This window comes from Cryptomeria japonica, chromosome 9 (assembly GCF_030272615.1).
Source record: "Cryptomeria japonica chromosome 9, Sugi_1.0, whole genome shotgun sequence".
Taxonomy (NCBI): domain Eukaryota; kingdom Viridiplantae; phylum Streptophyta; class Pinopsida; order Cupressales; family Cupressaceae; genus Cryptomeria; species Cryptomeria japonica.
The window spans coordinates 600,848,483-600,920,571 of NC_081413.1; the positions used below are offsets into that span (position 1 = coordinate 600,848,483).

General features: G+C 35.1%; 2 protein-coding genes across 2 annotated transcripts; both read right to left on the reverse strand.

Annotated features, from left to right (window-relative positions):
• Positions 1-12,131: 12,131 nt before the first annotated feature.
• On the reverse strand, positions 12,132-12,925 carry LOC131074525 (probable serine/threonine-protein kinase WNK11). Its single transcript, XM_058011174.2, has 2 exons — positions 12,831-12,925; positions 12,132-12,714 (listed from the first exon to the last, which is right to left on the reverse strand). Exons 1-2 carry the CDS (start codon positions 12,923-12,925, stop codon positions 12,132-12,134), a joined length of 678 nt encoding a protein of 225 aa, XP_057867157.2.
• Positions 12,926-22,301: 9,376 nt separating this feature from the next.
• On the reverse strand, positions 22,302-23,080 carry LOC131074526 (probable serine/threonine-protein kinase WNK11). Its single transcript, XM_058011175.2, has 2 exons — positions 23,008-23,080; positions 22,302-22,699 (listed from the first exon to the last, which is right to left on the reverse strand). The coding sequence occupies exons 1-2, from the start codon at positions 23,078-23,080 to the stop codon at positions 22,302-22,304; spliced, it is 471 nt and encodes a 156-aa protein (XP_057867158.2).
• Between the last annotated feature and the right edge of the window lie 49,009 nt (positions 23,081-72,089).

A 72,089-nucleotide genomic window follows, 5' to 3' on the forward strand; every position in this document is an offset into this window, starting at 1 on the left:
ATAGATCCTGTTCTATAATTCCTTCGTCAATTTCTAGCAGAATACCCAATGTTCAACCAATTTTTTCTAGACTTTGATCGCTCCAATACTCTATTGGCAAATTAAATAATCTTATCCAAGCTGGTGTTTCATATTCCGCCAAGGATGTTGGATCAAAATTTGGTGCCCATGGTTGGATGTATAGAGGATATGTGTCTAAAAACCAGTTTTTTAGATCTAGGGTGTAGTCTCTGTCCATGCCATCTTTGAATACAACGATGAAGAAATTTTTGGGAAGAAATTTGATGACAACATGCTTTCCCCAATTTTTGTCCACCCATGTGCGAATGATTTTCCTGGGCATTTTTGGTCCAACAAATCTAGCGATAGCCGCATGAGTTTCAAGGATGTGTCTATCTTCATCTACTTCCTCAGTGAGGTCGATTTCAATTGTGTCACTTTCTATTTTTTGTTTTGGATGCCAATTGTTTCAGGCATTTGTGGTTTTATCCATTGGTTTGTGACATGCTTGTTCTGCTTGACTATTTGGCATTCCCTGATCATCCCAGTCTACTTCCAGTATTCTCCATTTGACAGGTTTTCATAGGTGGTCTTGCCCTAGTTTCTCTCTTTCACATGCATCCTGGTGGCTTTCGCTATTCGGCTGCTCCTTTTCGCAATTCAGCTGCTCTTTCTCGCTCCCCATTGTTTATGTTGGCACTTATCTTATAGAATAAAGATCCATTCAATTAATTACATAAGATCTATTTATATTTATTTGATTTCAGCCTTTGTATCTAGCACAGAGAGATACATATATGTGCTAAAAAAACAACACTTTCTTTACCATGACATTGAATCTTTCTTTGGCTTTAATGTTGCAACCATAGGGGGCTAAATCTATCTTTGCCACCCAGGAGGTTGAAAGATATTTGTTAATTTTTTTAATTTATATTCAAGTTATTAAAATCTATTTACCAATTTCATTAGAATGGGAATTAGGATTGGGTGGGAGGGAGCTAGTGGGGATGATGTAATCAATGTATTTTGTTATGGTTTGTTAATACTTGTAGTCTTTCGATCACTGATTTGTTTTGTTTTCTACAATAATAATTTTTTAATAAGATAAATAATTATTTATTTAATCAATTCTATAGCTTTTAATTTATTGGAAATTCACATAGAGATATAAATCATTAAAATAAATTTCAAACCTAATTCTTGTTAATGTACATTTATTTTGCTATGCTTTTTATTTTATTATTCATATATAATTTTATAAAATAAAATTTTAATTGATAAATAAAATTTTAAATCTTTTTAATATATTTATAAATTAAATTTAAATTTCATAAAATAATACTTTAAGATAATTAAATCAAATATAATTTTTTTTTTATATAAGCTAAATTTTATGGAATACGAAAATCATAATTAAAGCCTAATTTAATTATTTCTAGTAAATTTCTACAATCCATGACAATAACATTAATTTTTGAGTTGGATAAATGCATAAGTGAGACATATTGTTGACTACTATGTAAATTGTTAGGCCCAATATGGAAAACTAATGTACTGAGAGGGGAGGGGTGAATCAGTACTCCAAAAATTTTCTTGAATAATATCTTTACTGTTATGCATAAACTGAATAGTATAGTAACATAAAATAAAGCTAAAACAAATAGATAACAATCATACATGATTCACTCCATAACACATATATTTTGATTACGCAGAAACTCTTGGTTAGAGAGAAAAACTGCAGTGGGGATGGTACCCACAACTTCACTACTGCAATAATAAAGAGTGCTCGGTTAGAGCTACATATTTAGCTATTTTTGATAGCTTACCCTATTAGGAGTAACAAGATTTGTTAGATCTACCTTGCTAAAGGATCTTACAACACTTAATCTAAATGTTGCACCTGGTTAGAGGCTTTACAATTTATAGACTTGATTAGAGTCTTTTACCTTGTTAAAGGTTTCTCTTTCAACTTCACAATATTACAATAAAATCATTACAAATATCTACAACTTTACATCTGAAATTTTATAGCAGATTCTATGTGCTTAGAATAGATTACCTTGCTTATAGCATACCTCGGTAACCCATATAGTAACTCGGTAAACCCTTCTGTTTACTCTGTTCTTTAACTGTTCTCTGAAAACCTTCTCGGTGACCTCTGTGTCTCTATAACAGTCTTCTTACACTCATGCACACACTTTTTAACTCTTAACTCATGTTGTATAAATAGATCTCTTAAGACGGTGATCCAATTCATTGCTTCGATCTTACAAACATGATTTATTGAATGAATAACCATGCAAATAATTTCATTGGTTAGATGACCTTGAAATCATACACAATCTTCTAGTGCAATTTCCAATGTGATAACGGTTAGATGTGCCTTGATCTTGTAACACGTTTTCATATGCATGTCCAGGTTCAATGAATCTGGTAACACGTTTCACTCGGTGTGTCATCTTTGCTGCTCGGTAGACATGAAAAGATACTCGGTAGATAGCTCGGTGTATACTGCGTTTTGTGACTGCTTTCTTCTGTAACCGACTAAATTATGCATACCAACTGAATATTTCGGTAATAGTAACCAACTAGAGTATATAGTATAACTTTGACATAAAACTAATGGCAATCTAATAAGTAGTAACAATCTCCCCTTTTGACATTAGTTGAGATGTTTGACAAAAACTACTTTCAAAGTTATAACTCAAAAATTCTATATACTTTGCAAAATGATTATACTTGACATTATATACAATAGTCAATGAGATAATATATCAGATATACTCCCCTTATCATTATACTGTACAAAACTCTGATTTTGCATGCTTGGTGATCTGTTCTTGATCTTTACTTGGATATTCTGCTTATTCTACTCGGTATACTCCCCCCATATACTATACTCTGAATACTATATCATTCTTTGTATACTGTATCAAAACTGTATCACTCCAAGACTGTATGTATTAGTCCCCCTTTTTGACAAACATCAAAAACTTAATTTCCATTCGGGGGCGGTAACTGGTCAAAATGTACTTGTTCTGGGTGTCGGTGAGAGCGACAGAGAGTGCATCCTTTACACTGTCCATTAAAGAATTTTGTGCTTGAATATCAGCCAATAGTGATATTAAGCCATCAAGAGTGCTTCCCTCTTGTGTAGTAGACAAGTATGTGGCTTGGTTGATTTGTTCTTGGACTGATGAAAGATGAGGAAGGAATAATGTCTAGAGTGTCATTATATCCATCCTGATCTTGTGTTCTTCATTTCTTAGTTCCAATTGTTGAGCCATTAGCTGTTGAAGCTTTGTATAAAAATTCTAAATTGAATTTGGCTCTATGGTCAACTTGCTTGAGAGATCAGTGATCTCTTTCTCAATTGCCTCTATTTTATTCTTAATGTCTTTAATGAATAAAGAAAATGTGCAGAGTTTCTGAAATAAATAATGAATGTGCTTGAGTTGAGGAGTCAACTCAGCAATAAATTTGACAAGTTTAACTTTGTCAATAGCGATAGCTTTTTGTACCTCTTCTATCATTTTGGCAGTGAGCTCTTTGGCTTTCAGCTTGCTCAAATACTCCGATGCATCTACTCCAGATGTTTCTATCTTTGTTAGGAGTTCATCCAGTTGAATGTGGATGGCTGCATCTATTGATACTGTAGCTTCAGGTAGCATATCTACTAGGAGTGCTTTTACCTTTTGAAGTACTTTATTTTTCTTTTGAATGGCCATTTGCTTCTCTTGTTCGGCCTTTGCTTTGCACAGTTCTCCGAAATCAATGAGTGCTTGCCCTTTCAATTTGGATATATCAACATTGGGCAACACTATTGGTTTTGACAATTCAAGTTTAAAACTATGCTTCTTCACTTTCTTTTCTTTACCTTTCACTGATGGAATTAAGACAAGTGCTTGTGAGGCTTGATTACCCTCGGTAGGTTGCTCGGTAGAGGCAACACTTTGATCAGTTCCTTTAGCTTATGTGGTGTCTTTTGGTGTCTCGGTACTGGGTGTCTCAGTTGCGACATTTTTAGTGCTAGAAGGTTCTTGAGATGTCTGCTCTTGAGTAGTACCTTCTCCTGTTGCAGATTTGTGATCTTTAGTGCCTTGATCTGTATCCTGAGGAGTTTCGGCTGGGACAGGTTGCTTGACTGGTGGATAAGGCTGAACTTGTTCTAAAATGGATTTACTAGATACAAGTTTTGCATATGTAGTGCCTTCTATCATTTCCTGCTCCGATGCTTCTGTATCCATGACATCTTCATCTATTTGAATAGTGTCAGCAGGGTCTTGTTCGGTAGCATCAGGACCTTGCTTGATGACATCAAGATCATGCTCAGTGACATCAACGATTTCAACTGTAGTTTGTTCACCGACATCCTTGAAGATTTCCTACCACTTTGCTTTTGTCTCATTTTCTATGTCAATATAGAGCCCATTCATCAATTTTAAGGCTCTTTGTTTGACAAGAAACCTTGAATTGTAGGTTGTCAGATGTTCCTTTATTTTAGCTACTGACATATCAAGAAAGAGATGGACTAGACTTCTTTCTCTGATTTGTTTCTCTGAGTCAATTGCATACTTCCACCTATTATCAATATGCAAGTAAAGTTCATTTGGAAGTGACTTTGCTAGTTCCAATGGAGCTAACCGAAACTTTAGAAGTGTGCAGATGACAACTTCTTCAATTTGTCTCGTTTCATCATTGTTCCTGGTTTCATACTTAACAAATCTAAATGAATGAAATCCTCCATATTCTTTCAGATTAGCACAGAAGTTTTCAACACTATGTACATCTACCTTCTTGCTTTTGACAATCTGGAATTTGTTTGCATCCTCGGATTCTGTATCACTAGACTCTTTTGCCAAAATGAGTCTCCGAGTAGATTTCTTGTATGTCTTTGTTACCTTGGGAATAGTAACACTCTTTGTCTTCTTACTCGGTGAGGCTGCAGATGCTCTAGTGTTAGGTCTCTTTGTTGGAGGAGTCGGTAGGGCCTTTGAAGTGTCCTATTTCTTTCTTTTTAACACTTTACCCTTAGGCAATTTGGTGCTCAGTGTTATAGCTGCCTCTTGAGCTTCATATTCTTCTTCAGTGATGGCAAGAGTGCCTTTGATAGGTGTCGAGGAAGAGTCTTCTCCGAATTTCTCAGACAATGCCTTAATCATCTTTGTTGCCTTTCTTGTAGCTTTGGGTACTACAATGCTCATTTTTACCTTTTCCTTTACTTCTTCATAGGTTCCATATCTTAGCTCAGTAGCATGCCTTGGTAATGTAAGAAATGCATCAATTTGTTGTTTTGTGATGTCAAAATCAATCTCGTAACCCATAGGTGGTAAAGATTGAGTCCTTGGTTCCACAACATTCACATAACAGTAATCGGTGTCAACTTCAAAACATATATCATTTTTGTATTTCTCTACTAGTTGAGGCGGTATCCTATATCTGTTGTGCATTTTCTCTTGAAATTTACTGAAGTAATCATCCATGATATCATTGAAATTATCTCCTAACTTCTTGATGAAGTCATTAATCTGATGGGTGATTGGTCGGTGTAGCTCCCAAACTACTTTATTGACTGATGCAAAGAATTTTTCAAAGTAGAAAAACATGCATACCAGTAGTGATCCAAACTTTAGAGTATTAGCGAGTTGTTCTTCTTTGGCTTCCTGATTGTGTTCAGGTTCTCAAACAGATTCTTCAATAACATCTCACATAAGTCAATTTTCATTCCCTTTTTCACAATTTTATAAGCTAAGTCAACTACTACACAGGGTACACTGTTTTCCCTTGATGATTGGAAGAAATAGTAACCAATTACTCTAATAGAAAACTTAAGTTCTGCATCAGTGACATTGTTCAGTCTTGGTCCTCTGTAATCAGATTCTACTCCAGTTAAACTAATCAATTTCTTCTGTGATATCATCTTCTGGGCTCGGGCATGATCATAGATAGGGTAATCGGTAATCAAATGAATGATTTCCTTGGTTATCTTGAATGGTTGCTCTTCTAGCCACATGAAATCATCATGAACTCTGCTCAGAACAAACTTGACCTACTGGGGTTTGAACACACGAGGATAGGTTACGGCTTCAGTTAATCCTTTGATTTTGATGTGCTCATATTTTTTGTTCAATTTACCATCGGTACACAGCTCATCATAGGTGTCTTTGATTTCAACATGACCGAGTTCTTCAACATGACATTTGGTGAAGAATCTCACATCTTCGACTAACAACACTCTGTTCGGGATGAGTGAAAAGGTGGTTTTGTCATATGGTTCAGAAGCGACTTTGGGAGTCAAAGAGTATTTCAGTGAGGGCTTCTCTACATTCTTGACAACTATGGGATCTTGGATCTTGGGCGCCATTTAAGATTTCAGGTAAAAACTAGTAAGGAGTCCTTAGGGTTTCAGGATTTCAAATGACAGACGCTTTAAACTTAGCAGATAATGGCAACTAGATACTCTCGGTAAATCAGCTTAACAATGTGTTGAGATTTGATGTAAATACCTTGAATTTTCTTTGGAGGAGGTTTGATCGTCTTTGAATCGCTTGCTCTGCTTTCTCAAAAACTTGGTAAGTGTAAATGACCGCGAAAATGCTTTTAAGTACACAAAATACATTATCAGGCTCTGTGCGGGTTAGGTCAAAAATATTAAATGCACTCGGTTCCTCTTTAACTGATTTACTCTCCTTTTTTCATTTTAATCGAGTAACCAAATTTCCTTCATTTACTGACTTGACAGGCTTCATGTATTCACCGACTTGACAGGTTTCCTATAAAGTGCTTCAAAAGACTTTGATAGAATATCAAACTTACTAATACATCTTAACTATGCAGATTTTGAATTTAGTACATAATAGAATAGGAACTATTATGATTTTAACCGTCGGAGAATGTAGTCCCTTCATACCTTTGTTGATTAATTTGGAATAGGTGCACCTAACTCGGTAGGTAAGGTGCTTTCTTTATTTGACACAATTTCCTTCTTTTTCCAAATCATCTGTAGATTTTCTTTTATTTCCTCAGTGTCTTTTCTAGGTTGGTCTCTACAATCTCCAGCCATGTGTCCAACTTTGTGACAATGAAAACATGCCATACCAGGATTTCTCCATGATCTTCTGTTGTTCATTCCAAACCTTATAAAATAGTTAGCACTAATATGTCCATATCTTCCACAACATTCACACCATATCCTTGTATTGTAATCCCATGGTACTGCTGCATATTGTCGGTAAGGATCTGTATAAGTTCGGTAACCTCTAGTGTTTGCTTGGTGCGCAGACCACATGTAGTTCTTTTGCTTAAACCAACACTTCTCGGTACTATGTCCATATCTATTGCAGTTTCTACAAAACCCTTTGAATTTTGCCTTCTAATAATTGTTAACAGACTTTGTCCTACATTGATTAGATGTGTGACCATATTTATTGCAATTGTAACAATAACCATTGGACTTAGTGACATTCAGTTGCTTACCTTTTCTAATTTGGCATATGTTGGCAGTGTGACCTTGATGTCCATAGTAGTTGCAAATAAGCTTCTTTCTTTTAATGTTCTTCTTGATTCCAGCTTGCTTTGATGATTCTCCTCTCTCAGTAGTATAGATTCGCTTCTCAGTAGAGTCTTTTCCTTTGTAACCGAGTCCTGCATCTTTGTTGGGTCTTCTTGTATTCAGTTGCTCATCCAACATCTTTGATGCTTCATAACTCTTCTTCAGTGTTTCTTTGGATTTCTTCTCTATTTCAAGTTCATCGGTCATCCTTGATACTTCAAGTCTTAATGCTTGGTTCTCATCATTCTTCATAATTGCTTCATGATGTGCATAACCTAGTTGATCTAATAGGTTTTGTTGAATTCCAGTCAACCTTGAGATTTCATCATTCTTATCAGATACTAAGACTTCAAGTTGTTGTTTCTCTCTTTCTAGATCTCTTACTTTATCCTCAGCCGTTCTTAATGCATCTAGATTTTCAGTCATCTGTGTGCTGAAATGTTCATGTTCTCTTTTCATTGCTTTTAGTTGATCAACCAATGCTTTATTCTTTTCTCTCAATACTCCAATCATTTCTTTAGTCTCTTCAGATATACTGTTCTTAGATGATGTCTCAATTTGTTCCACTAACTCTTGAGAGTCCTGCAAGTCATCAGTTAATCTTCTTCTTACTTTCAGAGATTTTTGCATTTGCCTTTGAATGTCTGCAATCACTTGATTAGCATGATCCAGCTCTTCTTGCAAATACACAATCCTCCAAGATTGTTTATAGCCTTCCATTGACAAGATCTTCCTCTTTAGGTAGTTAAACCCTTTTTTAAGATTTAAGCTCTAATACCAATTGTTAGGCCCAATATGAAAAGCTAATGTACTAAGAGGGGAGGGGTGAATCAGTACTCCAAAACTTTTCTTGAATAATATCTTTACTGTTATGCATAAACCGAATAGTGTAGTAACATAAAATAAAGCTAAAACAAATAGATAACAATCATACATGATTCACTCCATAACACATATATTTTGGTTACGCAAAAACTCTTGGTTAGAGAGAAAAATTGTGGTGGGGATGGCACCCACAACTTCACTACTGCAATAATAAAGAGTGCTCAGTTAGAGCTACATATTTAGCTATTTCTGATAGCTTACCCTATTAGGAGTAACAAGATCTATTAGATCTACCTTGCTAAAGGATTTTACAACACTTAATCTAAATGCTACACCTGGTTAGAGGCTTTACAATTTATAGACTTGATTAGAGTCTTTTACCTTGTTAAAGGTTTCTCTTTCAACTTCACAATATTACAATAAAATCATTACAAATATCTGCAACTTTACATCTGAAATGTTATAGCAGATTCTATGTGCTTAGAATAGATTACCTTTCTTATAGCATACCTTGGTAACCCATATAGTAACTCAGTAAACCCTTCTGTTTATTCTGTTCTTCGACTATTCTTTGAAAACCTTCTTGGTGACCTCTATGTCTCTGTAATAGTCTTCTTACACTCATGCACACACTTTTTAACTCTTAACTCATGCTGTATAAATAGATCTCTTAAGACGGTGATCCAATTCATTGCTTCGATCTTACAAACACAATTTATTAAATGAATAACCATGCAAATAATTTCATTGGTTAGATGACCTTGAAATCATACACAATCTTCTAGTGCAATTTCCAATGTGATAACGGTTAGATGTGTCTCGATCTTGTAACATGTTTTCATATGCATGTCCAGGTTCAATGAATCGGGTAACACGTTTCACTCGGTATGTCATCTTTGCTGCTCGGTAGACATGAAAAGATACTCGATAGACAACTCGGTGTATACTGCGTTCTGTGACTGCTTTCTTCTGTAACCGACTAAACTGTGCATATCGACTGAATATTTCGGTAATAGTAACTGAATAGAGTATGTAGTATAACTTTGACATAAAACTAATGGCAATCTAATAAGTAGTAACATAAATGTGTATAGCTCTCGTGATGTTTTGGTTCAAACTACACCTTGTTCAATATATTCCAGAAAGCACTCAATACTGGGGGATGTTTTGTGGCACTCGGTATTCTGGACATTATAAGATATTGTATTTTTTGGCATATTTGAGATTTAAATCTCACAACCTTTCTATGTATTGTATAGCAAGGATCAGAGTTTTTCTTACTGGTTCTTTTCTCCGGGAGCTCTTTGAATCAACTTTATATAAATAAAATATATTAATTGGCACTGCCACCTTTTTATTAAAAAAAAAAACGTTAATTTTTAAGCATCAACATTTCGGATCACACTTTGTGATCCATCATCGCAATAAATTTTAATTCTAATTTAATTAATTAATATTTATTGTTAGCAAACACCAATATTATTATTTAAAAAATAATTGATAATTAAATTATTTTATCACTTAAAATGAATGTGTACTATTTTTCAATCACTATTGTTTAAGCAAGTTTTAATTTTGATAGGTGGAGCACTTCTTAATAGTTGTTTTTAAATAAATAAGCAATTACTACTCTACTTAAATATTATTCTTAAAGGTTTAATATGAATTTGATAATTATATTTTCAAACTTATATCAAAACCTAGATTTTATTTTTTAACTTTATGTATAAATAATTAATATTTATTTTTGACAAAAAATCAATATTACTATTAAAACAATTTAAAAAAAAAATAAAAAATTATCACTTAAAACTATTACTATTAAATGTGTGCTCCTACTTATTAATAATTATAATACTTTTCATATTTTAAAAATGTAATATAAAATAAAACTTTTAAAAAATATTCTAAAAAATTTATTATTATTAATTTATATATATTCATTATATTATCATTGATAAAAATTATTGAATCTAATATTAAAATATGAATACATTTAAATAAATTATTAAAATCATTTAAATGATTATTTTTAATATTTAATATCACAAAAATTTAAATAACTTTTCCACCCTCTACATAATCTCATTAAAAAAATTATATTTTATAGATTGAACTTTTTCTTCTTTTATTTCAACCGAACAAATGAACAAGCACTTTAAGATAGGTTGTGAAAAGCGATTAACAAATTCTAATTTTTAGAAGTTTAAATTTTTTAAATTTTTCTATACAAATCAAATTGCAAACCATCCAATATAGCAAATTACATAGTTTGCCATTGTTTTCCATTTAGGAGAAGCATATATTTGGAGCACATTCTTCTTTCTCTAAATATTTTTAACCCACTTTGGAAAACCAAAAAAAACACGGTGTTGCCTAATCATTCCTTAGGAAATGATAAATTGGAGACAATGTCCATTTATCTTTAATAACACGTAAAATGATACAAACAATTTGAGAAATTAAAAAAAAAAAAATAAAAAAAAAAATAAAATATATATATATATATATATATATATATATATATATATAAGAAAGATAGTAATTAATAATAATAAAAATAAATTTATCGGGGAATGCAAATATAACGTAAATACTTGTTTTAACATGTTTCCATTTTGCTATTTCTCCAGTTTTTACACTATGTGATTTTGCCAAATTAGAAGTCATAATTTTGATTTTTATATTTCAATTGTATTGCCATGTGTACACATTTAAGTTGCATTTCTTTTAAGTGGTCTTTCTTGTCATTGTGTCATTGGGCATGTATGGAATTGATAACTAGTTTTCTATTCTATCTTTTCTAAAATGAATCAACAATATATACTCAATTTTGATATTTGGTTTTAAATAAGTCTCTCCCAAATCAATTTCTTCCTTTTAACTGTTAACATTAACATGCTCTTGAAATCCATACTTGACTAAGTACTAATCAACTAGTGCAGGGTATATTCAAAAGAAATACCTAGGTGTGTTTGAGAAAATGCTACTGATAGGTGTGAAGTATAACCCAACAAACTTTGGCAAAAACCTCTACAAACATTCCAAAACTGGAGCTATAGGGCAATGAGAGTGAGAAGTGAACAATGAATGGTGATCCATTAAGAGAATTTTTTTTTTCATTAGATCTAGTTGTGATTGCCTTGTTATCCATGCATGCACAATAAACTAAACAACCAATTTCTCTATTACATGGAGAAAGAATTATGTTTCTACAGTTGTTGTCTGGTGACCATTCACAGAACCTACTTCTTTGATGAAAATTGTCATTATCTACACAATTGAATAGGTCTAGTGATAAACCCGTGTACACTAGAGTGGAGGTCATTCTTCTTCATATCCAATCCTTCTGTCTAAATGTGTCGCCTGTAGTTAAGATAGGCTTACCCTAATCCAAAGAAACAAAGTTGAACATCAACAAACTAACCATTAAGTTGGGTATTGACAACATTAGCGAAAAAATTGCTATAATATTTACCATTGTGTTATTATTAGCGACTGACCCCCTTTATGGTGTGATGTTTATGGTTCATTTGTCTTCAACAAAGGTGACATTTGAAGTAAGACATTTCTCACATAAATATTCTACCATGCAAGAAGTATTATCAAAAGAACTTTCTAGCAATGCATTCGTGCAATGTTTTCTTGTACATACAATGAAAATCAGCTCACAATGAATGTTGAAAGGGAGCTTAGTAAGCATCCAAGATTACAACAATATCATTTCCTATATAATAACATATCATTTTTATCAAACCAGGTGAACGTGATTGAAGACTAGATCCATCATAAGCTCTGCAGCAGAAGGCCTCACCATTCTTGGTGCCAAGCATTTCTCAATCAATTGTCTAACTTGTGGATCCAGAACTTTTCCCAAAGATGTGGGCATTCTACCAGAAGTCACCTTCTTGTAAACTTGAGCTACACTACTGCACTCACTATATGGAATCTCTATGGTAACCATCTCCAACATGTAGATTCCAAATGAATAGATATCCACTAGTTCATTATAATTATCCTCATACAATTCAAGAGCCATGAATTCAGATGTACCAACAACACTATGTGCAAACCCATCTTGCCCAAGAACACAAGAAAGTCCCAAATCCCCAATCTTGAGTATGCCAGAGTTTCCCTCCACAAAAATGTTGGAGCAATTCAAGTCCCTGTGAATAATTCGAGGGCTACAACCATGCAAATAATTCAAGCCCTTCAATATCCACCATGCCCAATTATTTATTGCATGCATTGAAACATGCCTGTGCTTTTGCCGATACTGTCTCAAGGTCCTTGATGGACAAAATTTAGTAATGAAGTTGATGCTTTTAGTGTGTCTGTCCAATCAGACATCATAAAACATCAAGATGTTGTCATGATTGAGAGAACCCAACAGAGAGACTTCCGAGTAGATTCTTTGCATGCAATAATCTTTGAGACATTGCAAAGACACCTTGTTCCATGCAACTTCAATACCATCTCTATAATCAGATGCCTAGTAAATAGTCTAGATGGCTCCACGCCCCAATACATCAGCATAATGACCATAACTACAAGTGAAATCCATTTCCTCAAATGCTTCCCTCCACTCAATTTCTACACTCCTCATGTACTCTTTCTTTTGACTCTTTCCACCCACAAAAGATGTATAAAATTTATTATGTTTGAAAGACACCTCTACTAACAAAGAAGACAATAATTTGCTGTGATCATCCCTAAATTGAGAGGGAGAAAATGAAATGGTGAATCAAATGTAAATGCATGATTCAACAAAAAAGAGAACATTATCAATTGTTGTTCTTCCATGAATATTTTTTATTTAATTTTTGTTGTAGGCCTATATTAATTGTTGCATGTTATATTACTTGTTTTTCTTGCAAGTATATTTTTATTTTTCAATGTTTAAGATTTTTTTCATATTTATCGATAAAAAAAGATCTTTTTTTTCATATTTGTTCCTGAAATTAGTTTTTATTATTAAAGAATTATTTAAACCTTTTCTGTTTCTTTTTTTTTTTATTATTATAAATAATATTTTAATTAAAAAAATTTAGGTGATTTTTAAGCAATAAAATTCTTCTTTATTTATTTACTATTATACAAAATTAAAATTATTCTTTATTTATTTACTATTATACAAAATTATATGTGTGGGGGCAGGGGATATATATGGATACAATATTATATGATTATATTTTATTATTATTAGATATAAATTTATTTGTATATTTTTATTTTATTAAAAAAACTATATATAGTTAATTTATTTAATTCTAAATCATTATTAAATTTATTTTTCTTAGACTAATAATGTGATTATAAATTTTTAATAATTATCAAATATAAATTCATTTATAAAATTTATTTTATTAAAAAATAAAAAATTTATTTATTTAATTTTAAAATAATAAAAATTCAACATTTATAAAATTTTATTTTTTAGTTTTTTTTTAAATGTACTTAAATTTTTTTTATTTAGTTGTAACATTATATATGTGAGAGGGATCAAGAAGGGTACCTTTGCAAACTTGTTTTAAATATAAGTTCTTTAAAATAAAAATATCTTTTAAATTTTACTTTTAGTAATTTTTAAAGTTGAAACTGGTAGATATAAGGAAAGTTTTTAATTTAATTTTGTATTTATTTTAATTATAATTATATTTTGAAAAGTGACACATTCACATGTTTTATCTATATTTTCTTTCCCTTATACTTATTTTTATACGTTTATCATTTGTTCATCATTATTGCAATTATATTCACAACCACTCTCATCCATGTTTGAGGTTCAACATTGTCCTATACAAGTCTATTTTTGTACTACTTAGGATTGATCTCATAGTTTGTGAGTATACACCCAAAATTGGAATCCTCAAGTTTATATTCTTGCTCACCTCTTCTTAATAAATGTCAAGTTGACTTGATACATATTTTATGCGAGATGTTTATGTATAGATTTTTAAACACATTTAATTTACCAACAATTTAGAATAAAGGTCAAACTTGAGGTAGCAAGGATTAAACACACGGAAATCTATGATTGCACAAACTTTGGCACATTCATCAAATTGAGGACAATCAATTCTTCACTATAGTGAATAAATTCCATATGACATCAATGTGACAACATAAAGACGTGTCTTAGTTTTTAACTTAAGGTGCACATTGATCTAGATTGGTTTCATTAGTTCTTTGATAAATATGGTTTATACTTCAAATTCATACAAGTGAGTATTCAATTTAGAGAAAAGTTTGGAATCAAATTCAACGAGATCACTAATGTGTTCATTGGAACATTGGACACATTTAAAAAAGTCAACAACTAAGGCCCATATTGAATTTAAATTTCTTATGAAATATTTTAGTGCAATGATTGAGTGAATGTCTAGAGAATTGAGGGGGTGTCTAGATCTGGATACAATATCATATTTTTGTGTGTGTGTAAATAAATTAATTAACAACTTATCCTTACAAAGTATAAGAGTGTAAATAAGTGTTTGGGTCGATTTCAAGATGGATCATATATCGTAAATTAAGGTACTACAAAATTCATAAGCAACAAATACCATAATACTAGAAAAAAGTAATAAAAAATAGCATCATCATATCCACTAGGCTTTACATCCATTCTCTTTTCTATTATGAGGTGAAAGAAAGAAAAACGGGACACAAAAAAAAGTGGTGCCAACATGCTTTATAAGTAAATTTTAAAATTATCTAAAGTGTTAAACTTATCTAACAAAACCTAATCATTCTCAACGATTCCTTGAATAAGTAATGTTGAACATAAACATTTTAATTTAAAAAATTTATGTGCTTTTTAAGCAATAAAATTGTTCTTTATTTATTTACTATTATACAAAATTATATGTGTGGGGGCGGGGGATATATATGGATAGAATATTATATGATTATAGTTTATTATTATTAGATATAAATTTATTTGTATATTTTTATTTTATAAAAAAAATTATATATAATTAATTTGTTTTAATTCTAAATCATTATAAAATTTATTTTTCTTAGACTAATTATGTGATTATACGTTTTTAATAATTATCAAATATAAATTCCTTCACTGTGATTTTACATTTCAATGTTGGCAGTGGCTTTTTGATAAATTGAATCTGACTTTTGTTATAGGGAAATATCTCATTTCACACTTCAGAGCCTGACCTCTTCTGTTTGCTTCATCTTTCTATGCTTGTCTTTGGATCGTTTCCCCTTCTATTTTAATCTAGAATATTTGGTTAGAAAGGAACAATAGGATCTTCAAAAAGACTAGCTCTTCTCTTGAGGAGATCTTACTGAAAATTGAATCTTCTATTTCAGAAGTTGTCTTGTCTTATATCTTCAAGAACCTAGAAAATCTTTCTTCTTTTTCGCACTGGGATAGTAGGGTGACTAGGGTCTGAAAGCTATTATCTATCTTGCCTTCTCATGGATCCATTTTGAAAAACAATGATGCTTTAACCAAAATAAATGTAGCTATATGGAAGCCTCCTCCTCATGGGCATTTTAAATTGAATTTTGATGGTGCTTCTCGTGGAAACCCCGGTTTGGCAGGAGTAGGTATGGTGATTTTTGACCATCATGCTAATATTGTCCAGGTTAGATGTCATGCTATTGGGCATAAGTCCAATAACTTTGCAGAATTTAATACCCTGTCTATGGGCTTGGACATGGCTATATCCTTGGGCATTAAGGATCTTGTAATTGAAGGGGATTTGATGGTAAACATCCAATGTGTTATGAAGAAGAAATCTAACTGTTGGAAATTATAATATTTTCTAGAGTTAATTTTACAATAGTTGGCTTTCTTTGATTCTTTCTTGATCACTCATTGCTTCAGAGAAATTAATAAAATAACGGATTTCTTGGCAAATTTAGCCATTGACATTAATGCAAATTTGCAGGATATAAATATGGAAGAGATTTCACCTTCCCTTCTGAAACAGTTGCAATAAGTCTTCTTGGTTTTTCCTAAGTATAATATCATAAAAAAATTTAGTGCCCTTATGCCTTGAGAGGTAAGCATGTTTGGTGTATATGCGCAGGTGGTAAGTATGCTTAGTAGGCAACTCCTAGTTGGTTGTTAAGTATGTTTATGATTTGTCATAGGTAGCAAGGGTGGGTACCTGTTATGGTATTAAGGTGGGGCCCTATCAGTAGTTATGATTTGGCATGTTTTATCTGCTCTCTTCTCGCAAGAGTGTTTTAAAGGTTTTATTGTTATATGCAGTAAGTAGGGAATGTGCTTGGGTTGTAACCAGTCATGGTTTTTTATGTTGTCATTATGGTGGAGTAAGTAGTTTGTTATGTGGCATTGGCTGGGCTACAAAGTACTATTTTCTCCAGCCGCCACCATCATGCGAAGTCCTTCATTTATGTGTTATCTTGTATGAGATTTAATCTTGCTTTAATTGGCTTTACTTGTAATCATGAAGTAGCATGATTTGATCGGCTCACGTTTTTTGGTGGTTGTTTGTCTTTAAAAGCCGATATCTTTCTCAATAGAGCAGTAAACAGTTGAATTGTTCTTGTTGGGCTATGTTCATATGTCGAGTGCTATTGCTCTTTCAAGATATAGGGTCATTGTCGAATGCCAGATTGAGAGGGATAATGAGGTTCCAAGTAATAATTCCAAAATACTTGGGCAAGTGTTTTGTTTGCTTACTCCTCAGGTGGATTTTGAGGTTTGCAGGTTGCTGGGAACTCTCTAGTTGCAGTCTGGTCCTTCCTTTTCTGGCTTCGAGATTTTGTCTCGATTTCTTACTGTTTGCCATGAAATTTTGCTTGATAAGGATTTACTCCAACTCTTGGTTCATGTGTTTATCCCTCCCTCGATTTTCTCTTGGGAGCTTGTTAGGTCTGCATTGGATAATTATCATTTTGAGTTGGGCTCTTTTTATTATGGGGGCTTTCTTCCTCATTCTGATCTGTTGGATAATGGGCGGTGTGGGGTTTTATTGTTTGAGATGAGAATGGGATTATTATGTGACAGATTGGGGGACACTTTGTATTCTTTTGAAACCTTGCTAGAATCGGTTCCCTCACAATTTGTGGATAAAGCATTGGTGGTTCTTATGGGTTTACATTCTCTGCTATCTTTTGGTTTTTTGGCCTCAGCTCCTCCACGACTGGAATTTCCCTTGCTACCCATTCCTCCTTCGAGCATGGATAGAGAGCCCCCTATTGAGAGCTCAAGTTCTTGGTTTCAGATTTAACTATGTTTGCAGATATGTTGATGTCTTTTTTATGTAGAGTTCTGATCAGTTGATATGTTTGAATTTTGGCGAGCCTTGGAAACCTTGATGCTACGAACCTCCTCTACAGATCACATCTAATGATTTTTTGGGTCATATGGATAATGAAATGTATATCTTTGAAAGCCATGTAATGGGAGGGTGATCAAAATCAGATATGTAATTGGGTATATGGGGTTTTTTAATTTTTTGCTTTTTGGGCCACAACCGGAGGTTTTCTTGCAGGTTCTTTCCTGTCGGTATGCCCTTTGAACCCGTTTGTATCAAAATTCAATATTAATAAAATATAGTTTAGTGGCTTGTCCACTTTTATCAATATATATATATATATATAAATTCATTTTATTAAAAAATATAAAATTTATTTATTTAATTTTTAAAATAATAAGAATTAAACATCTATAAAATATATATTTTTAAGTTTCTTTTAAATGTACTTAAACACAATTTATTTAGTTGTAACATTATATATGTGAGAGGGGATCAAGAAGGGTACCTTTGCAAACTTGTTTTAAATACAAGATCTTTAAAATAAAAATATCTTTTAAATTTTACTTTGTAGTAATTTTTAAAGTTGAAACTAGTAGATATAAGGAAAGTTTTCATAGTTTTTAATTTAATTTGTGTTAATTTTGAATATAATTATATTTTGAAAAGTGATACATTCACATGTTTTATCTATATTTTCTTTCACTTACACTTATTCTTATACATATATCATTTGTTCATCATTATTGTAATTATATTCACAATTACTCTCATTCATGTTTGAGGTTAAACTTTGTCCTATACAAGTCTATTTTTGAACTACTTAGGATTGATCTCATAGTGTGTGAGTATACACCCAAAATTGAAATCCTCAAGTTTATATTCTTTAAAAAATGTTAAGTTGACTTGATACATATTTTATGTGAGATGTTTATGTATAGGTTTTTAAATGCATTTAATTTACCAACAATTTAGAATAAAGGTCAAACTTGAGGTATCAAGGATTAACCACATGGAAATTTATGATTGCACAAACTTTGACACATTCATCAAATTGAGGACAATCAATTTCTTCACTATAGTGAATAAATTCCATATGACATCAATGTGACAACATAAAGACGTGTCTTAGTTTTTAACTTCAGGTGCACATTGATCTAGATTGGTTTCATTAGTTATTTGATAAATATGGTTTATACAAGTCAAATTCATACAAGTGAGTTATTCAATTTAGAGAAAAGTTTGGAATCGAATTCAACAAGATCACTAATGTGTTCATTGGATCATTGGGTGCATTTAAAAAAGTCAACAATTAACTTGTCCATATTGAATTTAAATTTCTTATGAAGTATTTTAGTGAAATGATTGAGTGAATGTCTAGAGAATTGAGGAAGTATCTAGATCTGGATACAATATCATATTTTTGTGTGTGTGTAAATAACTTAATTAACAACTTATCCTTATGAAGTATAAGAGTGTAAATGAGTATTTGGGTCGATTTCAAGATGATCATACATCGTAAATTAAGGTACCATAAAATCCATAAGCAACAAATACCATAATACTATAATAAAGTAATAAAAAATAGCATCATCATGTCTACTAGGCTTTACATCCATTCTCTTTTCTATTATGAGGTGGAAGAAAGAAAAATGGGACACAAAAAAATGTGGTGCCAACATGCTTCATAAGTAAATTTTAAAATTATCTAAAGTGTTAAACTTATCTAACAAAACCTAATCATTCTGAACCATTCCTTGAATAAGTAATGTTGAACATAAACATTCTTAGTATGAGCACGATACATAGAATTTTTGGCCAAACAAATGGTGTTTTGACTATTATGCATCAAACTTTGACATTTTTGTAATCAAAACCAATACCTATACCAACTATCTATAGCCAAACCACCTACTTAGATAAAACAATTATAGGACATGTTTACTCATCCAACTCATTGTACTTCAAGTAGAGATAAATCATAACCAGTAGCAAACCTTTAATGATCCAAGTCATCTTCCCACTTTGCATTAAAAAATTCCTATATATCCAAGGACATCCACATCATTAATACCATGATAACAAAAATAGTAATCGAAAATTTTACATATATATCTAAATAGCCTCATAAAAAAAGTTTAATTCTCTCTACTAGGGTTAGATATAAACCTACTCAAAATTCTAACTGCTATGGTAATATATGTGTAATATTTGGTTTGATAAAAACTTTTCATACGTTAAACTATCAACAACAATAGTATAAGGTACAATTGAAATTCAATCAAAATCATCATTATATTTATGACACATGTCTAAATTGATCTTAGTCCCTACCAAAAATGGAATACTCACTCTAGTTTATAGTTATCGATATTAAGTTGTCACAAAATGGTGTCCGCATACTTTTGTATATTTGATCCCTACTAATATCCATCTCAAGAATATTTTTTGTAGCCCCCAAGTAGTTCACGTTTAACATTTCAAAATTCTAAGTTTTGAGTTCTTGATCATCACCTTATTGTTACAAACAAACAAAATATATAATCCACATACAGACAATAATCAATATTTGACCATCAATCATCTTAATATAAACACAATGATATTCCTTGCTCTTAACAAAACCTAATTTTAATGCAAAGGCATCAAACTTCGAGTTCCTAATGTAGGGGCATCATAGTGAAGGGCTTTCCATTTTATGTTTTTGGTTTTGTTGACTATTCTCCTCACCCATTAGCAAAACATATGTTTTTTTTTAACTATGTTTCATTTTTGGACATTTTGGAGCCTACGACCTCACCCATACGAGCCCATAAATGAGCAGTAGTTGTGAGAAGTGTGAAGGAACAAACCTGGGTGGGAGTTTTAAACATGGAAAATCAAAATGGCCAACATTTATGACAAGTTTTGGGAGGAAGTTTCCAAAAAAAATTTGAATTTTCTTTAGTTTGAAAAAAAAGACAGAGAAAGAGAGAGAGAATAGAGCAGAAAAAAAGAGAGGAAAGACTGCCGACTCAAGGGGAGTAGCCTGAAATGCCTGAAAACAAGAACGGTGGAAAAAATATTGACAACTTCTTCCAAGAATGTTTTTGATTAAATTTTTGTTGTATGCCTATATTAATTGTCAAGCATGTGATATTTTTATGTTCAAGATTTTTTCTTCTTATATCTGTTCCTGAAATTAGTTTTTTTTATTAAGGAATTATTTAAACATTTTTAGTTTCTTTATTTTTATTATTATAAATAATAAGTATTTTAATTTAAAAAAATTACATGCTTTTTAAACCTTAAAACTTTTATTTATTTATTTATTATACAAAATTGTTTTTATTTTATCTATATATATGTATGGATTTAATATAATGTGATTATAATTTTTTATAGTTGAAAATAATTATTACATATAAAATTTATTTGTATATTTTTATTTTATTAAAATTATTTATATATATATTTTTTCTAAATCATTTATAAAATTTATTTGGCTTAGACTAATTATGTGATTATACGTTCTACAATACCCGCGACTAGTCTTCGGAAGGATGTGGAAAACCACAATTTTGTTGAACACAAACATGTTTTCATCCTACCTATCTTATGCTAGATAGGTTAATCTTATGATTGTAAGGTGTCTATCAAAAAGATTGTCCCCTCTGATTGGGACTGTGTTGATGTTTTAGGTATAATTCTCTGGTCCTGTACAAGGGCACTCTACCTCTTTCTCTTTCTTGTTTTTAAGGGTTCTCACTCCCCTTAACAATCCACTTTCTTCATTTTCAAGCTTATGTAATTATCCTTTACAATAATCAATATAGTTTGAGGCCTTTACCTTTTATTTTAAAAAAATATATAAAATATAAATTCACTCTTTTTTTTTTGTATTAAGTATCATAGAATCACAAAGTTCATTTTTTACTCATTTGAGCATCGACAAATACAACCAATGGAAGACCAAGAGTGACAACTTAGAATTCCACAAAGGTGTCCCTCATGGGAGTTGAACTTGGATCTCCACATTGAGAACTCAATGCTTTAACCAACTAAGCTCAACCCCTTGGACTAAATTCACTCTTTTAAAAAATATAAAATTAATTATTTAATTTTAAAATAATAAAAATTAAATCTTTTGCCATGCAAGTAGTATTATCAAAATAACTTTCTGACATAGCATCCATGCAATGTTTTCTTGTACATACAATGAAAATCAGCTCACAATGAATGTTGAAAGTGAGCTTAGTAAGCATCCAAGATTACAAGAATATAATTTGCTATACAATTGTTAATTATAAACAAGCAGAGAAAACATAATAATCAATAGTAAAACAAAGAAACCATAACACAGGAGAAAACACAAAAATGCATAACACAAAGTTTAACGTGGTTCACCATTACTGGATACATCCACTAGAAAGCAGAGAACACTTCTCTTAATCAATCTCCAATACTACAGTGCATACACATGGGATGCACACAACCATTTATATAAACATATTCAGCCATGAAATGAAGAGTCTAGAGAAGGTGAATGGTCATGTGACTATTGGGCTTCACATTCCCAACAACAATAACATATCATTTTCATCAAACCACATGAACCTGATTGAAGATTGCATCCACCATAAGCTCTACAGTAGAAGACCTCACCATTCTTGGTGCCAAGCATTTCTCAATCAACTGTTTACTTGTGGATCCAGAACCTTTTCCAAAGTTGTAGGCATTCTACCAAAATCCACCTTCTTGTAAACTTGAGCTACACTATTATACTCGCTATATGGAATCTCTATGGTAATGATCTCTAGCATGGAGATTCCAAATGAATAGGTATGCACTAGTTCATCACAATTCTCCTCATACAATTCAGGACCCATGAATTCAGGTGTACCAACAATGTTGTATGCAAACCCATCTTGCCCAAGAACACATGAAAGTCCCAGATCTCCAATCTTGAGTATGCCAAAGTTTCCCTCCACAAAAATGTTGGAGTAGTTCAAGTCCCTGTGAATAATTCTAGGGCTACGACCATGCAAATAATTCAAGCCCTTCAATATCTGCCATGCCCAAGTCTTGACTACATGCATTAAAAAATGCATGTGCTTCTGTCAATATTGTCTCAAGGTTCCTAATGGGCATAATTTAGTAATAAAGTTGATGCTTTGGGTGTTTCTGTCTAGCCAGGCAGCATAAAACATCAAGATGTTGTCATGACTGAGAGAACCCAACAGAGAGACTTATGCGTAGAGTCTTTGCATGTAGTAATCATTAAGGCATTACAAAGACACCTTGTTCTATGCAACTTCAACACCATCTATGTTATCAAATGCTTGGTAAACTATCTTAATGGCACCACGACCCAATACATCAGCATAACAACCATACCTGCAAGTGAGATCCATTTCCTCAAATGCTTCCTTGTTCTCATCTCTGCACACTCAAATTCTACACTCCCCATGTCTTCTTTCTTTTGACTCGTTTCTACCCACAAAAGATAAGATGTTTCAAGAAAGCAAGTATAAAATACCTCTGCTAAGAAAGAAAGTAATATGTTGAGATATCCCAAAATTCAAAGGAAAACATGAAACAGAAATGTATGATGTAGCAGAGAAGTGAACTCTTTTCTAATTATCGATTGCTTTTCTTCCAAGAATATTACATGCATTGTCTACATTAATTGTTGCATATTATATTAATTACTTTTCTTCCATATATATTTTCTATTTTTGAACATGTTAAAAGAATTTAAATAAAAAAGAAATGCAAGATTTTTTATTCTTATATTATTTCCTAAAATTAGTTTTTATTATTAAAGAATCATTTCAAACTTTTTAGTTTCTATATTACTATTTTTTATTATTACAAAGAATATCATATAAAATAATATCATATATATATATATATAAAGAATAATTATCTAATTATAATTTTTTAATAATAAAATTTAATTATATGTGTAAATCTTTATTTCATTAAAGATTTTATATAAAATTAATTTGGTTAATTTTAGAGTGACATATTATTTAATTTATAAAATTTAATAGATATAGAATAAATATGTAATTATATATTATTAATAATTACTGCATATAAATTTATTTGTATATTTTATTTTATTCAAAACTAGCATAGATATTTTAAATACAACTATCTAAAAGATGTTGAGAGATAATAGCCTCGATGTTGCTACGGCCTTGAACACATTAGCATAATGACCATAGTTGCAAGTAAGATCTATTACCTCTCTATTCTCATCATTGCAGTCAAATTTGTGAGACGCCTACTAACAAAGAAAGTAATTTGCTAAGATCATCCCTAAATTTAAAAAGAAGATGAAATGACAAAACAAATGTAAATGCATGATGCAACTCTTTTCTAATTATCAATTGTTTTCTTCCATGAATATTTTAGATTAAATTTTTGTTGTAGGTCTATATAAATTGTGGCATGTTATATTACTTGTATTTCTTGCAAATATATTTTTTATTTTTTAATGTTGAAATTTTTTCTTCTTATATTTCTTCGAAAAAATATTTTTTATTATTAAAGTTCAATTTTTTATTGTTATAAATAATATATTTTTTAATTTAAAAAATATACATTCTTTTTAATTTACATGGAAACTCTTTCAAGGAAAAACCATAGAGAAGATTGCTTGGATCTACTATCCAAATCTAACCACAACAGAAATAAAGTGATCTTGTATTTGTAGGCACCAACTCGCTAGAGACACTAATCCTTACATAATTTGTAGGAACCAACCTACAGAAGACACCAATCCCAAGCACCATCTCAACAAGAGACATTGATCTTTTTTGTTTGGAGGCACTGACCTCTTCTAATTTCTTAAAAATTTCTTCAATAGTTAATGAACATTTATCTATGTTCTAAAAATCTGCTCATTAGAATGATCTATCACCTTTTACTCTAGACTTTGCATTTCGGTCTCCTTCACAAACATCTACTTGCATCAAGTGTTCTTAGAATTAGATCTTCTCTACTTTGTTTTGTATAAATTATGTTCTACTTTTAAATGATAAATATTTTTGCACATCTACATACTAATACTTTCAAAAAAGTTCTTCACCTTTATATACCCTTTGGGCTCCCAAAATAAATTACATTTCATCTTGGAATACCAATTCAAATTAAACACTTGTTCTTATCAATTTGACCATCAAATAAACCTCATTCAAACATATGAACATTATAATATTGGCCAAACACTTCATCCTCTTTTCACCTTAAAAATATACCTAACTTAAACTAGGTTGGCCAATCAAGGGTTGGGGGTTGTCATTACAACATGTCAAAAATACAAGTTAACACGTGGACATAACCACAAATTATGATAGAGCCCTTAAAGAAAAAAAATTGATTTCCAAGTTATCCTTTTAGGATTTAGGGTTATCCTCTACCTCTTTTCAAAAATTATCAAACATGCTAAACTAAATAAGTAATTGGCTATGCTTTATCAGACTCAACAAATTTGCAAATGGAAACACTTTTTCAGAGGCTAGGGGGTGGTGGTCTACCAAACGACATTCCATTATGTTGCAAACATGTTAAGGGACATTTTTTAATATCAATGTCTAATGTGTCATCAGGTGTTGAGGGTCGGGTGTACCTTTTACCCTCTACCAGAAATTGTAGCAACACTCAAATAGTATTATCAATGAACATAAGCAATATTGGGGGTCAACAATACATCATAACATATTCCATGCAAACTTCAAACTAGACAAGCAAATTGTTAGATCAACGAAGCCAAAAGTCTTTTTGGGGATCATAGGTCAGACCTCCCTCATACCAAGTTCTTATTAAAATTAAAAAGAAAAACAATGAACTCCCAAGGGATGAGGCTTGATTAACTTAGATTATTGTATCCAAAAAAAAAATCTCCTCCTTTGTCAGAAGATCATCTTTGACATCAATGACAAAATGGCAACAAACTCACCTTTGCAACAATATTTCCCTTTCTTGATCAAAACATGCTTTAATATAACAACCTTTGCATTAATAAAAATAATTCCAACAATGTCCCCCTTTGACATTGATGGAAACCCTAGGAAGAAATAATTAGAGCACTCCTTTTTTATATAATTCTCCCCCTTTGATATGAACAAAAAAAGGATGTTCAATATTGTCACAAAAAAACTTCCCCTTTTGTACTACTCTTTCTCCTTTTCTACATCTCCCCCTTTTTACAACTTTACTTCTTTGACATCTATAGCATTATTCTCTCCCTCTTCTTGTAAATCTCCCACTTTTTCTTTAACTCTTTCCCTTTTATAAATCCAATACCTGATCTTTCACCGAGCATATCCCAAAAACTACGGATCTGAAAGACAAGTCAATCATTAGCTCCCCCTAAATTTGTGCTTGTCCTTAATCACTCAGTAACAAGGTGAAGAAGATACCACTCTTGATTTCTACCTAAGATACTCAAAAGTCTCTTTTAGAAGGGGCTTTGTAAAAATATATACATTTTGTTATTTATAGCAATGTACTCCAAATTGATATATTATTTTTCTACGTTCTCTCTTAAGAAATGATACTTGATAGGAATGTGCTTTGTCCTAGAGTACATAGTATGATTATAGTTGAATTTTTTAATGTAGTTTTGTTATAAAAAATATTGAGATTGGAATATTGTACTATATTATAATATTTTTCAATGCCTACTTCATGTAGAGAACCTTTGCACAACAAGACACTACTGTTACATGTACTTTTCTTATATTGTGAATACAAAAACATAAGCCCACTTCTTTCTTAACCTAGACACCAAAATTCTTTTAAGCAAGAATGCTCCTCTGCGTATGTTTCCTATCATCAGTGCTACCTACCCAGTTTGCATTTGTATATGTTACTAGAGTGAAGTCTTCCCTTTTGAGATGTGCTAGAAACCAAAGTCTAAAGTGTCATTTAGATATCTCAATATTATTTTAACTTCTTTCACATGAAGTGACCCTTTTAAATAATATTATTGGTTGTTACATAAGCCCTTTACTCAAAAGAAGAAAAAATAAAAGATTTAAAATGTTCTTTCCAACATGTAGCTATTTTATATTTTTTTCTTTCCTAAAGAGCTATTGAATGCCCACATGACTAAGTATTTTACATTATATAAAAATGTTACCCAATCTGCTATAAAATTTCATATTTCTCTTTTTGCAATTATATATAGTTAAAGCTGTAAATTAAAGAAAAACTTGTTCGTATAAAGGATAATGATTATGATTATGCAAAAAAAACAAATTGTATACAATATAATTGGATAGAAGGGATCAAATCAAGCTAGCCATGAATTAAATCAAGCCTGTCCATGCATTTAATAAACAAAAATTTGGTCGGTGATGTGACAAGTTTAAAAATATATGTCATGACGACCCAATTTAGATGAACAAGTTTTATATTAGATACTGACATTTTTCATGCTTAATGATATTATTCTAAATTTAACATTTTATGTGTATAGGACATTATGTTAATTTGATGATGACATTTTGTGATGATTAATTATTATGTTAGCTGATGTTTTCGATGACATTTGATGATAATTATGTGATGATTCTGTTAACGACATTATTTTATTTATGTTGTGAATTTATAAATGTCATGATGATTTGATGATTTTTGTCAAGTGCGAGGTGGATGAAGGGTCGACCATCGAAGGCAGACAAATAACCAAGGAGTCTCCTAGCTCATCAACAATAACCTAGAGAATGTGGCCTGTGCATATACACACACACGTGTAATAATTAAACAAATAAATTAAATTAATTAATAAAATGAAATTGGGAAGATAACATAATTAAAGTATAAAATATTAAATTAAAATTAAAATGTTAATAAGAGATTACAAATAAATGAATTAAAAATATTAAATTAATGACTTTTTAAAATTCAAACATGTTTTAAATTTAGCACATGGGTTTTAAATGGGAAGTAGAGTCGAACTAGTTGTTTCTTCCTATCAACTCTCAACTAACCTTTCCCTGGCTAACCAATCCAATCCAACTCTCGATCAATCTTCTTAACTGGCTAATCTAAATCAGTTCTCATCACTCCAACTACCAATCACTCCTAAATTTATCCAATCTAGATCCACTTTTCTTGGATCAGACCTTTAGAAATAATTATAAATACTAAGTCAGTTACTGTAGGAAGGTGGTCAAAGTTTTAGTCATTGTTTTTCTTTCTTCTTGTGCTGAATCTAAATTTTAACCATCATATTTTTTTTCGCCGAGTCAAAATTTTGTGGGAGGGGCTCGATTTAGTTAGCAGGTTGAATAGGAGATCATTTGGCTATCAAAGGAGGAGAGGGTGCTATTAATTTGGATAACAAAGAAGGAGAGGGTGTTGATGATCTTCTCTACTCACCATGCCTGTAATGCCCCGCCAGGAAACCCCGAAGGGATAAAACTAAAACACAAGAATAGAGTACAATTTTTTTAAAAAAAGAAGAAGTGAAAACAATATAATGATACATTGAGCTAACATTAAGTTTAGATTACACAACAAAAGACTTAACTAACACCTAAAGGGTTTCCCAACGTGATTACTTGGTTCAACACTAAACTCAACTCATGCTAATTAATCCAATTAAGTTGATTAACTTAATGACCTGATTATATTTAAACAATGGTTAAATTTATTCGATAAGTTAAAAATATAGATAACATGATTAAGGTCATCCATAGCAATTTAACCATATATTACGTCCAATCTTAAATTAAAACATATGTCATGCATCTAATTTCCATACATACTTTAATTGCATTAAAAGCTATGAATACTTTTCTCTTCACTAAACCTACAATCTTCATGATCCATAATATTGCATTTAAATATAACTTCATGCATGCATTTAAGATTAATATCTTCTAATCTACATTATACATTCTAACCATAATGGCATCCATACATGCAAAATAAAAAGGAACCAGATGAACACAAACACCACATAACACCAAATTGATATCAGAGTTCACCCCTAATGGGCTACATCTTCGGGTTAGCTCAACTGCAAGACCCCTCTGATAAATAATAGGGTGAAGAATACATAAGGTTCACATCCATTACAACTTGCCAATAAGGCATACATAAACAAATAATACATATGACCACACGGGTCAAAAGATACATGAATGATCCCAGAAGAAGGAAAAGGATCTATCTGAAACATGATAAGAAGCAAATACAAAAGAACAACTGGAGCACCCACGAAACCAAGTCCTTGCAACCCATCATAAGCAACCCATGGTCTAACGTGAATATTAGGTACTCTCAAAGGCATAAACAACCAGATATGACTCCACAACAGTGCTCCTAGTAAGACAACACAAACTGTACACTAGTGAACATAAGGGATGAGTGTCATCACATAGCTTGGTATAGCTACCTTGGCAGGTCTCCATAGGTCTCGACCCCATCCACTGGGTTACCCTAGCAACCTTTCCCGAACCTCCGGCCCATCCAAGTCTCATGTGGACCCAACACATCCTTTCGTGAAGACAAGGTTGTTGGTTTTCCATTTCAGGCCTTCTCACAGCATTCTAAGTCTGTACTAGCACTCATCCCATGCATGAGGCACAATTATCTTACTTAGTGTTTTTATCTACTAAACTTTCTAATAAACTATTAAGTTATCACTTATTTAGACACACTTTCGATGGGTTACCCTACTACCACTTTAGGCGCGACCCCCACTCGAAATCCACTCTCCCGTATGACACTAAACTGCAATCAAATGAAACTCCTAAAACCAAGATATACACAAGGACTAGCATACAGAGTTCAATACGGTAGGAATACCCACTTGGTCAAACAAGTCCTCACACAAGGTGTACTAACTGACGATTCTCTGACTAGAGACATGACCAACTACAGTCAACCAAATAGCAACATCCAACACTCACATAAAGGACATGACCATATACAAAACAATCACATGAAAATAGTCAATACTCGAGATCAAGGAAATAACTAGATACAAAATAACCATATGACAATATACAACACTCACAATCAAGGGCTTGCCATTTTTAATCAAATGCGAATACAGAAAATTAAACATGCATTGACATAAATCTGTAATGGCAATCATTATTCCATATTGCTTAAAAATACAAATCGGTCCAGTTTTCTAATTGATCTAAATCGATTACAATTTGTCTACTTTGTTAAGATACATGTCACCTATGGTTTACTAATTCAACTATAATATGATTTACATCATAAAATAATATAAATACTTCACAATGAATTTTCAAACCAAAAACCCATTGATATAACTATATTTATTGGTGTAAATAAATATTCATTATGGATATTATTACACTTTACTTAAGTTAACTTAAGATAATGCATTTCTTCGTAGTTTGGATTTGAGACACTTAGGGAAGTGTGCACATAGGGATAGAGCTTGTAGGAGAAATTCCACCTTTTGTGGTCTTGTTTTGTTGTTACACTCCACATTCGGTGGGTCATCCACCTCTTGTGGAATATTATATTATTTCTCCTACCTACCCTTGTTTCTCATTGAGACACATGTCATGATTGTGTGCTCGTACATCTATATGGCCTTGCCTATATAAGTAGGCCTATATTCATTGTATTGGAGAATCCAGTTGATCATTTTCATATTGATGAGAATATAGTTTGTTCTTGTCATTCTTTTGTCTCTATTTTAATACTTTTCATTGTGCCCTTGATCTTGGCAAAATCTCACATGGTATCAGAGCCATTGGGGCTTCATTGATTGGTTTTTGGAGACATCGTGGAAGGCTTCTATTTTCAGATTTGAGGGACTTCATTTTTTGGAGGCATCTTAGAGCATTTTCAACCTCACCATTGCGTCTGGGAGACCGGTTCCATAAAAATCGAGTATAAATTCAACCTATTTTGGCAAAAATCAATTTTTGGGTGTGGAGGAAATTTTCTGCCCAATTTAGGCGGTACAGTATGGAATTTTCGGATTTTTTTGAAAAAAATAAATTATTTTCCAGTTGGAAATTTTTTTTTGAAAAAAAATAAAAAAAATGAAAATTACTTTTGGCATCCATACCTTCTGCCCAGTCAGTAGCACACAGTCAACGCCCAGTCAGCAGCACCCAGTCAGTGCCTAGTCAGCATTTTCTTTGAAAATTTTTAGACCCCTCTCCATTGAGCAGTTTAGATTTTTGGGTCAACTTTGGAGGCCCATAGCTTGCTCAATTTGGCTTCTTTTTTGGTGCAATTTTTTTTTATTTGGGCTAATTTTTCGTGCTCTTCACAGTGGTGTGGTTATTTTTTGGTTTTGGTGCACAAGTTTTTTAAAATTTTCAGATTCTCTCAGCTGTACCTGTCCAATCCTCAATTTTGCAACTTCAAAGGCCTCATTTGAGCTCATACGACCTCCTTTTCAAGTGTCATTTTTTTGAAAGTGCATGTTTTTTCATCTACTTTCATAATCTATGATCAGATTTTAGAGATTTTAGGTAGAAATTGTACTTTCAAATATTGGTCTTATTTGGCCTATTTGGTACTTGTAAATTGCTTGGATCTTAGTTTAGATCTCTTGCATTATTAGTTTGAGTCTCTTTTGGCCTTATTAAGGTATTTGTAAAATTGAAATCAAAAATCCACTTTGCCATTTTTTGCAAGTGGCCCATTGTACATGCACTAAGTATAAATTGCCAAATCATCACTTTTGGGGTGGTTCTTTGATTGAGTGAATTTGGGGGGGTGTCTTGTGTGATTGTGCCTCTCTTTCCTTGTTCTCTTTCATTTTTGTTGCAATGAGTCCTCATAAATTTCCACCTTTAACTCCACATAATTATGCATCATGGAAAATTAAAGTATGGAGTAAATTAATGGAAAAAGGTCTCATGCATTACATAGATGGAACAATAGCAACACCACCTAATCCTAAGGCTGATCCTAATGCTCAGTTAGAATGGCTCACTAAGAATTGCATGGCTCTTGGAACTTTGCGCAAGTATGTATCAGATGACCTCATCTTTCATATTGAGAAGTGTACTACAATCAAAGATGCTTGGGATATGTTTCAAAAATTGTATGGTCAAGTTGATGAAATCAGAGGTTATAAGATTGACAATGAGCTCACCAACTTGGATCCCAAGAGTTTTGATACAATCCAAGATTATGTCACCAAAGCAAATGAGCTAAGAGCAAAGCTTAAGGATTGTGAAATTGACAAAAAGGATGCTCAGTTGATATTCAACTTGTTGGACACGCTTGCACCAAAATATGCAGCATTTGTGTCTAGCTTCCAAACTCATCGTTTGATAGTGGGGAGTTCCTATGTTATGCCTTCATTTGATGCTTTCATAGAAATGTTGATATTGGAACAATCTAAGTTGTTGAACATGGAGTTTCTCAAGTCTTCAAAGTCTAAGGCTTTGGTGGCTAATCAAGGGAATCAAGGAAGTCAAGGCAAAGATTCCAACAACAACAAGAAGCAATCTAAGTCACAGCCACAATAGGAGAAAGGACAATCATCCTCTCCATCACAAGGCGATTTTTCATCCTCTTCCAAGAAGGGGACACCACTTAAGAAGGATAAGCCAATTTGTGCATACTGCAAGAAGTATGGTCATGATGAGCATCGATGCCACACAAAGCAAGTTGATGAGTTAACTAATCTTCTTAAGAAACACAACATCAACTTGCCATCCACCTACACAAAGAAGGATTCATCTCCTTCCTCTTCCTCACAGTCTAGGGGAAAAGGGCAAGCATTTGTGGCTACAACAAATTCTTCACATCAGTGGATACTTGATTCAGGTGCCTCATATCACATGGGTTCTACAAAGGAGCAATTTTCTTCATTGGAGCCATCTAAGGTACTTCACATTTACATAGGTGATGATACACAAGTAGAGGTTGAAGGCAGAGGTTCAGTTGACATGGATGATGGAACATTTGAGAATGTTCTCTATGTTCCTAACTTGTCTACCAACCTTCTCTCTATCTACCAAATCACTCACTATGGGAATGGGAAAAAGGTTGAGTTTACACCAGATTCAATTGTGGTAAAGGAGCTTGATGATGATGCCTTGGTAGTAGTGGGACAAGTCAATGACAACTCAAGGCTTTATTCATTCTCCCACTTTGTGCCAAGTTCACCTTCTAGGGCCTTGCTTACTCATTCAAATTCAGAAAGTAAGCTATGGCATGAGCGGTTTGGTCACCTCAACTACTGCTATCTTTAGCAGCTCAGCACTAAAGACATGGTCACAGGTCTACCTCGAATCAGTTTTTCAGAGGGTGTATGTTCAGGTTGTTCCATGGGCAAGCATCCCAAGGAAAAGTTTGATATAGGGAAAGCTTGGAGAGCTTTGGAAGTTCTTCAACTTGTTCACAGCGATGTAGCAGGTCCATTTCTAGCATTTAGTAAGGCCCGCTATGTCCTCACCTTCATTGATGACTACTCCCACTTCACTTGGGTCTACTTTCTTATTCATAAGAGTGAAGTATTTGACAGATTTTAGGACTTCAAGACTCGTGTGGAGAAGCAATCCGAGAAAGTGGTGAAGATTCTTCACATAGATAATGGAAGGGAATATGTGAACAAAAGACTTGAGGATTTTTGTACATTTGAGGGGATTGATCTTCAACATTCTGTCGCATACACTCCACAGCAGAATGGAGTTGCAAAATGCAAGAATAGAACTCTCAAAGAAATGGCTAGTTGTATGATACATGCATGTTCTCTTGATCCTGCCTTTTAGGCCAAGGCTATCAGTTGTGCCACACACATCTAGAATTGGGTTCCTCACAAAGCTTTGCAAGGTATTACTCCTTTTGAGGCTTGGGCTAGTAGGAAACTGATTGTGAGACATTTCAAAGTCTTTGGGTGTCTAGCATTGGCTCGCATACCTCCACAGAAACGCAAGGCATTGGAACCTCAAAGTCGGCCTTGCATATTTGTTGGATATCCTGAGGGTGTTAAGGCATATAGATTGATGGATCCTAAGACACATGAGGTGTTCATTGAGAGGAGTGTTCACTTTGAGGAAATCTCTCCTAGCTTAGCCTCTCTACCTCCTCCACCTTCCTCCATTGTGGATAGTGATGCTAGTGATTCAGATGATGAGACTCCTTCAACTTCGACTCGCAGGGTTACACCTCCGCAGGGTCCACTTGCAGTTGAGGAGCCTCGTTCTCCACCTCCACCTAGACCTCATTGGGCTCGAAAAACACTTGAGTCTGCGGGTTCTCTTGTTGGGGATCCTTCAGATACACGAAGAACTCAATCACAACATCAGGATTTTCCACATGCATTCATTGCTATTGCTTCCGATCCACGGACATTTCGGGAAGCATTAGGGGTTCCTGAGTGGGACCAAGCTATGGAGGAAGAGTATAGTTCCTTGATGAGGAACAACACATGGGATTTAGTCCATCTCCCTAAGGGGAGAAAGATGGTTCGATGTAAGTGGATCTATTAGACCAAGTATGTTGCGGATGGTAGTGTGGATAAGTATAAGGCTCGGCTTGTTGCGAAAGGTTTCTCTTAGGTTGCAGATGCTAACTATACTAAGACCTTTGCACCCGTAGCCAAGATGAACTCCATTCGCTTGACACTTGCTATTGTTGCAGCTCATGGTTGGGTTGTACATCAGATGGATGTGAAGAGTTCTTTTCTTCATGGTGACCTTGATGAGGAGATTTATATGGAGCAGCTACAAGGTTTCATCCAAGATACTTCCTTGGTTTGTAGACTAAGGAAATCTCTCTATGGCCTTAAGCAGGCCCCCAGGGTTTGGTATGCCAAGATGGATTCCTTTCTTCTCTTAGCAGGGTTTACCAGGTGTCATTCTGATCTGAATGTCTATATTTTGCGACAGGATGACTCTCACTTGATCCTTGTGCTCTATGTTGATGATTTGATCATTATAGGGAGTACTGCATCCATCATTAGTAGGATCAAATCTACTTTGCATGACAAATTTTCTATGACTAACTTGGGTCTTTTGCACTACTTTCTCGGGATAGAGATTTCACAGTCATCTTCTGGGATTACACTATCACAGCCCAAGTATGCTATTGATCTACTTGCATGCTTTCATATGGTTGATTGTAAGCCTGCATTGACTCCCTTTCTTTCTGGAGTCAAGCTTGAGGCTCAATGTTCTTCTCCACCAGTTGATGCCACTTTGTATCGCAAGCTTGTGGGCAGTCTCATCTACTTGACCCATACACGCCCTGATATTTCATTTGTAGTTGGCATGGTTTCCTACTTCATGCAGGAACCACATGATCTTCATTGGAAATCTGCCAAATGCATCCTTCATTACATCCAGGGTACACATCACTATGGGATTCACTATGCACTAGGCACAGGACTTCGCTTGGTTGGTTACACAGACTCTGATTGGGCTAGTTATCTTGATGATCGTAAGTCTACTTTCGGTTACAGTTTTCACCTTGGTTTAGGCCCCATTTGTTGGCAGAGCAAGAAGTACCATGCTATTGCTCTTTCTTCGACTGAGGCTGAGTATCGAGGAGCTATTAATGCAGCAACTGAGACCATTTGGCTTCAGCAGATTCTCATAGAGTTTGGGTTCACCACTCCATGACCGATAGTTCTACATTGTGACAATCAGAGTGCTATTGCTATCTCGAAGAACCCGATCATATGCACTATATCCGAGAGTTGATTCAGGAGCAGGTCATTGATTTGCAGTATTGTCCTACAGCAGAGCAGGTTGCAGACATATTCACCAAACCTTTCATCGAGAGTAAGTTTCGACAGTTGTGAGCTCTCTTGGGGGTGCGGGATGTGTCATTAGGGGGGGTCAGCTGACTTCTCCTTCTTCTCTTATGGGGGGGACTTTTTCCTCTTTGAGGTTTTGTCCTTCTTCTTTGAGAGTCTTTTGTACTTTCATCTCTCTTTTGGGGGGGAGTTTTTTCCCACTGGGTTTTCTCCTTTTCTCTATTTGTGAGAGATTGCATTGCATGGTTTTGCTTGCATTTTCATATTGTACATGGGTACCTATCATGGCCTAGTAGCCGAGACCCATCTTGCATTGTTGACTTGAGTCTTCATTCCCCTAAGTTGCACTTAAGGGGGGGTGTTGGTGTAAATAAATATTCATTATGGATATTATTACACTTTACTTAAGTTAACTTAGGATAATGCATTTCTTCGTAGTTTGGATTTGTGACACTTAGGGAAGTGTGCACATAGGGATAGAGCTTGTAAGAGAAATTCCACCTTTTGTGGTCTTGTTTTGTTGTTACACTCCACATTTGGTGGGTCATCCACCTCTTGTGAAATATTATATTATTTCTCCTACCTACCCCTAGTATTTCTTACCTACCCTTGTTTCTCATTGAGCCACATGTCATGATTGTGTGCTTGTACATCCATATGGCCTTGCCTGTATAAGCAGGCCTATATTCATTGTATTGGAGAATCCAATTGATCATTTTCATATTGATGAGAATATAGTTTGTTCTTGTCATTCTTTTGTCTCTATTTTAATACTTTTCATTGTGCCCTTCATCTTGGCAAAATCTCACAATATTCATATGCTATACATACAAAGATATAATTTAATTTATATTTATTAACTAAAATTGATATTTATTTTTCCAATAAAATCATCATTTCCATTCTTTTTCGAAATAAATTTTCTAATCTCATCTTTTCCAAAATAAAAATACAGTTTCCAGAATATGGAAGTATAAATTTAAAAGAAACCATAATTGATAAACATTTTTCCAAATAAAACAATATTTCCTTGCAAATATACAAACTTAAATACTAATTAATATATATTTATATATATACATTAATTTATAATTTAATAATAATAAAAAATCCTATTAAAAAACTTTTTAAATTAAATAATATCAAAAAACTTAATTCATTAAATATATTCATTTTTTTTTGTTTTATTACAAAAAGGTAAATTATAAGGGTAGACCCACGTGGGCCTCCCTTTCCCCAAGGGAAGGTTTTGGTGGTGGTTGCTACCTTTGGTAGTGCTGCCACCAAATGGTACCAATTGCTACCCTTTGATTGCGCTACTACCATATGGTATTAGTTCGATACCCTTTGGTAGCACTGCTACCATATGGTAGCAGCCGCTACCAAGCGATAGTGCTGCTACCCTATGGTAGCAGAAGCTACCATCCCATGTGGTGGGGTATACCCTGCCACGTGGGGGTAAAATTATATATATATATATATATATATATATATATATATATATATATATATAAAATAAAACAAATACCCAATTTCTGAGTACTCTCAAATATTTTTCTGAGAACAATTTCTGGGAACATTTTCCAGAAATAAAATAATGATTTACATATATATATATATTTAAAAGAAAACACTAGTATGCCCCAAATACTCAGACTAGCAAAATTGTAAGCATTCTCCACTTCCATTCAACCAAGCACAAACATAGTTCTCAGTTTAAAACCTAAATTTGAATGCATTTATTTGGAATTTTAACAAAATTTTATTGGGAACAACCAACCCCAAATTTTGATTTTGAAATCAATTTGAGCAAGTAAGAGTCTGATTTGGAAGTGGGAAAAGGAAGCAAAGAGGGTTTTAATTCTGAAATTTAACTAAACTCTTATCATTCCATAAATCTAAAAGATTATCAAACCAAACCACATACAGATTTCTTCCAAAACAAATCAGTAAATTTCTTGAAAACAAAGAAAATTAACGTGAATCCTACCTCCATGTGCAATCTTGGAAGTGATTTGATGAAGAGCCCAACCTACAAGCTCAAGAATTTCTTCTGTAGTACCCCTGCCCTAATCAATTTCTAATCTCGGTTTGACCTTGGTTAGTTTATCATGTTATAATATTTTAGTTAGATGTTTTGATTTTGTGTGTACCTGTTAATGTGGTTTTCGCACCAATTCGTATGCAAGTTTATTAGTTTTCCTATTTTGTGTTATTAATCTCGGGCTAACACTTTCGTTAAGTATATATATGTATGCATGTATGACTTTTGGTTGTAGGAGTTTTCAGGTATAGTACCGCATGGGTGCGAGGTTCATCTCCACCTAGATTCATAGGTTTGAGTTTATCTCTATGGCCTTAGGGTTTGGATTAGGTGGTCGTAAGACCTTCGTTTGACCCTAGTCATGCTCAAGTAAGTGTCGTTAGTCATCGTTGGTAGTCCCTTTGATTGGGTATGCAGGTCGTCTGTCTATATGACCTTCTTGGGTTGCGTGTTTGGGTGTGGTTAAATTGAGTAATTAATCCTTAATATTTAATTTGATTTTATGTGTGTTTACGCATTAGTAATTAAGGGACTAAATTGAATAGGTTCCCTTTATGCGAGTAATCATTAATTAGAATTGCTCAATTCAAATTGGTAGCAAGTTTGACTAAATGATTAATTTATTCTGCTTACGCTTTTGGAAAGGAAAGATTTAAATTTAATTGAAATAGAATTAATTTAATCTCTTTGCCTTTTAAAAATGGAAAGGTTGATTTTAGTTATTTAAAAAAAAAAATCAATTCTAATTAGAAAAACAAGTTTTATATTTATATTTAATATAGTTTTGAAAGAATGAATTTGAAGATTTTATTTTAATCAAAAATATTTTACCCTCATTAAATAATTTGAAATATAAATGATAGTTTTCTTAAAATTAAGAAAATTAGAAATTAATTGAGGAAGAGGCATTTTGATTTTTATAAATTCGAAATAAATTGTGTAAAAGTATTTTAAATTCAAAAATAAGAATTTTTGGGTGGTATTTTAATAAAAATATTTTAAATGCTAAAAAGAAATTTTTGGTCAATATTTTTCCCATATAACCTAGGGTTGGAAAATATTTTTAAAAAAAAAGATTTTTTGGAAAAATAAGGTCCGGAGAGATATTTTGGAAGATGTTCTGGAGGAATTTTGGGAAAAAAAGAAGATTTCTGGAAGAGAAGAATGGATCTAGAGCCTGGAGGTTGGGCTCTGCAACAAATCTCATCCAGGATTACTTAATGAGGTAGGATTCTTAATGGTTTCCTTTCCTGCAAAAAAAAATTGTTGTTTGATTTTGAAATGTATGTGTTTGTTATCGAAAGATCTCCCAGATTAATTTATGGATTGAAGTTGGGTTTGGGGTTTCAAAACCATGCATAATAGCTTGTGTTCTTGCAAAGTAGGTTAAATCATGGGTGAGAAAAGTTTCATTTTGCCCAGATATGGGCTTTGTTTGAAGAAAATTGCTTGTGGGTCTAGTTATTCATCAAATTTTAAGTATTCAATAACCTGTGACTTTCCAAAAAAATAATATTATATTCTCTGTGTGCGACTGTGTTTTTAATCATCTCTGGGGTTTATGTTTTTAAATTTGTTTTGTTTTTATTAAATAAAATTTAAAATCAATTTTTTTTTTTTTAAGGCAGAATTTTTGGGTTTTGGAGGGGGGGAGCCGAAGCTCAACCCTCACCCCTCCCAATCCCACCTCTCCGTAGATCCGCAGAGCCCCCTACATCCACCATGTGGAGGCAGAGGGACTACACCCACGTAAGTGGCCACAAAGACCCCTACTCCACAAGGTGGAGGCCGAAGGGTCTGCGACCCCCACAGTGGCCACAGAGACCCCAGCTCCATTGTGTGGAGGCCGAGGGTCTACATCCACCATGGTGGCCGCAGACTCAGTGGCTAGGGCACAACCGCCCCACTCTCGTAGATGGGAGGTGGGCCCGCGGCTACCCTTCGATGGTTTTTTTTAGTTTTTTTTTTTAGTTTTAAAAAATATATAATATTAGATTTAAATTTTGTTTTTTGAATATTTTAAAATAATTAAACTTTAATTAATATATTTGATTAATTATATATTAATTATTAATTATTAATTAATGTACATTTTAAATATATGTTAATTGCGATAATTTTTATATTAATATATATTAATTGTTGAGTCCTAATCATCGTATATTTGCAAATATATAATAATGAGTGTTCAATCATTGATTTATTAATTTAGGCATGTATATATAGAGATGTATATGCCAATTAATATCTTTAGATCGTGTATTTGATTAATATATGCAAGGGAAATTATATTTCATTGGGGAATGTTTATCTATTTCTATTTTTTTCTTTTAATGTATATTTCCATTTTTGGAAAGTGTATATTGTGTTGCTAGAGAAGAGATTAGATTATTGCATTTGACCAAGGATGAAATGATGTTTTATTTGAAGAATAAATATCATATTTAGTTGGTTAATGTTTATTTAATTATATTCATGTGAACTTGGTTTAAAAACTCATAATGATGCAATTATGTTATGTTTACATGCAACGAGCTTAGTGAGTTAGCAAACCAAGAACAACCTGTACCTAGATGAGGTAGATAACTGCAATCTAACTTAGATCATTTAGAAAACTTGATCGACTTTTATGTTTAAATCAATATGGGAAAATATTGTCTCTATCGGTTATTGTCTATGCAAGTTTTTATTTTTGTATTCGCTTTTGCTTAAGTAATGGCAAGCCTTGCTTTGTTTGATTGGACCCTATTATATGGATCAATTTAGGGTACCTGTTTCTATCCTCGGTTTTGAGTTTGACTATTGTTTAGTGGTAGTGTTGTAATTGGTGTTGGCATTTTTGATGTTTATGTTGTGATTGTCATTGATGGACACACACTTGCATTGAGATCCCCTTTATATGTATGAGTTAGAGCACAACCGATATTTGTTCCAATCGGTATGTTGTATTAAGTCTTTAGACTATTGGTGTTTTGCAGAATCTGTTTCTCGGTCTGAAGCGGCATGTTGACCCCAAGTGGTTCGAGGATCTCAAGCGAAACGAAGGATCAAAGTGACAAAACACATATTTCCTAGTCTTCATTTTGTCAAACTGGCTACCGGCATTTTGCTTGAACCGGCATTTTGTATGAACCGGTATTTTGTATGAACTGGTAATACTCTGTGATGAGTTACCAACCAACATTTTGTGATGAGTTACCATCCACCGATTGTTTGACGGTGCCGACACTTTAACGATGCTTTTTGTGTTGTGTTACCACGTATGTCTAAGTTCATTGAACCTAGGAAATTGTAATGTAATCTTATTGGATCGACATGAAATCAGATTCCTTTATAAGGACATCATGTCTAGGGTTTTGTGGTGGTTGATAATGCTTTTGTTGTGATAGTTGATATTGCAGCTAGGGTTTAAGGTGGTTGAGGAGTTGGAGAGAATATGAATGTGTAGAAGATTGAAGTAATGCTGGAATGCATTAGGAATGAGCTATCAAGGATCTAATCAAGCAATCTATGCTATTAGCTAGATCAATCACTTGTTGATTACTCACATCTTTGACAAGTCTGTAGCCCTTAACCGGGTAGGCCCAAAAGCCTTTTGTAAATCCTCTAACAAGGTGGTTCACATCTATGGATCTAAAACCTCTAGAAAGGTAGTCTTTAGTCTAACTTATCTCCTAACAGAGATTGAGATTCCTAACAGGATCTATTCTGGTAAAGAACATTGTAAGACGTTAACCGGTTAGGTTCCTATTATGTAGATAGTTACTTGTGAGTTCCATCTCATAGTGGTTTTTCCCATTTGGGCTTCCACGTCAAAATATCATGTGTTATGGTGTTTGTACTTTTGTGGGTGAATGCATTATTTGCTATTTGCTTTGCATGTGTACTAACTGGTTTGTCTGCTAAACTATTTTACCGGTCTACTGTCAGTCTTGTAAAGTGTTTAAGTGCAAAGATTTTTGGCATACTAATTCACCCCCCCTCTTAGTATTCATCAATTGGTCATATCCTTTATGCGGGTGTCAAATGATGTTTGGTGGTTTACCATAGCTGGTCAAGTCTCTAGTTAGAGTATCATCTGTCAGTGCACCTCATCTGAAGACATGTTTGACCAAATGGTTGTTTACTCCATTTTGAACTCTATTTGCTTGACCATGTGTATTCCTTGGTTTTTGAGTTCATTTGAGTATAGTCTAGTGTCATATGGGAAAGTGGCTTTTGATTGGGGGTCATTCCCAAAGTGGTTGCTGGGTAACCCATCAGAAGTGTGTCTAATAAGTGATAACCTAATAGCAATTTAGAGTGTTAGTTAATGAATCATTAAGTAAGATAATTGTCCCTCACACATGGGATGAGTGCTGACATAGACTTGACATGTTGTGAGAAGGCCTGATATGGCCAACCATCATCCTTGTCTTCACAAAAGGATGTGTGGGTCCACATAAGTCTTGGATGGGCCAGACGTTCAAAATAGGTAGCTAGGGTAACCTAGTGGATGGGGCCAGAACCTATGAAGACTTGCCTTGGTAACCATACTAGGTTGTGTGATGACACTTGTCCCCTATGTTTGCTAGTGTGTTGTCTTGATAGGAGCACTTTTGTGGAGTCGTCTTGTTGCTTATGCCCTTGTGAGAACCTAATATCATGCTATACCTTGGGTTGCGATGACTTAGTTTTATGGATGCTCCAGTGGACCTTTGTATTTGCTTCTATTATGTTCAAATGGATCCTTTCCTATTCAGGGATCATTTATGTAGTTATTTGACCGATATGGTCGTTGTATATTGGTTATGTTTGCCTTGATGGTAGGATTTTAAATGATGTGAACCTTATGTATTCTTAACTTATTTAATGATCAAAGGGGTCTTGCAGTTGAGTAGACCCAGAGATGTAGCCCTCTAGGGGTGAACTCTGATATCAATTTGGTGTTATGTGGTGCTTATGTTCTTATGTTCCTTTTAGTTTTTTAACATGTATGGATGGCATTATATTATAATGTATCAAGTGGATTAGATGAAATTAATTTTAAATGCACGTGTCTAGTCATCATGTTAAATGCAGAAATTGGATCATGAAAGAATGTAGATTAGAATAATGAAATATATTCAGTTATTGATAATGAAATTAAGTATGCATGGAAATAACTCATTCGTTTATAATGAAATTAAAGTGTGTTATAAAACTAGATGTGTGACATGTGTTTTAGGTAAAATGGAACATAATGAATAGTTAAAATTTATTGGATGAACCTAATCATGCTATCCATAGTTTTAACTCCAAGGGATAAACCTCATCATGTCATCTAAAATTTAACATTAATGGATAAACTCATTAAGTTATCTATCTTTTAACTTAAATGAATGTACATCCACATGTTATCTATGCTTTAACTTTAATGGGTGAATTCCCTCATGTTAGCTACATCTTCAACCATAATGGATGAACGCGACCTATTATCTATAATTTTAATCTACTGAACAAATTATATCCTTGTTTAAAGTAATAACATGAAATTAAGTTAACCTACTTTATTGGATCAAATGTGAGTTGAGTGAGATGTTAAATTAAGTAATCACATTGGGAAACCCTTTAGGTGTTAGTTGAAGTCTTTTGTTGTGTAATCTAAACTTTGATACCTCGTTGTATCATTATGGTGTGTCTCATTTTAATATATATATATATATATATATATATATATATGCACTCCATTCGTGTGTTTTAGTATTATCCCTTCAAGGTTTCCTGGTGGGGCATTACATCTTCTATCCAAGAATTCCCAAATTTTTCCATCCAAAAATAACTCTCCCCCAAAATATTTATGAAAACCTAGGTTAAAAGGTAAATTTTTGACCAAAAGTCCATTTTTAGGTTGAAATTTTTTTCCACCCAAATAAAAATCATTTCCCCACAATTTAATATGCAAAAAAATTGCTTTTCTTGCCAAAATTGATTTTCTCAATTAAATTAAAACTAACATTTCTATTTTCCAATTTCTATTTAACCTTCCTTTCAAAATACATACTTAATTAATTCATTATTTAAAAATAACCATTTAACCAAACTTGCTACAAACATGAATTTAGCAATCTAATTATTGATTAATCACACAAAGGGGTCCTATTTAATTTAGTCCCTTAATTTACGAATGCGTGAAAACACATTTAATCTAATTTAAATACTTGGGATTTAATAATCAATTTTTTACCAAATGCACAACACACAACTCAAGAAACCCAAACAAATACACGACCCACATACCCAACCAAAGGGGAAAATGACAGACGGTTGACGATGCTCACTTGAACACGACTAGGGTACAATGTAGGGTCTTACGACTACCTAATCCAATTCCTTAGGACCAATGAGGTACACTCAAACCTGTGAAGCCAGGTGGAGACGAACCTCGTACCTATGCGGTACTGTACCTACAATCTCCTGCAACAATGAACCACACATGCATATATATATATATTGAATGAAAGTGTTAGCCCTAGATTAATAACACAAATCAGAAGAAGAATTAATCTTACATAAGAATCGATGTGAAAACAACATTTACAGGTACACACAATAAGCATAATACCTGACTATAACATTACAACATGGTAAATCAACCATCCAAGAAAGCCACTTAAAAAATCAACCAAGGTCAAACCAGTTTTAAAAATCTAATTAGGGAAAGGGTACTACATTGCCATCCCTACTATCCCCTCTCTTTCTCACGTATTTTTAGAATACTTTGCCAAGACACCTAAGGGGAATGAATTATATTTGGTTTGATCATTGAACCACGTCTTCTCTACTCATCTCTCTTCCCCATCAATTTGTTGGTTTGTTGTTGTATCGATTTGGCAAGTTAACTCTAGAAATCAATATCCAACCAATACTATTGCCTCATGTCCAATCTGCAAGGTAATTTTCTATAATTGTCTATCTCATTATTCTATTTGTTGGTTAATTTGTGTTGAGGATACACTACTTTGGATTCATCAACCTTATTCTTTTTCATCTCTAGAAGTATAGGCTAATAATGCTTTGTTTCCATAAGTCGATTTGGCAGATCTGACTCCTAGGCACTAAGAGGTATCACCCCCTCTCATTTCTTAATTTATGCAGTTATCATGGTCAAACTACTGGATAAGTTGATGCTTTAATAATGCTCCTCTGGTTTCAATTTTGAATCACAATCTTTCTTTGTTCTGTGATAAATTGAACTGGGTGAATCTGATTGAATTGTTGGGTTGCCACCATCTATACGAACCATGTCTCCTCCTCCCTGTTCATTTCTACATATTTACCATGAACCATATTGTTGTGTTGAATTCTTTTGGATCGATCTATATTAGATAGAAGGTATTCTTTGCGGATTTAATTTCTTTGTTGTTTAGGCACAACCAATTTGGGGTAAGTGCAAATCGACTCTTCCCTCCTCTTACTCTTCATTACCTATGTGAATAGATTTTGAATCTCTCTTGACTATCCTCTACTCATTTTATTCCACTCTATTGTGGGTTTGATTTATTATTAAGCTCAGTCGATTCTTAAGTTTTTTAAAGATAGAACTATATATATTATTTTAGTTATATTAGTTATAATGATTTGCAAAAATTGGGTAAGATCATATTTGTTTTTGTTTATTCCAACATTGTAATATAAAATTTACATAATCAAGAATAAAAGAAGAATTATAAAATAAATTAACTAGGAAGGGTCATATATATATGTGTGTGTGTGTGTGTGTGTGTGTGTGTGTGTGTGTGTGTGTGTGTGTGTGTGTGTGTGTTGGCATTGTATTGTCATTGATGTCGACCGATATGTATTCACCAATATGGATGGCTACCGGTATGCAAGGTGTATACAAGATGTAGGCATAAGATGTTACCGACATGGATGTTCATCGGTGAGTAAGCATATGAAAGCATAGAGATAACTAAAGGTAAGACTGGTTATGTCAACCGGTATAGCATGATCAACATGTATGTATTGTCAAACGGTATGTAGGAATGTGTAGTATCAACCGGTAAACAGAGCCACCAGTGAGCATGTATGAACAAGCAAAAGAAAAACTAACAGAGTGAATGATTGTCGGATCACATAGAGTGTGAACACAAAACTAGGAGCAATCCAAGTTATCTTGAAGTAACCAATAAAATAGTGAAGAGATGATACAAGGGTTGACCAATCATTGCATGACTGGTAGGGAAAGAAGACTGGTAGCATAAGGCAAAAACCAATAGTGTGGTTTTTGGTCAGTGCATGAGCCTAAACCAACACAATGAACTAAGGTGGATGCCGATAGAGATGACACGTAGGATCCAAGTGGATAATGTGTGATGGTCATTGAAGAATGAGTTAGTAAGGTAGTTTCCAACTATGTCTACATTTAATGTCCACCTCAAAAATCACGGAGGAGTTGCAGAGGATTTTGGCTCAAAGCAATTCAAAGAAATATGTTTGTCAATTAGTGCTTTTCTTACAAGGTGGTGTTTTTATGCTGGAATATGTTTTTGGGGGTTTAATACAAGGTGAAATGACCCTTGTTTGAGTCTGGAAGTGAATGGAGGAGTGGTTTTGAGAAAGCCTTAGGTTAGAATGTCTAAAAAGGAGGGTTTAGTATCTAACCTATCAAATGAGTGTGTCTTGTCTTGAAACCTAGAAAATACATTGTTTTGAAACATTTTTCAAGACTTTTTTTTGGTTTGGTGTTGTTTTGTACCATTTGTTGGTACTTGCTTTGGAAAAGAGGGCTAATTGGGCCTAGTTAGTGTGTAGCAAGGTGTTGGTCTGGATATTTCATCAAAAATAACCATTGTTGATTTTAACATATGTTGTGTAAATTCCAAAAGGGTATCTGGAAGTTCAATTTTTTTTGTAAGTGTTTTGGAAAAAAGTTGAATTAAGTGGGAAAAACCAGTTTGGCGGGGTTACTAGGATAAGGCCTAGGTTGCACCCGAGTAAGAGGGTTTTGTGTAATCCAAGCAAATGGGTATGTGTTGGTTGTTGAGCCAAGTTGGTTGGGGAATGTGAAGACCCTAGGTGATGTTAGATTGATTGATTGAGTTGGTAATCCTAATTTGAGTTCTTTGTTGAAGGAGAAGACTAGAAAATCTTGAAGGATCCCAAGGACAGTTTGACAAAACAACAAGTATAGCCTATTGGGGTGTTTGTAGAAAAATATACTCTACATATTTTTTCCTCATACATCCAGTGTTGTGTGATGCATTATTTGTGTGTGATTGTTGATGAGTGCTTTTCTTACTTTACCGGTTGCACACACATAGTTGGAAATTGTTTAAAATCATCAATTCAGCCCCCCTCTCAGTGACATATTGTGTTCTACAATTGGTGTCAGAGAATTAGGTTCCCTATTGGTCAAATATTTCTCTATCTTGGGTAGATTTTGGTCAAAGAACACAATGGCAAAAAATGAGTCCTCCTCTAAAGCCCCCATGTTTGATGGAACCAACTATGCCTTTTGGAATAGAAGAATGGAAACCTATCTATCCTCACTAGGTTTTGATGTTTGGATGTTCTATAAAGAATAGATATAATATCCCTAGTGTTCCTCCCATAGATCCAAATGTTAAGAAGGAGTATGAAAACAATGCAAAAGCTAAACATGCTATTCTCAGTGGGTTGTCAAATAATGAGTTTGTCAAGGTTATACATTGCTCATCCACCAAGGAGACTTGGAATAACCTGTAAAGATTATTTGAACGAGATGTCAAGGTCAAGGAGGCTAAGATGCAAACACGAAGAGGTCATCTTGAAGGCTTGAAGATGAAAGATGAATAAAAGATTGCAGACTACCTTCACAGAGTTGATGAAACTATGAATATCATCAGAGGACTTGGAGAGGAAATAGCTAATGAAGTTATTGTTAAAAAGGTTCTTAGATCACTCACATCTAAGTATTATACTAAAGTCTTTGCTATAGAGGAAGCCAAGGATCTAAATAAAAATTCAATGGATGAGTTATTTGGCTCCCTAACTACTTATGAGATGAGGACAACCGGTGAAGGAAATTCAAAGAAAGAGGCTACTTTCAAATCAATCAAAAAGGGCAAGGAAGAAATTTCTCATGGTGAATCCAATGAAGACTCAGATATAGAGGTGGAAAACTTTGTGAGGAAGCTTAAAAGAGGATCCGATAAGTATAAAGGAAAATTGCCTCTTGAATGTTTTAACTATGGTAAAATAAGACACTTTGCTTCTAAATGTCCCTATGGTGAAACCGGTGGAGATGAGCAAAGGAGCTTTGACAGATCTTCTGGTAAAGATAAAGAGAAGAAGGTCTACTGGAAAGAAAGAAGAAGCTACTGGAAGAAGAACAACCTATATACCATTGAGGATGATGTCACTGATGAAGAAAATGCATCAGGAGATGACTTCCATGAGGATGAAAGAGAAGTTAATCTCTTTGTAGCACTAGGTCAACCGGTTGATGAAGATGAGGAAGATTAAGACATTGAAGTTGAAGTGGACTTGGAAGGTGAGCTCATAAGTGCACTTGAGGAGTTAAATAAAACAAGAAGAGAACTCAAGAAGGTTAAGCATGTTTCTGCAAAAGAATAAGAACAACTGGAGAAATCTCTAGAGGAATCCAAGAAGACAATATTTGATCTGAAACTCCAGTTGGAAGAAACTAAAAGGACATATGAGGTCACATGCTCTAATGCATTAGAGAATGAGGAGCATCAAAAGTTAGAAGAAGACATTGTAAGGCTCAAAAAGGAACTTGAAAAGAGAAAGGATGAATTGAAGATGATAAGCAAGTATGAGGGCAACACTAAAGCCTTAGACAAGATGCTGAGAAAATAGAAGCATTCAAAAGATACCGGTGGTATAGGATTTGAAGAAGGACAAAGTTCAAACAACAAAGACACATCCGGTAGGGAGATACAAGCTACAAGAAGTCAACCTGTGAACTGGAATGCTCAGTACCAAAAGGGTCACACACTAAATTGGTATGTAAATCATAAAGGCAAGCCCAAGGTAGATAATGAAGGATTCACTAGAGTCAATAGCATGAGAGGAAGACATCTGGTAATACAAATATTTGCCAGTCCAAAGCAACAAGAATGGTATGTACCCAAATTCCATGGTTACTGCTACTGGTGTAATAAGTTTGGAAATAGAATTATTGATTGTAGACTGATGAACAAACCCCTTGTTAATTTTGAAAGTAGAAATTCTTTTGCTGCACTCTGAGAGATGAATGTTGTGTGTTATCAATGTAATGATTTGGGTCATAGGAGTTATGGATGTAGGAAAAGTCTATCGGTATCCTACAATAGGTTTTCAAATTCATCATTTAATGTCAATGTAAAATGTTATAATTGTCAAAAGTTTGAGCACATTGCAAATTCAGGACAACCAAGCCAAAGAAGTTAGTACTGGATCAGAAACCAGTAAAAAAACTAGAGCATGAAATTGCAGCAAACAATAAGAAAGAAGCCAACTCATTTTTGGTTGAGAAGGACAAGAATAAAGCAGAATCAAGTCTGATTGTGCAGACTGTCTTGCATTCAGAAAGAAGAAACTTATGGGTTGTAGATAGTGGATGTTCCAATCACAAGACCATAGATAAAAAGAAATTTATCAAGCTTGAAGATTGGAATGGAGGTTTAGTAAGATTTGGAGACAAATATTCCATCAAGATAAAAGGAAAAGGTACTTTGAATATAGATGGAAAATTGAAGGCACATGATGTGTATTATGTGGAAGGTTTAAAGCATAACTTACTTAGTGTGATTCAAATGTGTGATAAAGGATACAAATTCACTTTTGACTCTACTGGTTGCCACATAAGAAAAGAGAGTATCAGTCAGATTGTAGCAAAAGGAAAAATAACAGATGGAAATGTGTACATTCTGAAGGAATGCTTTGAGTCCCAATGCATGATGGGACAAGTGGATGAGAGTTGGTTGTGGTACAATAGATTAGGCCACATAAAGTTTGATAATCTAGTTAAAGTAAGCAAAAAGGGCTCTGTGAGACATATACCACCAATCATCAAACCGGTAAGCACATTTTGTGATGAATGTGTAAGAGGAAAGTAGACTAAGGTGACCTTCAAGACTAAAGAACATAATACTTCAAGGCCACTTGAACTGGTGCATATTGATCTATGTGGACCAACCAAAACAAGCTCTAGCTAGTGAAAGATACTTCATGCTCCTCATTGATGAATTTTCAAGAATGACATGGGTCACTTTCCTACAAGACAAATCTCAATCATTTGAAAGATTCAAGATTTTCTGGAAGATTCTTGAGAGGGAAAGTGGATGCAAGATGAAATGTCTAAGATTTGATCGGGGTGGAGAGTTCACATCAAATGAGTTTGAAGATTACTATAAGAGACATGGAATCAGAAGACAATACTCAACTCCAAGGGAACCACAACAAAATGGTGTTGTAGAAAGGAAAAATAGGACAGCCAAGGAAATGGCAAGAACTATGTTAAATGAGGCAAACATACCGGATATATACTAGAAGGAATCCATTCATACTACTGTGTACACTTTGAACCGGGTTCAACTGAGAACAAACAACAAAATGACACCTTATGAACTGTGGTATGACCGGAAGCCATCAGTCAAATATTTCAAAGTGTTTTGAAGCAAATGCTTCATCAAAAGAGATATGGATGACTTAGGTAGCTTTGATTCTAGGAGTGATGAAGATATCTTCTTGGGTTACTCAACTCATAGAAAAGCCTACAAATGTTACAATAAAAGGCTAAGAAGAGTCATTGAGAGCATACATGTCATAGTTGATGAATATATGCATAAAGACAGACATTCAAAAGTAAACCGATATGATGACACCTGTGGTGAAGATGAAGTTTAGTTAGACAATGAACCGAAAGAAGCATCCAATAAGTCCCCTAACTGGTATGTGTAGAAAAATCACCTGGAAGAGTAGATTATAGGTAATAAGAGTGATGGTGTGCAAACCAGAAGAAGACCTGCCCGGAATGATGAACAAGTCAATTTCTGCCTCATGACTGAAATGGAACCCAAAAAATTTAATGAGGCCAACAAAAGTTAGAAATGGATGGATGCAATGGAAGAAGAGCTGCAACAAATTGAAAAGAAAAAAACTTCGGAGTTAGTTCCTAGACTGGCATATAACAATGGCATTGGCACAAAGTGGGTCTACCAGAACAAGATGAATGAAGAAGGTAAGATTGTTAGGCATAAAGCAAGGTTAGTGTGCAAAGGGTATTCCCAAGTAGAAGGAATAGATTTTAAAGAAACATATGCACTCGTTGCAAGACTTGAATCCATTAGAATGTTTCTATCATTCTCTGCCTACAAAGGATACAAGGTATATCAAATGGATGTTAAATCTACTTTCTTAAATGGTAATTTAGAAGAAGAAATTTACATAGAACAACCAAAAGTTGTTCTGATGCATGATGATGAAACCTTTGTGTGCAGGTTTAAGAAGGCATTGTGTGGTTTGAAACAGGATCCAAGAGCATGGCACTCAAGGCTAGATAAGTATCTAAAAGAGAAGGGTTTCAGAAAGGGAAGTGTAGATAATAATCTGTCTATTAAAGTAGATGGAAACCACATGATTATTATGGTTGTTTATGTGGATGACATTTTTTGGAGGCAACAAGGACACCCTGTGCAAAGACTTTGTTGATTAGATGCAGTCAGAATTTGAGATGTCAATTCTTGGAGAGCTATCATACTTTCTTCGTTTGCAAATTTCATAGAAAGGTAAAGGGATATTTATCTCTCAAACCAAGTATTCCAAAGATATGTTGAAGAAGTTTTAGATGTAAGACAACAAACCAGTAAGTACCCCCATGGTGACTGGATGCAAGTTGAGTGAGGATGATGAGTCACCAGTAGTGGATTAGACATTGTATAGATCCATGATTGGCAGTTTGTTATATCTTACTACTTCTAGACCGGATATAGTTTAGGTAGTATGCATGGTGGCAAGATTTCAAGCTGCACCTAAATAGTCACATGAAAATGCAGTCAGAAGGATCTTTAGCTACCTACAAGGAACACTTAATTATGGATTATGGTATCCTAACCAAGGAGAATTCACCTTACAAGCCTACATAGATGTTGATTGGGTAGGCTACATTGATAACCGAAAGAGAACAAGTGATGGTGCATTCTTCCTAGGTAACTGGTTGGTCTCATGGCACAGAAAGAAACAAGATTTAGTTTCCCTATCTACTGTCGAGGAAAAATATATTGTTGTTCCAACATGCTTCTCTTAGGTGGTATGGATGAAGTAGACCCTCAAGGATATTTAGGTAGAAACATTTGACCTTGTTTCTATTTGGTGTGATAACTCAAGTGCAATCAACATATCAAAGAATCCGGTTATGCACTCAAGGACAAAGCACATTGCCATCAAATATCATTTTCTTAGGGAGAAGGTGGTAGATTAGGAAGTTAAGGTAGAATATGTCCCTATAGGTGAACAAGTGGCTGATATCTTCACCAAACCTCTACTGGTAAAGCACATTTGAGTATCTGAGATGCAATTTAGGAGTTGTGTCACCATCTTCATGCGCTTAAATGTGTATGGAGATCGATGGTTTAGGGGGAGTTCACTATCATACCTTTTGACTCTTGGACCATCTGAAGGACATGGGGGGAGATTGTACCAGTCAAATATTGTAGAGTCTTATGATCTGCTCTACCGAAAAAAGGTAGAAAGATAGAGGATACTAGATGGTGGAGAAGGAACATGTTTGATAGTAGATGATGGATACTGTTAGTGCCCTTTGTCATTGTTGTCAAAGGAGGAGAATGAACTGGTTGAAGAAATGCAGAGTGTGTTTGTTACTACTTATCAAATTACCATTAGTTTTATATACAAAGTCATTCTTTATTCTAGTCAGTTAGTATTACCGAATCATGCAGTCGGTACACACAGAGAAGTCGGTATGAACAGCCTAGTTGGTTATAGAAGGAAAATAGTCACAAAGCCCAGTATACACTGAGCTATCTACCGAGTGTTATTTCACCGAGCAGTAAAGATGATACACCGAGTGGAAATGTGTTACCAGATTTATTAAACCTGGACACACATATGAAAATGTGTTACAAGATCGAGGCACACAAAATCATTATTACATTGGAAATTGCACATACAGATTTTGTATAATTTTGAGGTCATCTAACCAATGAAATATTTTGCATGGTTATTTATTCGAGAAATCATGTTTGTAAGATCGAAGCAATGAATTAGATCACCGACATAAGAAGTCTATTTATACAGCATGAATTTAGGGTTAGAAAGAGGTGTGAATGTGAGAAATGTGTGTGCATATGTGTATGAAGCAAGACTTATGTGATACATGAGAAATCATAGAGTATTATGACTATTACAGAGACATAGAGGTCACCAAGAAGGTTATCAGAGAATAGTCGAGGAACAGAGTAAACAGAAGGGTTTACCGAGTTACTTTATGAGTTACCGAGGTATGCTATAGGCAAGGTAATCTTATTTTGAGCACATAGAATCTACTACAACATTTCAGATGTAAAGTTGCAGATATTTGTAATGATTCTATTGTAATATTTTGAAGTTGTAAGAGAAACCTTTAACAGGGTAAAAGACTCTAACCAAGTCTATAAATTGTAAATCCTTTAACCAGGTGCTACACTTATATAGTGTTGTATAAATCCTTTAGTAAGGTAGATCTAACTGATCTTAATATTCCTAACAGGGTAAGCTATCAGAAATAGCTAAATGTAGCTGTAACTGAGCACTCTTTATTATTGCAGTAGTGAAGTTGTGGGTGCCGTCCCCATCACAGTTTTTCTCTCTAGCCAAGAGTTTCTGCGTGACTGAAATATATGTGTTATGGAGTGAATCATGTATGAATGTTATCTATTGATTATAGTTTTGTTTTTGTTACTACACTATTCTATTTATGCATAACAGTAAGGTTATTACAAAAGAAAAGTTTTGGAGTACTGATTCACTCCTCCCCTCTCAGTACATTAGCTTTCCATATTGGGCCTAACAATTGGTATTAGAGCTTGAATCTTGGAAAAGGTTTTAACTACCTAAAGAGAAAGATCTTATCAATGGAAGGCTATAAACAATCTTGGAGGATTGTGTATCTACAAGAAGAGCTGGATAATGCAAATCAAGTGATTGCAGACATGCAAAGGAAAATGCAAAAATCTTTGAAAGTAAGGAGAAGATTATCTGATGACTTGCAGGATTCTCAAGAGTTAGTGGAACAAATCGAGACATCATCTGACAACAGCATATCTGAAGAGACTGAAGAAATGATTGGAATGTTGAAAGAAAAGAACAAAGCATTAGCTGATCAACTAAAAGAAATGAAAAGGGAACATGAACATTTCAACACACAGATGACTGAAAATCTAGATGCATTAAGGATAGCCGAGGATAAAGCAAGAGATCTACAAAGAGAGAAAAAACAACTTGAAGTCTTAGTATCTGATAAGAATGATGAAATCATAAGGCTAACTGGTATTCAACAAAATCTGACAGATCAACTAGGTTATACACATCATGAAGCAAATTTGAAAGATGATGAGAATCAAGCATTGAAACTTGAAGTATCAAGGTTGAGCAATGAACTTGAAACAGAGAAGAAATCCAAGGAAACACTGAAGAAGAGTTATGAAGCATCAAAGATGTTAGATGAGAAACTAAACACAAGACGACCCTACAAAGAAGGAGGACTCGGTTACAAAGGAAAAGAATCTACCGAGAAGGGAATTTGCACTACCGAGAGAGGAGAATCATCAAAACAAGTTGGAAAAAGGAATAACATCAAAAGGAAGAAGCCTATTTGCTACTACTGTGGAAATCAAGGTCATACTGCCAACAAGTGTCAAATCAGAAAAGGTAAGCAACTGAATATCTCTAAGTCCAATGGATATTGTTATAATTGCAATAAATATGGTCACACATCTAATCAATGTAGGACAAAGTCTGTTAACAATTATCAGAAGGCAAAATTCAAAGGGTTTTGTAAAAACTGCAATAGATATGGACATAGTACCGAGAAGTGTTGTTTTAAGCAAAAGAACCACATGTGGTCTGCACATCGAGCAAATACTAGAGGTTACCAAACTCACACAGATCCTTACCGACAATATTCTGCAATACCATGGGATTACAATACAAGGATATGGTGTGAATGTTGTGGAAGATATGGACATATAAGTGCAAACTTCTTTATAAGGTTTGGAATGAATAACCGAAGATCATGGAGAAATCCTGGTATGGCATGTTTTCATTGTCACAAAGCTGGACATTTAGCTGGAGATTGCAGAGATCAACCTAGAGAAGACACTGAGGAAATAAAAGAGAAATTAAAGATGATTTGGAGAAAGAAGGAAATTGTGTCAAATAAAGAAAGCACCTTACCTACCAAGTTAGGTGCTCCCACTCCAAATTAATCGGTAAAGGTATGAAGGGACTGCATTCTCACAAGATTAAATCTTAAACAGTTCCTATTTTAGTATGTACTGAATTCAAAATCTGCATAGTAAGATGTAGTAGTAAGTTTGAAATTCTATCAAAGTCTTTGGGAGCACTTTACAGGAAAATTGTTAAGTCGGTAAATTTAGGAAGCCTATCAAGTCGGTATATGAAGGAAATCTGGTTATTCGGTTAAAGCACAAAAAAAAGGGAAAGAAAGTTAAGTGAACCGAGTGCATGTAATGTCTTTGACCTAACTTGCACGGAGCCCGATAAGGTATTTTTGAGTACTTAAAAGGTTTTTCGTGGTCATTTTCATTTACCAAGTTTTCGAGAAGCAAAGCAAAGTGAATCAAGGCGATCAAACCATCTTCAAAGCAAAATCTAAGGTATTTACATCGAATCTCATCACATTGCTAAGCTAGTTTACGGAACTCATTAAGTTGTTATCTGGTGAGTGTGAAGCATCTGTCATTTGTTTAGTTCTCAAACCCTAAGGTTCCTGTGTCAATTTTTATCTGAAATCAAAATGGCATCTAAGATCCAAGACCCCATTGTTGTCACAAATGTAGAAAAGCCCTCACTAAAATACTCTATGACTCCTAAAATTGCATCTGAACCAGATGACAAAACTACTTTCTCACTCATCCTAGATCGAGTCTTGTTAGTCGAGGATGTGAGATTCTTCACAAAATGTCATGTTGAAGAACTCAGTCATGTCGAGATCAAGGATGCATATGATTAATTGTGCACAAATGGTAAAATGGATAGCAAGTATGAGCATATCAAAATCAAGGGATTGACTAAAGCCCTAACCTATCCCCGTGTGTTCAAACCCCAGTGGGTCAAGTTTGTACTAAGCTGAGTGCATGATGATTTCATGTGGCTACAAGAGCAACTGTTTAAGATCACTAAAGAAATCATTCATCTGATCACCAGTTACCCTATCTATGATCATGCCCGAGCACAGAAAATGATATCATAGAAGGAATTGATCAGTTTGACTAGAGTTGAATCAGATTACAGAGGACTAAAGTTGAACAATGTTACTGATCCTGAACTCAAATTTGCCATTAGAGTAATTGGTTACTGTTTCTTCCAATCGACAAGGGAAAACAGTGTACCCTGTGTAGCAGTGGACTTAGCATACAAAATTGTTAAGAAAGGCATGAAAGTTGACTTGTGTGAAGTATTGTTGAAGAACTTGTTTGAAAATCTAAACACAATCAGGAAGCTCAAGAAGAACAACATGACAAACACTCTAAAATTTGGATCACTACTTGTGTGTATGTTTTTCTACTTTGAGAAGTTTTTTCCAATAGTTGGTAAAGTTGTTTGGGAACTACACCGACCAATCACCCATCAGATCAATGACTTCATCAAGAAGTTAGGTGATAACTTTAATGATATAATGGATGATTACTTTAGCAAGTTCCAAAAAAAAATGCATAACAGGTACCGGACTCCACCACAGCTGGTAGAAAAATACAAAGATGAAATATGTTTTGAGGTAGACACCGATTACTGTTATGTGAATGTTGTGGAACCGAGGACATAATCTTTGTCACCCATGGGTTACGAGATTGATTTTGATATCACACAACAACAAATTGATGCCTATCTATCATTGCCAAGGCATACTACCGAGCTAAGGTATGGAACCTATGAAGAAAGGAAAGAAAAAGTTAAAATGAGCATTGTAGTACCTAAGGCTACATGAAAAGCTACAAAGATGATTAAGGCATTAACTAAGAAATTTGGAGAAGAGTCTTCCTCCACACCTATCAAAGGAGTTCTAGCCATCACCGAAGAGGAGACAAAAGCCCAAGAAGCAGCCATAACACTTAGCACCAAATTGCCTAAGGGAAAAGTGTTGAGGAGAAAGCAACAGGACACCTCAATGGTCCTACCGACCCCTCCAACAAAGAGACCTAACACAAGGGCATCTGCTGCATTACCGAGTAAGAAACAAAAGACTGTTGTCATTCCTAAGGTAACTAGAACTTACAAGAAATCTACTCGGAGACTCATTTTGCCAAAAGAGTCGAGTGATACCAAATCTGAAGATGCAAATAAATTTCAGATTGCGAAAAGCAAGAAGGTAGATGTAGATAGTGTAGAAATTTTTTGTAATAATCTAAAGGAATATGGTGGATTTGGTGGATTCAGATTTGTTAAATATGAATCCAGATCAGCTGATGAAAAGAGGCAAATTGAAGAAGCTGTCATTTGTACACTTCTCAAATTCTGAGTGGTACTATTAGAAATATGTAATTCTATTCCTAAGGAATTATATGCACATATTGAAACCAGATGGCAATATGCCCTAGACTCAGAGAAACAAATCAAAGAAAGAAGTTTGGTGCATCTCTTTCCTGATATGTCGGTTGATGAAATAAAAGAACATTTGACAAACAACCAAACTCAATTTACAGTAAAACAAAAGGCCTTGAAATTGATGAATGGCCTGTATATAGAAGTGGAGAAGGAAACAAAAGAGCAATGGAAGACCATCTTTTGAAGAAAGAATGCTGGTGAACAATCTATAGTAGAAATAGTCAATGTCACTGACCAAGAGCCTGATGTCACCGAGCAAGACCTTGCAGACACCATTCAAATAGATGAAGATATCATGGATGCAGAGGCACTTGGACAAGAAATGATAGAAGGCAATGCTTATGCAAAACTTGTCTCCAGTGAATCTGTTTTGGAACAAGTTCAGCCTTACCCACTGATCAATCAACCTGCTACAACCGAAGCTCCTCAGGCTACAGGTGAAGGCACCGAAGGTCAAAAGTCTACAGCAGAAGGTACTTCACAAGAACAAACCTCTCAAGCACTTTCTAGCATGACAAATGTTACAACTGAGACACCAAGCACCGAGACACCAAAGGACACTACCGAGGTTAAAGAAACTGACAAAAGTGTTGTCTCTACTGACCAACCTACCGAGGGTCCTCAAGCCTCACAAGCTATTGTAGTGGTTCACCTAGTGAAAGGTAAAGAAAAGAAGTTGAAAAAGCATAGTTTCAAAATTGATTTATCAAAATCGATAGTGTTGCCCAATGTAGACATCTCCAAATTGAAAGGGCAAGCACTCAATCAATTCGGTGAACTGTGCAAAGCAAAGGCTGAACAGGAGAATCAACTGGCCATACAGAGGAAGAATAAAGTACTTCAGAAGGTAAAGACCTTACTATCAGATATGCTACCTTCAGCTACAGTATCAACCAATGCAGCCATCCATATTCAATTGGATGAACTCCTAGATCAGATTGAGACATCTGGAGTAGATGCATCCAAATACTTGAGCAACCTAAAAGACAAGGAGCTAACTGCTAAAATGATAGAGGAAGTACAGAGATCAATTGCTGTTGGCAAGGTAAAACTTGTCAAATTTATTGTTGAGTTATCCCCTCAACTCAAGCACATTCTTTAATTATTTCAGAAATTCTACACATTTTCTTTATTTCGTAAAGATATTAAGAATAAAATAGAAGCAATTGAGAAAGAGATCACCGATCTCTCACATCATTTGACCCCCAAGCCCAATTCAGTTTAGAATTTTTATACCAAGCTACAATAGCTCATGGCTCAACAATTGGAACTAAGGAATGAAGAACACAAGATCAGGATGGACATAATGACACTTCAAACATTATTTCTTCCTCATCTTTCTTCCATTCAAGAATAGCTTAACCGAGCCACTTCTCTCTCTACTACACAAGAAGGAAGCACTTTAGATGGCTTAATTTCATTATTGGCTGATATTAATGCACATAATTCTTTAATGGACAATGTAAAGGATGCACTCTCTGTCGCTCTCACCGAAGCCAAGACAAAGTACAAATCCATTTTTGATCAGTTGCCACCTCCCAATGGTAACTAAATTTTGATGTTTGTCAAAAAGGGGGAGTATATCAGAGTATATCAGAGTATGAGTATATCAGAGTATATCATCAAGAGTGTATAGTATTCAAAGTATCACACAATCAGAGTGTAGTATACAAGGGGAGTATACCGAGCGAATGAGTAGAATATGTAGAGTATCCAAGAGTAGTGAACTGAGCAATGAATAGAGGAAAGAATAGTGGTTACAGAGTTGTGTACAACATATTGATAAGGGGAGTATATTTGATTATACTATTTCAATGACTAATGTATATAATGCATGTTTAGTCAAATTTTGTAAAGTATACAGATTTTTGAGTAATGACTTTGAAAGTAGTTTTGTCAAACATCTCAACTAATGTCAAAAGGGGAGATTGTTACTACTTATCAAATTGCCATTAGTTTTATATACAAAGTCATTCTTTATTCTAGTCGGTTAGTATTACCGAATCATGCAGTCGGTACACACAAAGAAGTCGGTATGAACAACCTAGTCGGTTACAAAAGGAAAACAGTCACAAAGCCCAGTATACACCGAGCTGTCTACCGAGTGTTATTTCACCGAGCAGTAAAGATGATACACCGAGTGGAAACGTGTTACCAGATTCATTGAACCTAGACACACATATGAAAACGTGTTACAAGATCGAGGCACACAAAACCGTTATTACATTGGAAATTGCACATACAAATTTTGTATAATTTTGAGGTCATCTAACCAATGAAATATTTTGCATGGTTATTTATTCGAGATATCATGCTTGTAAGATCGAAGCAATGAATTAGATCACCAACATAAGAATTCTATTTATACAGCATGAATTTAGGGTTAGAAAGAGGTGTGAATGTGAGAAATGTGTGTGCATATGTGTGTGAAGCAATACTTATGTGATACATGAGAAATCACATAGTATTATGACTGTTACAGAGACACAGAGGTAACCGAGAAGGTTATCAGAGAATAGTCAAGGAACAGAGTAAACAAAAGGGTTTATCAAGTTACTTTATGAGTTATTGAGGTATGCTATAGGCAAGGTAATCTTATTTTGAGCACATAGAATCTGCTACAACATTTCAGATGTAAAGTTGCAGATATTTGTAATGATTCTATTGTAATATTTTGAAGTTGTAAGAGAAACCTTTAACAGGGTAAAAGACTCTAACCAAGTCTATAAATTGTAAATCCTTTAACCAGGTGCTACACTTATATAGTGTTGTATAAATCCTTTAGTAAGGTAGATCTAACTGATCTTAATACTCATAACAGGGTAAGCTATCAGAAATAGCTAAATGTAGCTCTAACCGAGCACTCTTTATTATTGTAGTAGTGAAGTTGTGGGTGCCATCCCCACCGTAATTTTTCTCTCTAACCAAGAGTTTCTGCATGACCAAAATATATGTGTTATGGAGTGAATCATGTATGAATGTTATCTGTTGATTATAGTTTTGTTTTTATTACTGCACTATTCTGTTTATGCATAACAGTAAAGTTATTACAAAAGAAATTTTTTGGAGTACTGATTCACCCCTCCCCTCTCAGTACATTAGCTTTCCATATTGGGCCTAACAGTGTTGACATCAATGCCAAAGGGGGAGATTGTTGGCAATGTATTTTCATTGATGTCAACTGGTATGTATTCACTAGTATGCAAAGGTGTATGCAAGATGCAAGTAGAAGATGTTACCGGTATGGATTTTCACTAGTGAGTAAGCATAATAAATCATAGAGACAATTAATGGTAAAACCGGTTATGTCAATCGGTATAGCATGATCAACATGTATGTATTGTCAACCGATATGCAGGAAGGTGTAGTATCAACCAGTAAATAGGGCCACCGGTGAGCATGTATGAACAAGCAAAAGACAAACTAATAGAGTGAATGATTGTCAGATCACATAGAGTATGAACAAAAAACCAGTAACAATCCAAGTTAGCTTGAAGTAAATGACACAACAATGAAGAGATGATGGTAGGGAAAGAATACTGGTAGCATAAGGCAAAAACTGGTAGTGTGTTTTTTAGTCGGTGCATGAGCCTGAACCAACACAGTGAACTGAGGTGGATGCTGATGGAGATGACACGTAGGATCCAAGTGGCTAATGTGTAATGGTCGATGAAGAATGAGTAGGTAAGGTAGTTGCCGATTATGTTTGCATTTAATGTCAACCCCGAATATCACATAGGAGTTGTAGAGGATTACGGCTCAAAGAAGTTCAAAGAACGAAGATTTGATTCTTTGACATCTTGATTGAAGTAGGAAATTTGATCATCTTGTCAACCTGGAGAAGGAAACTGCTAGACCATTTAATATGATTGACAAAAGAAGGGTCGGTGTTTGCTAAATAGAGTAAACGTGTATTGGAAGAAACAAATATGGTAGTGTGGTATTATTTTGTTGCAGGTTATCATCTTGGAGAAGAGATCCAACCAGATTTGATACAGATTGGGTTGGTGAAGAAAAACCCTAGGGCTCAGAATTTGTTTCTCTATTTTGGCGGGAAATCCCAAGTATAAATATGCAGAATGAAGATCAGAGAGGATGATGTCGGATGCAGAAGTATACTTTGTGCTCCTTGGGTTGGTGCCCTAAATTAGTAGGGGTTGGTGCTCCTTGGGTTGGTGCCCTAAACCTTTGTAATATTGTTGTTTTATTGTGAGGTTGGATTGGAGCAGTAGACTTTAGTAGCATTTCTCACTGAGGTTTTTCCCACATTGGGTTTTCCTCATACATCCAATGCTGTGTGATGCATTCTTTGTGTGTGATTGTTGATTAGTGCTTTTCTTACTTTACCGATTGCACACACATAGTTGAAAATTGTTTAAAATCACTGATTCACCTCCCCTCTTAGTGACATATTGTGTTTTACAATATATATATATGATGTGTATTTATTTTTAATTGAATGGAAAATTCCATAAATGGGTATAATTATAAGAGAAATAACAAACATGATACAATAAAACATTAATTGTAAATATAAATAAATATATATATGCCCACGAGGGGTAATTTTATCTTATGTCTATGAGGGATGTATAATGGAAAGGGTGCTTGATTGTGGGTCAAACAGGGAAGGGTGTTTTCACCTACCCCAAAATGGTTAAATTGGCCAATACTTTTGTAGTGTCATAAAATTTTGCCTCCTGCAATTTTAACCACATTTTAGGTCCTCACCTCAGTGACAACATCTTCTTCCCCAACCAAAACCTATTTATGCATTTTCACCCTTGACCCCTTCCTATTTGAGCCCTGAGATAGCCTCAGGACCCTATCTGGGCCCCAAGATAGGGAAAGATAGGGGCATCCTTATCCCCCTTGGACAAGAGTGTGGCTCCCTTGTCCCACCCTCTTAAGGTGGCCCCAAGATAGGTCCCCCCGACCCCATTTGCACTTCGGGATCCTAAATCTCCCTGATGTTAGTCTTTTATGAGATGATTTAATCTTCAAGAGGAATGTATACAAGGGAGTTGGTTTTCTCATTTGCATAAGGAGGAATGGGAGGCGAACTTCAAGCAAAGGGATGATAAGAAAGCATAGGTGAAGATATACATCATCAAGCACTCAAGCATTGAAGTCTTCTTCATTCATCCATTGGAGCAATATTTCAACATTCATTTGCAAGAATGTATGTGTGTTAGGGTTTTGTCATGTTACATGTCATTTCATGCAATACTTGTGATTACAGTCAAGAAGAAAAACAATCATCATCAACAAGTTGTAGATCTACAAGGTATACATTTCCATTGTTTACATTCAAGCATTTGCAATTACTTTCTTTCAAGGTTGATTCCTCAACCCAGGTTTGACTAAGGCAAACCCCTATCCACAACCCCTTTTCATCTATTTTTTGTGTGTAGTTTGTAGGTGTGCAACTATAATTGCAGGTTTGGGCTTCATTTGCAAAGACGGAAGAACCCTTTTCATTTCGCGGATTTTGTGGAGGACCATGTACATTCCCGCCATGGTCCTGAAGACTTTTCTCCAAATTTCCAAGGCAGATCCATATCAGTCTAATTAGCTTAGATTTGAAGTTACAACGCGATCCCGAACCAGTAGCTCCTCATTTCACTCATTTTCTCTCTCATTTTCAAATAGTCAACAAGTCGACTTTCTCATTTACAAAAGAGGGCAAATCACACTTCAACCCTTGCAATTCACTTGGAATTCACATCCTTGTTTCCCTTGGATTTGGATCTAGTGGATTCAAGCCCCTCTTTTGAATGTAAAGTTCCTCCAAGTGAAAATCATCCTAGTGGCTTCCTTTCTCTCTCCTAGGTGGGGAGTCACTAGGATCCAATTTTCCACTTTATATTTTACTTTATTAATTTCTTCCTAACATATCATATGTAGATGTTGCATGCACACACACGTCCATACCCAAAAATTGATGTCGTCTTGCTAGGATACTCTGTCATGAGAAATGGGAGTTTGTCATGAGCACCAAGAAGCGCAAGCGTCAATTGGTTGGGCAGATAAAATGCCTGGGTTATTTTTCCATCTTCCACATTGCAGATGGAGGTGAGTCTGATGGCGAGGAAGACACTACATCCAAAGATAGAGAATTATGTATATCATTGTAAAATATTATGTAATAGTGTATGATGTATTAATGATTTCTTGTAATAGACCAACATGGTCTCGTAATCAAGCTAAGTGAGCTATGAATGATCAAGCTATGTAAAGGGGCTATGAGGCCTACTGTCAAAAATGTGACAGGAAGTCACCAAGATGATGTAACTAACTGAAAATAAGGAAAGCTACTAACCCACTGACACATGTCCTACTTGTACATGATTTGTGTAATATGTTCCTGCATGCTTAGTTTTCCTTCATTTCATGAATGCTTGTTTAAGTTAATGTATAGTTTAAGTTCACATTAATTGTACGCATGAACCATTACGTAAGAGTTCTCTTTAAATGCATGATGTTTGAGATAGATACTTGTCATATTTCATAATTTTCATATACTTGTGGTTATCTTTAATTTAACTCATTTGTATATTTGCTAACTAATTGGATAGATCATCTAATTTTTCCTTTCTTCATAACTTATGGATCTTACTTTCTTTTCCATTGAATGTAGTATTTGCACTCATATTAATGGCGATTGATATTTAAATGCATTATAGTTGTTTATGGTGAAAATGGATAACAATAATAACAATATTGAAAGGCTAAATAAATTCAACCACAAAACCCTAGCCTAACAACAACAAAGATCCACCATAACATATGAAGATTACCTAAGACAATGTAAATAAAAAAAAATCACAAAGATTATACCATCACATGTCCAATAGGGTTTTGATCTCCATTCTTCCTATCTCCATTGATCTTGCTTGATATATTTGCTCTTAGATTTTATGTGCACAAGAGCTCAACAAAGAATGGAATGTGGTTGCAAGTAGGATCGTAGTATAGTCAATTGATCATTAGGGTATTAGAATGATTAGGGTTTGATAATGAAGAAAGCATCTCCTTATATAGAAAACACTATATGAAATGGAGGGATAAGATTGAGAGGTGTAAAAGGAGGTCGGCTATGATTAGAAGGTAGGTAAAAGAAATAATAAAATAATGAAAGGGGTAGGTAGTGTATGAATTAAGAGATGAATGACATGTGTCATGGGTAGAAAAGGCTAATGAATTAATTAAATAAATAAAGATTTATTTAATTAATAGAAGAAGTAGGATAATTAAATAAATAAAGATTTATTTAATTAATAGAAGAAGTAGGATAATTAAATAAATAAGATATTTATTTAATTTAGGAAAAGGATAATTTAAATAAATAAATGTATTTATTTAAATGAGAAATAAGGCTAGAAGAGGATAAATGAATTAATTAAATAAATAAAGATTTATTTAATTAATAGAAGAATTAGGCTTAGATAATTAAATAAATAAAATATTTATTTAATTTGACATGACAATTTTGGGTGTCTACATTTTGCCCCTCTTTGAGACAATGCGGCTTGTCGCATTGTTTCAAAGAAGATAATATGAACTGATACAAAGTTGCCCCAAGATGGGAATGATATGCCCCCTCGAGAGATTGGATGAAAATGTCTGAAAAGATTGCAAACAATCTCTTGATAAGAAAGATGGGATAGAATGGACTGACCGGATAAAATGACAGAGTCACGGGATAAAGAAGACCGACTCGAGAAACGAGGGCGAGGGCTAGGGTAGCCTATAAGATAGACCACGGGCAAAAGACATCCTCATTGTCATCTACACATCCAAGAGATCAGAGTGCAGAGTGAGATAGAGCAGCAGTAGTCAGCAGCGATGGCAATGGCTCACAGATTCGATCGCGTTCGTCGATTTCAGAGGCCAGCAGAGGCAGGAGAGCGAGTAAGTACCACAAAACCTCCTTGTACTTTGATGCATTTATTGTTGTCGTTAATGCATGCTAGGTAGAGTAATAAATGCGCTTAGAATAGTGTCCAAAAATGTGAAAAAATGGTTAGGCGCGTCTGCGTTGGTGCCAAGCACGTCTGTGTCCACCAGGCACGTCTGGGTTTGTTCCAGGCGCGTCTGTGTCTGGAACCGCGTTTGTGTTGAATGTGGGCACGTCTGTGCAGTGCAGGGGCATCTGTGCTAAGAAGGCATGTCTGTGTCGCCCAGGCACGTCTGTGCAGAGCATAGGAACGTCTGTGTTTTTTAGACGCGTTTGTGCAGTCTTTAAGTGCGTTTATGTCTGACATAGGCACGTTTATGGTATACAGGCACGTCTGTGTTTTATAGGCACGTATGTGCAGTCTGTAGGTGTGTTTGTGTCAGTCAAGCGCGTCTGCATTGAAAAATGCAAGTTTTGGTCTTCTAGGTCAAATCGACAGTTCTGTGATGAACATATGCTGTCGATTGGATAAGCTGCTGAGAGAATACACTCAAGCAGGTCCTCTAGGAAGACTAGGATAGATCAAGGCACTTTGTGATGAACAGTGAGTACCAAGATAGAGTACTTTGTGATGAACAGGGAGTACCCAAAGTATGAGTAGCACTTTGTGATGAACAGGGAGTGCAAATGTAAGTAACATTTTGTGATGAACAGTGAGTGTCACGCACGTAGTACTTTGTGATGAACAGGGAGTACTACTAGGATAGATAGTAACACTTTGTGATGAACAGTGAGTGTCACTAGGATAAATAGCTATGTGCATTTAGATAACGAGTAGCATTTTGTGATAAACAGTGAATGCCACTATGACTGACATGATTTGATTTGCTTGATTGCAGGAGTACTTGCCGATGTTGGAGTCACGGGAGAGATTCCCGTCAATGCAGAGGTTGTGACCTGAGCTGTCTGTTGGAGAGAGAGCTGCCATCGAGGAGATGGGTCTGAGACATGTATTGTATGTGCCTGAGTTTCGGGAAAACATGGGTTTGCTGACTGCGCTTGCTGAGAGATGGCACTCTGAGACGTGCACATTCCATTTACCGATGGGTGAGATGACAGTCACCCTTGAGGATGTATATAGGATTCTGCGGGTGCCGATCAATGGAGATTTGATCCCCTACGATCGAGATGGAGATCGGGAGGCATTGAGACAGGTATTTCAGGACCCTGGATTAGAGATGAGGGCATGACACGTGGCATGGGACACCATGACCGCTACAGGGTTAGCATTGTCGGCTGTGATCGGAGGAGCGATCAGTGGATTCCTATGTCCAGATAGGGCGACACGAGGATTAGCTATGGGCTGGGGGGAGCACTGGAGACACTGGTGATGCAGCACACCAGATATGCCTGGGGACCATGTGTGCTGGCCCATTTATATTACGAGCTTCACCAGTTTGTTTATCACGGGTCAGTGGGATTGGGCTGCGGGGTGACACTATTGCAGGTTTGGGCTTACGAGCATCTGCCAATGACGAGACCAATACACTTCAAAGGTAGGGGGACATGGATGCAGTTTTGTGCATCTGTACGATATGATCACCTCGCAGCCACGGATTGACAGGTTGGAGCATTGGCGACGGGTGATCGATGACATTGATGTGGTCATATGGAGACCATATCTAGGCTGCGAGGAGTGGGAGGATGACGCAGTGGAGCTGCCCTACACCTTCCGGAGTAGGTACCTGATTGGGCGGACGCCCTATGTGCTAGAGAGGCAGCTTGTGGATAGGGTGTGCAGGCAGTATGGCAGGATCCAGAGGATGCCATGGGGCTCAGGCATGTATGCCCGTACAGTCAGAGATCAGGCATAGTTTGGGCCGCTACTGTCATATGATCAGGCGCTTACACAGCTGGTAGAGATGGTGCCCCTACCCTGGGACATGTGGCCTGAGATTGAGGACGCCAGGATGGATGCTGAGTATTCAGCATATTGGGCAGAGCATCCATTCCCACGATTGATAGATCTAGGAGAGGCACTGGAGGGAGATGGGGGAGGAGATGATGATGATGATGGTGGAGGTGATGGGGGCAGAGGCTGACAGAGGTGGAGGGGAGTAGTTGGGGAGAGGAGGGTTGCACCTCGGAGGGAGGGTGGACAGGAGAGATAGGCTCAGGTGGTGAGGGGTCGCGGTGGATTACCCCTACAGGTACCAGCAGCACAGGGTCCCACAGCACAGGTACAGAGACAGGGACAGGTGCCAGTACAGGCACAGGAGCAGGGACAGAGACAGGTACAGGCACAAAGGCATGTATAGAGACAGGTACCCGTACAGGCACCACTATAGGTACAGGTACAGGGGCAGGCACCCGCAGAGGGAGAGCCACAGGCAGAGGCAGAGGGGGGACCCAGAGGAGGATGAGCTGATTGAGCTCAGGGAGATTTGCCAGGGAAAGACAGATGAGATTCAAGAGCTGGAGAGGGAGAGGGATCGACTCAGGATGAGGCTCAGGGATACTGAGCAGGAGAGAGATCAGGCGATTCAGCGCTACACAGAGGCTGAGATAGCGCTGAGGGCAGGGAGACAGGCGGCGAAGGACACAGGGGCAGGCTATGCATATGTCCTGCGGGCAGGAGAGGAGATTACCTACTGGTGGGACCTCTATTATGGTGCAGTGCTAGCAGATCAGCAGGCGAGGAGCTTCCATAGACCATTGCAGACAACGACAGCTACGGGAGGGAGCCGGAGGAGATAGGCATCGAGTGGTGGGGTTATGGGTCCTCCACCACCACTAGATAGAGGGGACAGGAGGGATTATCCTGGGGCAAGTCCTTCGGGGGCTCAAATTTCGTCGAGGTCAGGCCGCTTCGAGGGAGGGAGTTCATCATAGCCTTAGAGGGCTCCTTATGTATCAGTATTGTACCATTTTTGTATGATGATGTAGACACCTGCGGGTGATTTTGTAGCCATATGATTTTTTTACATCATTGTATAATGACACTTTTGATTATATATATGAGATGATTCATTTTTGCGGCAACTATATGCATGTGTACCTATGTGATGAGATGTTTCATGATGTATGTTTATGAAATGGATGCAAATATGTACATGATGCAATGCAATATATTTTGTTCTTTTATGTTGTATATGTGATGCATGATGCAAATGTGAATGTATGTAATGCAGATGAATATAATAATGTAAATGTAAATTGTGCTAATAGATGTTGTGTGCAGGATGTGATGCAGTTGTGATATCTATATGTATGTGTAAAATGCTTATATGTGGTAATGCAGGTGCAACTACATGAAATGCAAATGTTTTTGGTGTGTCATTATACTCAGTCATGTGATAGCAGGCTACGTGGACTCAAGAAGGATGATGGAAGTCAATCAAGAAAGGGGGATGAAAGACAGAAGATATGAAAGTGAAAGAGCTTCTTGTGCGTTATCATCATTGAGCTTTATTATGGCAAGTAGGTTATGACAATCGAGGCATATGTTCAACCCAGAAAGTCATTGTACTTGTTTGCATGGAGATAAGACAGTCACAAACAAGGAATGCCCCAGTTCATACTAGACTCACAGTGTCCTCATATCCTTGGACAAGTCATAGCATTACTAAAAGACAATCCACAGATAGCAAATAGGTGACGATACCCCATCCTCGCCTTTCTAGTCAAAGACCTCCTGGAGATAGAATCTCTAGTAAGAGACATCTTGGAAAAGCTAAAAGACATGTCACCAAAAGATAAAATCAAAAGAAAACCAAGACTCGACACCAACATCCACTGTAGTCCTCAAGTTTAATGTCTCTTGTCACTTGTATAAGTCATATTTGATTGTGGTCACAATGTTTACTTTTACAAAAAGGATAGATAGCACTGAACCATATGTTGTCTGAGTCTGTTGAAAGATTTGATTTTGTTGAAGCCCATTGTTGCTGCTGTGACTCATCTGAAACTGACTGAATCCATGAAGCTGATACTTTATTGTAGAGAAGATGAAATTTTATTGCGAATCTGTGATGCAAATGTTTCTTTATTGCTGATTGTGCGCGGATAGACTGAAGGAAGCTGGAAGAAACTGTACTCCTCGAAACATGTGATGTTCTTAGTTCCACACCCATTACTAGACATAGGATTTGCCATAGCCACAGATAGGATTTGATTTATTATGGATGGAAAGGGAGGTTTATTATGAATGGCTAACCAATCTTGGGTAAATCAATAACAAGCCGTGATGGGAATGGGTAAGTTTATTATGAATGAATTGGTTGTGAGTGTGTGCAAAGTGAAAGGATGAAAGAGAATCTTGAAGGAGGGAGGAGCAATGTCTCTACGCATGGCACTGGTGACCCAGTTTTCACCATGGTACTTGCCCAGGGCACCACCGAAGTGGTTTTCACCATTGGACAAAATTATTTCTCTTTACTTTTTTTGATTTATTCAATTTTTTTGTGTCACAAGGCGCCTGTTTGCCAGGTTTTCACCAAGTAACGATTTTTTTGTATTTATGATTTTTTTGTATTTTTGAATTAGGATATTCTGAAGAGCTATGTGTAGAACCTACGAAGGTGCATGCTGTTGATAGGATCCTCCAAAGGTTCACCTTCTGTAGTTGAGAGATGATATGCCCAAGATCCATATGCTGCTGTAACGACTTAAGGACCAAACCAATTTGGTTCGAACTTGCCCTTCTTCTCTCTGTCTTGTTGATTTTTAGGATTTTCTCTGAGAACCAAGTCACCTACCTCAAATGTTCGAGGCTTGACTTTGTGATTGTAGTTGCATTGTTCCTTGACTGAATGATATGTTGCTCGAGTGACTGTCTTCCTTGATGAAGGAACTGAGATAGAATTACTAGTGTGTGGACTACACAAGCTCGTATGCGTGTCACCTGAAGAAGTTTGGGCATCACTGATAACAAAGTCCTTTGAGGAAGCTCCATTAAAGGTCCATGATGTATCACCAGAAGGGAAAGGATGTGTGGAACAAGTGGATGAGGAATGAAGGCTTATGATTGCAAAAAGAAGTGAAAGTATCATGACATGATGGAGACTTAGGATCAACAAGTATGCATTTTGATTTGAAATTTTAGAACTTTTGCCCCCAGTTATTTTGATATTAGGGGAGATCAACTCTTTGTCTTCTTGCTTCATAGGATTTTTATCCTTGACTTTGATTTTTGCAGAGTCCAGTAGCTTTTGATTTTGGTTTGGACTAAAGCACTTTTCTTTATTTTTGACTTTTAGATTTTTCTTTTCAAAGCTTGATTTTTGATCCCCAATGAGTAAGGGCTTTTGTAATTCTTGTTGATCCAAGTTTGGAAGTGGAGTGGAAATGGAATGATTGGATGATGTGGTAAGGCTATGTGAGTTCTCAAGAGGGCTGGCGATATGCTCAATAGATTCTTTGTTGGAACCACTCTTAGGACTATTGATATCAGGAGTTGCTTGCACCGCTAGAGGAGATTTGCATTTAGACTTAGTAGCCACAACACTAGGTGGTTCACACCCAATTCCTTGGTATTGCAAATTGTTTGTAGATTGTTCTTGTCAACTGAATACCTTAGCAGATAGTGGGAGTTGATCAACAAGAAAGATATACTCACCACATCCCATGTCTTTAACCTTGAATTTTTCGTTGATCTCTACTTGTTTTGATGTAGAAGCTTTCAATGATTTTGGATCCACATATGCTGAAGATGGAATAGCCTCTCGATTAGCTGGAATTGTTATTTCTGATTGAGGTCACAAATTGTTGCAATATATGAATGGATTTGGGTTAGCTTTGATAGTCACTTCAACTCCATTGTGTGGAAACTTGATACATCGATGATATGTAGATGGTATTGCTCTCATCTCATGAATCCATGGACATCCTAGCAATATGTTGTATGTGAGATCAAGATCAAGTACTTGACAAACCACATCCTTTGTAACTGGTCCAATTCTTAGAGGTAAAGTGACTATTCCCTTGGATGAGCATTCTTCATCATCATATGCCTTGATGGTGATTTTGTTTGTAGAATTCACAACTTTATCAGAATATCCCAATTGTTTAATTGTGCTCAATGTACAAATGTTTAGACCTGCTCCTCCATCTATCAAGACTCGTTTTATTTGATGTTTGTGTATGAAGGATTCAATATGTAATGGTGCATTATGTGGCTGACTTACGGAGGCGTCATCAACTTCTGTGAATGTAAGGGAATGTGGAATGGAAAGGTATCCCACCATGGCTGGAAACTAGTCCACGTTCAGATCAGTAGGAACGACGATGTCTCTCAAGATTTTGTCAAGAATAGCTTTATGAGCGGGGGATATACGTAAGAGCTCAAGGATGGAGATGAGCATGAGTGTCTTCCCTAACTATTCTAGAAGGTCATATTCAGGTTTGGTTGATGAAGAAGCGGTATTTTTAGTGGAGGCACCTGGCAACGTAATTTTACCTCGATGAGTTGTAACATGACATTCAGAGGTAGGTTCGGAAGAAGATCCAACACCTCTTAGGACAATCTTGGGTCTCTGAGGAAGATTCTCAGGGTTTTTATTCTTGATGGTAATAGTAGAGATATGATTGTCCATTGAGATGTGATTGATAGTTGAATCATAGTTATAAGGTGCTCTAGTATAGTTGGCTTGATCATCTATGACTTTAGCTTTTCCCTTGTCATGCTTTGGGAATGGTTCCTTAAACATCTCATGTTCTTGATTGGATGAGTGTCCCTCAATCTCAATGTCACCTCTATCAATGAGATCCTGTACGATGTTCTTCAGTCGATGACAATTACCTGTTTTATGACCCTTGCTTTTATGAAATTCACAATACTCATCATCATTCCACCAATTTGGTTTGACCTTTGGTTCATATGGAGGAAAATCTGGAACTGTGATCACTTTGTTTACCACAAGCTTTTTGAAGACTGATTCAAGTGGTTCTCCCAATGGAGTGTACTTCCTTCATGATCTAGAAGTTGTTTGAGTATTCACTTGATTGTT

Coding starts and splice junctions, on each gene's coding strand:
- LOC131074525 (XM_058011174.2), bottom strand. CDS start 12,925: ATGGTCATTATGCTGATGTATTGGGGCGTGGAGCCATCTAGACTATTT. Junction 12,715..12,830: donor TTGAAGTTGCATGGAACAAG/GTGTCTTTGCAA, acceptor CTGATTGGACAG/ACACACTAAAAGCATCAACT.
- LOC131074526 (XM_058011175.2), bottom strand. CDS start 23,080: ATGGGGAGTGTAGAATTTGAGTGTGCAGAGATGAGAACAAGGAAGCAT. Junction 22,700..23,007: donor GAAATGGATCTCACTTGCAG/GTATGGTTGTTA, acceptor TAATGCATGTAG/TCAAGACTTGGGCATGGCAG.